Here is a 72,089-nt window from a genome sequence, read left to right on the forward strand (position 1 = left end):
GGTGCTCAGCACCCCTGATAGGCTCCTTTCAGCCTTGCCTTCACCTCCAGAAGTTGCTTCATGAGCATCTCTCCAGTTACACACTTCTGAACAGAATGCTGTTTTCCAGCAGGAACACTGACTTATATATCTAGGATGACAGCCTTGGAGAAGAGAGTCCCCGCCCCTGCCACCACCCACCTCATAATCCAGTCTCCCCCTAGCTTAACTGAGAGTCACTCAGTCACGTGGTGGCACTCAGTGCCTTCATGTCTTCATCATGGCAGACAGGTGAAGCCCAGACCACCCTTCCTCCACTGTCTCATCGCCCTTGGAAATGTCCTTCAAGCATCAAGGCTTCTCAGGGAAGCCTTCCCTGACCACCCCTTCTACCCCCAGCTGGGTAGGTATCCCACCCTATGGTCCCCAACATGGCTGTTTTGGGAGGGGACCTACATCTGATGTTGGTAGATAGATGATGTTCAATAATATTCCTCCTCCACCCCATCGCTGCTCTACTGGTGCCAAATCATGGCTGCAGGATGGCCAGCCATATATACAGCATGTTCGTCCATTATACCAGGGGACTATACCTGAAACCACTAACCTAGAGGTCACTTCCAGGAATTTCTCAGTCCAATTGTACTATAAATGAGCAAAGCTAAAGACTGGGCAATACAGAGGAGCAGGATGTCCAACAAAACTGAGAATACAGATGGTATCTAAAAGCATCCCAAAGCAATTTTAAATGAACACTGTGTACTCAGAGGTCGTGCCTCTGCATCAGGCTGGACTTATGGTCCATGAATTTGCCATTTCTAAGCCAGATGACATAGGAAGTCTCTAAACATACAAGGCCATTGGGGATTAAAACTGAATTAAGGCTTCCTGGTGGACAGAAAATGGCTGCACAGAACTTTCCAAGTGACAGATGGGCAGACAACACATCACCATCTAGGTGACAACACAGTTTTCACGTCTCTTCTCAGTCCATCCTTATAACCGCCCCAGGGGGCAAGTCCATTAATAGGCCCACTTTGCCTTGGCGAAAGCTGAAGAGCCTGCAGAAGGTAGATGATTTAACAAGGTCACACAATAAGGACTTGAAAGAGCCAGAAGCTCTAGCAACAATCCCTGTACCCTTGTGTGTTGCTGGGCAAGAGGACACATCACAGACTGAGCCTCACCCAGATTTCCTTGGGCTGCCAGGGTCCAATGTCACCAAAACCCAGCCCATTTCAAGCTGGGTGGTGCATCCAGCTTCATGCTATAGACTTGTACAAGAATTTCCAATAACACCACTTTAAACCTGCCTTTAACCTTTCCTTTTTTTTTTTTTTTCTTTTTCATTATAACCTGTGCTGCAAAGCCATGGAAGATCTCTGGGGTTAAAGCAGCTCACAGCTCGCTGAGGGAGACCATGCATTTGTACATGAAGCAGCTTTCCATCCTGGAGACGGAAGAAGCCACTGGGTATGCAGCGTTTGCCAGCATCTGAGGCCATACTTAGGGAGAAAAATACCTGATGACCAAAAGTATACCTACAAGGAGCAGAACTGGCAAGAGGAGCCCGAACTTGTCCCAAGTTCCATGCAAAGCCAGACTGGGGCCCTAGACCCAGTTCTAAAGTCCATCTCATCATTTCCGCCATGATGCTTAGATGTAAGTAAAATACCTTCGAATTACAGCTTCAAGGTGAAGAAAGCTGAGCTCACACAAAACATCCAATATGAACAAAGAACATCACAGCTAGTAAACTGCCTGAGCCTCACGCCAATACCCCCACCCCCCAATAATTGCTGCGAAACTCAATGTTACAGAATAAGAAAAAGGAGTCTAAGAGGTTAGGTGAGGTGGTGAGGCTGAGTGGAGATCTGAACACACAGATCACAGGATTTACAAATGTGTGTTCTCACAACCTCACCTGTAGTTCGCAAACTCCGTTGGTCACATGCATCTCCTGGGAACTTGTTAAATGCAGGTTCCCGGGCTGCGTTCCAGAATTCTTGTTCAATAGTTCAGGGGTGGGACCTAGCATTCAGGTTGTTAAAGAGCCTCCCACGTGGTTCCCTGTCTATAATATGAGAGTCACCAAGGCCATATGGCACTGCCTTTCAGAAGAGAAAGGCACCCTCGGAAACAGAGAGAAGGCCACAACTGACTAGATTCAAGCCGCAAGAGCATTCCTGGGTCCTTCCTTAAGCCTAGTCTCTGCGGTAGTGTCAGCTCCTAAGAATCCTCAAAGCTCCCATGCCTCCAGCACAAGCTTTGGCAAATCCTAGTACCACCTGTACTAACATTAAGTTACTATTTTGATAAATGATTCGCTTTTTCTTAACTTACTTTAAAAGGAAAATCCATATCACTACCAGAAAAGGAAACCCATTCTCATCTGCCCTAAACACATCATAAGGCTAAAATTAACAAGAAAAAAGTAAGTAAATATTGGCTAGATGCTGTTGCTCACCTCGGGTGCTGACCCTGAGCCCCACTTTCTCCAGAAAAAAAAATGGATATTACTAAGTGTTAGAAGGGCAGGGCATTAGAGACACCCCAAAATAGAGAGGTTCTCCTTGCAGAGGACGGATAGTGAAATAAAGAAAAAGAGAAGAGTTTGCTCAATGTAATTCAATGCTCTTCAATGCCCTGTCTGCACACCACATAACATGCCACGAACCACCAATGGCAGGTAACCTGCCATATTTTGGGTTTCACTGGCTTAAGGCAGTGGTTTTCAGATTTGAGGGTGAATCAGAATCACTGGAGAATCATACAGATGCTTTGGTTTCTGATTCAGGAGGTCTGAGTGGGGCTTGAGAATCAGAATTTCCAACAAGTCCCCAGGGGGTGCTGCTGCCGCTGCGTCAGGGACCACCCTTGGAGAACCACCGGCCCATGGGAAGCAGAACAGTTCAGGAAAGGAAGGCTAGTTCCTGGTACTCCCAAATACCCATGATGGGTTGTCAACTGCATGTGAGGACCAGGTGCTCAGAAATTCTAGGGCAAATTCCCAGCATCAGACGTCCTATTATCCCCAAGCCCCGGCTCCATGTAAGGCCTTCAATCACTTAACTCCGATAATCTTCCAGAAGCCTCCTCTAAGAGGGGCCAGAGCCCACCAGCTGGGGCTTTTCGATGGGCTACCTCCTCTCGTGGTAACTCCTTGGGGCTGGGCGGTGGTGGTCGGGAAGCCCGGCTTACCCTGTGGCCCGGTGACCCCTGGGGCTGCACCGCAGGTGGGGCCGGCCTGTGAACCTGACGTCAGAAAGCCATGCGTCTCCTTCAGACCCTGCTGACTCTGTGACGCGGCTTCTGCACCTGCCCGACAGACCATGTCGGGTCTGCTCTCTCTCCCTAATCCAGCCGGAGCCGCATTCAGACATTGAAAAGCTCCCTTGATCCCACATAGGGGGTTCTTCCTCACCCCTTCTCTCCTCACTCCCAGGACCTGCCTGGATCGCTTGGCTCTGCTTTTCCCAGGTCACAGAGCCCAGCAATGGGCTGGTAGCCTGGTCCCCACTCCTGGATCCTTTCCCAATAACAATTAGGTTCAGGTAGCAAAAAAAAAAAAAAAAAAAAAATTTTTAAAGCAATTCTTAGTGCAATCCATTGCACTGCACCCGGTGCTTTTAAGAAGCTTACAGAATCAAAGAAGGGATCAAAGAACACACGTTTCATGAGGGAGAGCAATGTCCTAGTGGAAGCATTTCCCAGAGAACCCTGGGTCCAGACTCTGGCTGTGCACCCAACAGGATGACATCCTTGAGCTCGGAATTGTCCGGGTGCACCAGAGCCCAAGCAGTGAGCATGGGTTGTGAGGTCTGCACAGCCGGGTTCAAACCCCAGCCTCACACTGACTTCCCATGTGCCCCGGGGACTGTTTCCAAACCCCCTCGTGTCTCATTTCTTCACATGCAATACAGAGAAAATCACACCTGCAGGATCGTTGTGGGAATGGAATTAAATGACGCATGTGAAGGCCCTACAGGGTGGCAGCCAGGCTTTGGGTGGCTCTCGGGAAAGGACAGCAGCCCCGACACTGCCACTATTATTACCACTGGAATGACGGCTCTGGATGGTGGTTATTTCAACTCCTGCTCCAGGCCAGAGGCTGTCGGTGCCAGCAGAAGAATGTGTCCCTGCAGGTGCGTGCACATGTGTATGTGTGTCTGTCTGTCTGTCCTCATGCACACACCAGCTCATTCAAGGTCCCGCTGGTCCTGGAAGGTAAAACATGGGCTATGAGGATATTTCTAAGATTGCTGTTGAAATGTCTGAATGTCTGCAATGAGAGGGCTGGATAATCTGAGGTCCAACAAAGCATGAAGGAAGCTCATTCACCCAGGACTTCCTCTTTGCCCCCAGGAACTGGATAGGGTGTGGCTGCTCCCAGAGCTGAAACCACTGCTCGTAAGTTGAGAAAAGGAGCAGCAGGCACAGAGATGGCACGGGAAGGAGAGGGAGTGACAGCCAGGCATGAGGAGTGATGGACGCCTGCTTGCAATTGGACAGACCAGTGTTCAAGGCCCAGGACCCCCCTCGCCACATGTGCACGTACATGTCTTTACCACCACGGGGCTCCATTGCCCCTGCTGTACACGGGGAGAGATACGGTGAACTGAGCTCTCAGGGGCTTTAAGTAAAACTCTAATAAAACAAACACTAACAAGGCACTTACTCTGTGCTCCAGCTCCTGTGCGTTATTTCGCTTGCTCCTCAAACCATCTATGACTAAAATGAGCTATTCTCACATTCTACACAGACCTTAAGTAACGTGCTCAAGGTCACACAGCCACTAAGGGACAGAGCTGGGACCTGAACCCAAGCGGTCTGGCTCCAAGTCACACGTTATTAGCCATAAACAGCACAGCACTGTGCCCCGAACACAGAAGCTGTTCATACCAATGGGCGTGGGGGGGCGGGGGAGGGGGTGGGGGGCTGCCTTCCCAAAGCCCCGTCTGGATGATGAGAAGCGGAGAGACTCCACAGACTTGATTAATCTAAACCCAAGCTCACTGCACAAGGCTCCGGTTCCCTGCCCCGAATTTAAACAGCTGCTCTTCCAGAGTAATGGAACGCAAATGTCTGAAGAGCTTCGAGTTTTAATTACCAAAGTCCTGATGAAAATCTGAATCAACAGCTGCTCCCGGCAAGGCGGCCCTCAGAGATACCCAGAGAGGGACAGAGAGAGGGGAGGGAAGGCCGCAGCCCAGACAGGGTGCAGATGACTGCAGCTGTCTGGGGAGAGCCCTGACACCTGCAGCTGTGAGCAGGGGGGGGTGGGCAAGACAGGCTGGGATCGGGCAAGAGGAAGAAGGAACCTCTGGGGTGCAGGTGTCCTTGTACCATGGAATGTATCTGTCATATGTCTTGTGACAGTGACAACATGGGGGGGTGACAGCAGGGGCTGTGGGGATGTCCTGCCGTGGTGTTTCTGGTGGGCAGGACAGGGGTGCAGGTGCAGCTGCCCAGAGAGCCAAGAAATGGTCAGCAGGCCAGGAAGCAGGTGGCAGAGAGATGGCCTTCGGCCAACCAAGAGCAATAACTCCTGTTTCAGGCACTGGGGTCTTCTCTTCTCCAAGCAAGAAACAGCCCCCACCCTACAACCACCCAGGGCAGGTGCTGCCACTCCACACAAAAACCCAGCCCTACCTACCTCAGCGCAGAAGAACAGACATTCCTTCCCCAAGGACTGACATTATCCGTCTTAGGTTTAAATCTTCTCATATCTAATACTTCTCCTACCAGTGACATTGGATAATTCCAAGCTGGAAATACGAGAATAACAAGAAGACCAGGAGAACAAAACAGCCCATCAATTTGGCAAGACGGCAGTGAAAGCGTTACTGCCAGTGGGTGTCTAAGTTGTCACATTTCCAGAGGGAAGTTTGGGCCAGTGTGTCATTTTTAACATCCTTAGAGGTGGATACAGTAAAACTCTCCTAGGAAGGTATTTTATGACTTACAGGCAAGGAGATGCAATAAAGTGTTATTTATACGAATGCAAGGGAATTCAGAAGTGTTCAAAACAAGAGACTGGGTAAAAAAAATTGCAGTTGAAGGACATGCCGTTACCAATAATTTAGGAGTTCCAAATAGCCCAGAGTATGGGGACACTTTCATGGTAAAACGTTAGATAATAAAGCAGGACATGCAATAAACTGTCACATACATAATTATTCCAATTGTGTTAACAATACACAAATGTATAAATATGAGTATATAAAAAAAAAAAAAGACTAGGAGTGCCCCAAATATAACATGAATCACTTCTGTTCTTAATGAGTTTTATTTCTTCTATGTGCTTTTTCATTTTGTCCCTATATTTTCTACAGAAAATATGCATTGTATACAAATTTAACTTTTTCCAATAAAAAAACTAAAGATTAGTCAAGGAGGCTAGGGAAGTTAGGGTGGGAACAGTGATTAAACTTGACAGGGCCCAAATCCCGTGTCTGGCAAATCTTTCGCAAAGTACTCTCACAGAGCCAAAATGATGGGGATACTTTTTCCCCTTAAAATCAATTCTGTAAGATAATATTTGGGCTGATGTTTGTAGGAATACGCACATTTGCAGCCCTAGCAAGCTTATGTCAGAGAAAGTGCCTCCAGAACCCCTTCCTGAATGAACCTTCAAGGAGTAGCAGTTGCCATGGCAATACGTTAGCAAACAATATGTTAAGTACTTGAACTCTCTCCTCCACCATTGATTAGTAAGTGGGCATTGGAATGGTCATGTAACTCATGGGGGCAGCTCAGTGTCCCCATATCAGTGCCTGACCTGACTGCAGAGGGAGCCCAAATTAGGGAGCCGGGCTCCGGGCTGCTGCTTGGTACCCATTCCAGAACGCAGTCACTTGGAAAAAGTTTCAGCATAATGTGCCTTGCCCTGTTTCTGATAAATCAGAAAGAAAGGCTTGCCCGTTGCTTGCTGATGTGAGGAGGATGAGCTCTGCCCCCAGAACCCGCTCTACCACTGACACCCGCCTTCGGCATCACGGCAGGGGAGAACCACCCGACAGCCTTCCCGGGACCCTCCTGGCTCCAACCTCCTCCTCAGCTGAGGGGCCAGATCCCCTCCACTGCAGCTCCACATTCCAGAAGCTGCAGACCTCCTGCCATTTTTTTGAAGTCTTCCCCAAGGATCCCGAAGCCTGCTCGTCCACCAAGAATCAGCTTATCCTGGGAGAACCAGACAGGTGTCCCTGGGCATTCAGCCCCTGTTATTCACTCAACAAAACTTGCCCGAGGGCACCAGCAGCATGAGGGGTCCCAGTAAAGTCCTTGTCTAACTGCTCCCATTACTCTTCCCTCATAGACAATCCCTAGACTTGCCTTCTCCATGAGGAAAGGAAGTTTACACTGCAGTTACATTTTCCTTCTAGCAAGCGGCATGGGATCGCTGCCAGATAAATGAGCTGAACTTATGATAATGGTTGTGCCTGGTATCTAGAATACAGAAGTTCTTTTTGTAATGTCCTCTCCTCTTTATACTGTTTAGACCAGTGTGCCTTCCCCCAACTTCCTCCACCTCTGCCACCAACATTCACTCGGGTGCCACGCTCTCCAACAAGGAGTGGGGATAGGAGTCAGGCATGGAAAAGGGCAGGGCTATGGGCTGAATTGTGTCTCCCCCGAAACTGAAGTGTTGAAGCCCAAACCCTCAATGTAACTATATTTGGAGAAAGGGCTTTTAGAAAGTAATTAAGGTTAAATGAGGTCATAAGGGTGGGGCACTGATCCAATAGGATTAGTGACCTTATAAAAAAAGACAGAAGGGAATATTCAGTTGCTACCCACCACCATGCCATGTGAGGACACAATGAGAAGGAGGCCATCTGCAAATCAGGATGAAAGCCCTCACCAGAAACTGACCCTGCCCAACCTTGACCTGGGATTTCTAGCCTCCAGAAATATGAGGAAATAAAAAAACAGTCTGTTGTTTAAGCCCCAGTCCCCCTAGTCTGGTATTTTGTTATAGCACCTGGGCCAAGACATGCAGATTCTAAGAGGTGAGAGTCACTGCCTCCTAAACATTGAGGGGTGATCAAGGTGCCTCAAAAGATGGAGAACATTCTCCTAGAAGGGGCAGAACAGGCATTGCACAGGCTCCTGGAGGGGATGGGAGGTCGGGGGTGGGGATCACCGTCACCGACATGCACTGGTGTGAGGAAATCTCCTGCATTGGGTGGGGATGAGCTAGGAGGACTCAGTGTAGACACTCAATAAATATATGTGGAAGGACGGACATGTATGACTTTTATTGGAAACTGGGCATGCACACAGAAGATCACATCTATGCAGCAGGGGCAGGCAAAATGCTGGCATGGGTGAGCCATGGCCTTGGACTACATGGAGCGAAGGTCTCATCCGGTGGTTTTCACAGTAGCTGCACAGCACTAAAAACTCATCCTGTCAACCTTTGTTCCTGACTGCATTCATCCCAAACCCCACGTGCAGCCAGGGAATTACTGTCTGAGGCCACAGTGGCCTCCTGGTCCCGGGGCTGGCGCACACAGGCCTGGTTTGGGCACAAGTCCTACCGGGTCCATCCTCTAGGAGAATGAGAAACCTGAGGTGCAGAGGCAAACACTGGTGTGTGGCCCCAAGAACACACGGGCTGTGAAGGCACCTGAGGCCGAGGAAAGGCAGGGCCCACTTCCTGAGGTGCAAAAATAAAGGCCGGAACCCAGGCCCAGGCCAAGAACCAAGCCTGTGAGAGATCTGGGCTCCCCACCCGGGAGTCCTGGATTAGGGGCAGCTCCAATGATGCAGCTAGCAGCTCCTAGTGGGGCACTTGCCTGGTCTGAACAAGGAGCTCAGGGCCTGGCTGCAGCTGAGGGAGCAAGTGAAGATCATGGGCCTTTAGAAGGTGGCCAGTACAACATCTGTGACAAAGAGAGTAGGGGATGGAAATGCTGACTTGGGTGACCAAGTTGTCCCCATTTGCCAGGACACTCCTTGTTCTAGCAATGAGATTCCTGCATCCAGGCAAACCGGGACAGCTGGTCACTTCACTGCCAACCCACTCTCCGCTGGGCCCTCACTGTGCTCTTTGAGAGGGACCTTGAAAGTCCTGTGTCGATCCCAGACACTTAGGTTATCTCTGAAATGACTATCTGCATTGTCTCCCCATCAGGGGCCTATTAACACACAGAGTGGCTGCAGCTCATGCCAAGGGCGGGAAAAACATAATGGGGCACAGGAAGCAGCGTTCAGAGCAGCATATTAACAAGTGTCCTCATTTCTGCTCTCATTGAGCTATCTGCCCCCGTTCACAGCTTTTCCAGCCTCTTCTCCAAACGGGACCTAAGAATGACTCTTCCAAACCCCAAAGCTGAGATGGCCTTCCCTCTGGAGACCCTACCTGAGCTCCGCTGCCCTTAGAACAGAATCTAAGCTTTGGCCTGGCCCTCAAGGCCTTTCCAGGCCAGCCTCATTCATCCCTGCACACTCTTGCCTGCCTCCCACACATGCCCCTTGATGAACTTTTCTATTCCCCAACCCAGCTGAGCTGACCATACACCTGGGCGTCTGCATGGACCGGTCCTTCAGCCTAGAATGTCCTTTTTTCCCCCTAGATCCGTCTCCTGCTATTTAGTAACTCTTTTTATTTGCCTGCTCAGAAAAACCTTATTTTTCTTTCCCTGTTCCCTGTGGATTAGACCAATTGATCTCCTTGGCCTCCCACAGTGCCCAAGCCCTCGTTACACTGAATTGTAATTTTTTTTTTTATGTTTACCTGTGTGGCCCACCACTATTCCACAAACTCCCAATAACAGGAATGGAGTCTTATTTAACTATATTTTTCCATTACTGAGTATGGTTCTGGCCATAAAATAGGTATACAGTAGTTGCTTGCTGGTCGACTGATTGACTGATTGATTGACTGACTAAACTTAGCTCCCCCAAACCCTTCCATGTGAGGCTGTATTTTCATCCAAGTTTTCAGCCATTACACATGACAGACAAGATGCCTCTTTTGAATTTCTAAACGCTTATCTCAAAGCGTTCAGTTTTGTCAACCAGCAAGGCCTGCCAATGAGATGGGCCTCACAATGTTTCCGTCAAAACACTTTCTCTTTTGCCGGTTTACTTTAAAATGCAACTCAGTGGCTTCACGTTAGAAAAGGAATGCAGCCGTGTCCTCAGCCTGTCCTCGAACATCTATCAGCAGCCAGCTTAGGAGATGTGACTGTCATCTTCCCAACCAACAAGATGATTTTGCTCCTCTGCTATACAAGCCCAGTGAGCCGTGCAAGCATGGTGAATTCCCTATCAGCTGAACATCCCACACAATTTTTCAGAGACTATGATTCTATCTGAAAATAAGTGCAACAGTCTGGAACTCATTTTTCCCCAGTGCCTAACTTTCAGCTTCCTATAAATACCAGACAGCCTTCCAGGCGATGACACACCTCCGCATTATCGAACAAGCGTAGCTTCTGACTCTGCCTTGAGCAGTGCCGGAAGGTGCTGAGGATGTACCCACCTTATTATGGCATTGCTAACAGGGTCTCAGGCAGTGTGCGAGGCCTGGAGGTGTGTCAAATACCGGTGTCAGGAATGCCTCAAATTAAACTGTGTGCGTGTGTGTATGTAGTGGAGGGGGAAAAAACATGGAGAATTCAGCTCCTCTCATAAAGGAATAGAGCTCCCAAGGGGCAAAGAAAAAGAGAGCGTAAGTGTATCAGTTATCTACTGCCGTGTAACAAATCACCCCAAAACTTAGCCATTCAAAATAATGCACATTTCTTCTCTCACAGTTTGGTGGATTAGGAATCCTGGTTCAGTGTGGCTGGGTCCTCTGTTTTAGCATCTCACAGGCTACAATCAAGATGTTGGCTCAGGCTGTGGTCTCATCTGAAGGCTGACCAGGGAAGGATAAGCTTCTATGCTCACTCATGTGGTTGTTAGCAGGATTCAATCTCTCATGGGCTGTTAGGCTGAGGTCTTAGTTCTTCACGAGGCATTGGCTGAAGGCCTCCCTTGGTTCCTTAACTCATGGGCCTCTCTGTAACGTACCTTACAACATGTCATCAGCGTGAGCAAGTGAGGGGCAAGAGAAAGTGCCGGCAAAGGGACCTTGCTAGCAAGGTGGAAGCCACAGTCTTCTGTCTCCTAATCTAAGAAGGAACATCGCATAACTTTTGCCCTGTTTTAGTTGTTAGAAGTAAGTCTCCAGGTCCAGCCCTCACCTGAAGGAATTCCACAAGGGGATGAGTACTAGTTGACAGGAATTATTGGGAACCGTGTCAAAACCTGCCTGTCACAGAAATGCCCGATGAAACCCCAGGGAAGAAGCAGAGTCTCTTGTCTAAGGTCTGACACATGCAAGTCTTTGGGAAACTTATTCATTTGTTTTTCAGAAAATATTTAATGAGTGCCAACTGGGGACCCAGCAGTGCTCTAAAAGGTAGGTGACCAAAACACACAGAAATCCCTGCCCTCACAGAGACTACGTACTAATGGAAGGAGAAAGACAGTAACAAGATAACATATGTTGGGTGGTGCTAACTGCTTCGGAGAAAACAAAGCAGCGAGGGAGTGCCAGGGAAGAGGTGAGGGGTATAGGCTGAAATGAATAATGTGCAGGAAGGTCCCGATGATAAAGTGACATTTGAGCAAAATCATGCAACAGACCAGGAAGCAAGCCGCCTGGCTACCTGGGAAAAAACAGAAGCAGCAGGTGCAAAGGTCATGAGGCAGGGGTGTAAGTCAGTGGGGGTCAGGAGTCAAAGGGACTGCGGCTGAAATGAGGTGAGACAGGTGTGAGGCGCAGATCGCGTAATGCCTTGTTAGGCATGTGTAAGAATCGTGGCTTTTATGCCGAAGGAGAGGGTGAAGGCTTGGGACAGAGGAGTGACAAAATGTCTCAAAGCTTCACAGGCCTCCTCTGATTAGCGGATGGAAGCCAATGTTAGGAGGATGTCAAGGGCAGAAGGAGGGAAGTCAGTTAGCGGGCTGCTGCCTACTCCAGAAGAGAGCAGATGATGACTTAAGCTGGGGTGGTAGCAGCGGGGATGAGTGGCTGGGTTCCAGACACATCTGGAAGTACAGTCAAGGATTTGCTGATGTGTTAACTGCAGAGTCTGATATAAAAGAAGTCAGCAAGAGCTACAAGGTTGTAAGCCAAGGAACTTGAAGAATAGAGTCGAAGATTGAGGAAAAAGCAAGTCTGAAGGTCAGAGCTCTGTTAGATGTGACAGAAAACAAAGAAGACCACTGGACTTAGGGGGCTGAGCTCCTGAGAGTGAATCTCAGCTCCATCTGGGCAATGCAGAGTGGTTCACATAGCACACCTGGCCTTGGTTCCCTTACTTAACCCTTTTGAGTGCCATGCATAATTGCTAAAACTTGTGTGAGAAATGCCAGGCTATTTTGCCAAGAAATGCAGAGTTTATGAAAAATGTCTATAAAAAAATTATTATTCATAATAATTTGCTGAAAGTTTCATGACGTATAGTAAATACACTCTTCTTTTGTAAGTAGTTTTCTTTGATGCAATTTAGCAAAAATAATATTGCATTAAAATTATTTTATTACAACAATTATTTTATAAAAAATAATTCTTTCCTTCAATATGGCTTTTGAAGTATAATATATGGCATAACATAAAACCTATGATTACAATTTGAAAAAACACATAGCAACATGGATAGCAAGCAAGAAGTATGCCAAATATTGCATAAATGTTTGGGGAAAAAAGAAAACTTCATAACATACAAAAAGAAATTAACACAAACAGCATTCATACTAGAGACATATATCAATAGATATTAACAGTGAAAAACAGTTTATAAACAAAATGCTAACTCTATACCGTGAACCAGTGAAAATGTCCATTAGCCAAAGCTTCCTTATCATGCACACTGCACAGAATTTCGACAATTATTGCAAAGATTAATGAAATTAAAGGGGCCATTTAAAATGAAGTAAAAATTACAACAGAATTAATATGTCAGTATTTGAACAAGCGTAAAAATTTGAAATTTGGATAAATATGAGAAAAAGTTATATCAATATATAACCTGAGGTACAGAAAAAGAGAACAAAACATAAAATATGAATTATTCCATTGTTATTTACATTTAGAGCCATTGAAAAAAGAGTCGCTGGGAGCGACGCTGGCACTTTTGGGAAAATTTGTCAGCATCACTCACAGCAATGCTGGCACTCAAAGGGGTAACCTGCAAATGGCCAATCCCTCAGAAGTCACACACTTAGCCAGCAACCCAAACCTGGACAACGGGACAGCCAGCTTTCCCTACCATGTATGCGTAGCATGTTGCTGTATAAAAATGTCATGTCTTCCTGTGTAGCTAAATGATAAAACTCCCCAAGAGGGCAGATGACTTAAAGCCAGCATTCAATGTGCACCTACTGTGTGCCAGGCACTGTCGCAGGCACGGTTCGTATGATATCCAGGCACAGGGCTCACAGGGTCGCTAAGGACTGTGAGGCTGTGGCTCTCAGGTTCCCTGGCAGTGAGTGGGCTATGGTCTTTTTTCCTATGTGTGCCTGCGTTTCTCTACATTAAGCATCTCAGAAATGGGACAAGACTGAGACTCTCTTTAGCACTGAAGTTACCATAAGCAAACAATCTCTGCCTGCATGCGTTCTGTGTTGGAAACCCCATGAAGCAGCCCCAGCCATCATTACAGCAAGTTGTTAGAAAAAGCCCTCCCCTCTTGTTATCAGCCAAAATCTGATCCGACGGCGTCTATCCATCGGCCCCAGTTCACCTCCGGAACCAACAGAGAAAATTTCTTCTCCCATTCAAACCACAAGCTTTTAGAACAACTCCTAAATCCTCATTTGACGCCAGTGCTAATCGGCACCAGCTGAAATCTGGATCACACTTTATGAATCACACTTGATAAAAGTGTCTTCACAAACACAAGCCCATTCACAATAGCTCAAATCCCATTGCTACGTATCATTCAGCAATCAGTAACAAATGGGATGACACATGGGAAAGCCCTTGGTAAAATCTGTGATCATTTCACTCTGCATCATTGTTCCCATTCTGCAGCTGAGGACACCAAGGCTCCGAGAGTTAAGCAACTCAGAGAGTACGTCTCAGTAAATGACATCAAGGAAACGGTAAAATCGTGGCTCTCATACAGATTTAAAATAAAGATGTGAGGATTTATTTTACTCTATCATTAATCAATGAAGATTTAAAAGATTATATAACTCATAACTCATTCAAAAGAAAACCCAAAGAACAGCCACATCCATAGAGCAGAAATACTTAAATGGATGTGCCAAAGGGGGTAAAATTGTTTGGGGGAGGTTGTGTGGGTCATGGCACCTCTCCCTGGTGGGACAGAATAGGCATTATTGATCTGTTATCTACAACTCACAGATTATGAAATAGGCTCCATAAAAGCCAAATGAGATAACCCAGAGAGAGGGGTGCCTTCTAGAATCCAGAGTCTAGACAGTCATTGTTTCCCACTAAAGCACAAAAGCACAAACTTCCTCCCTACTGGAGCAGAGTGAGGATCTGGACTTGTTTCTTCGTGACTTTTTCCACCTCCTCACAGTGCCCTCTAAGAAAAGCTGTAGAAGCCCTGACTGGTGTGGCTCAGTTGGTTGTCCTGCAAAGCAAAAGGTCACCAATTCGATTTCAGGTCAGGGCACAGGCCTAGGTTGCACGTTCGGTCCCCAGTCGGGGCACATATGAGAGGCAACCAGTTGATGTTTCTCTCTCACACCCATGTTTCTCCCTCTCTTTCTCCTTCCCTTCCCCTCTCTCTGAGAATAATTAATTAATTAAAAAATAAAATCAGTTAACATGTCTTCTGGTGAGGAATTTTTCTTTTAAATTTTAGATTTAAAAAATAGAAAAGCTATAGAACACTTCAACTGACATCTTGGAAGCCCCAACCGTAAGGTGGTTAGACCTTAGATGGCTGGCAGCCTATGAGAGAAGGATCAGAGAAAGGCTCTAAGAGGAAAGAGTTCAGCACGAACCTGAAGTCTCTGGCTCTCTGCATTTTTCCATGCCGGTAGCGCCTACTCCTCGTCCTCTTTCCCACAGCCTATTTCTCATTCAGTAACATGTTCTTCAGGGTATTTACAGCGAGGGGCAAAAGTAGGTTTACCGTTGTTATACAAATAATACAATTAACAAATAATGACCCAAAATAAACTGTGTTTCACATACTCACAACTGTAACCCTACTTTTGCCCCCCTCCTCCCCAGGCTGTCTCCCCTCCCCCCCCCCCCCCCCCCGCGCTCGGTAGAGAGGACTCCACAGTGCAATGAGAGGAGGGAACAGGGTTCTGCATGGTTTTGGTTTTACCAAAAATCTGTAGTGTTTCAATAGCCTCTTTGTTCTCTTTCTCAATAGTTCCTGTGTCTTAAAAAATTACAAACTTTCGTTCTTCATATTGCACGAGTAGTTTGGGGGGGGCAATTAAAAAATAAAGTTCTTAAGGCTTTAGAATGGTATTTATAATAACGTCACAGGTCTAACCCACACTTACTGCCAGCAGTTTAAAAAGAAGGTTCTTTGAGAGGTGAGCAATAAAGAAACCATTTAGTACTTGTTCTCCAGAGATGCTTTTATCAAGTCACTTGCCCCCTTAACTGTCGCTGGCTTTTGTATAATCCATAGAAAGAGAAGACGTGCCAACCAGCTCTCATACATTTACATGGGTCAGGCCTCTTATTAAGTAAGTTTTCCCCAAATGGCAGTGTTTAAGAGTACTCTGATGGCAAATGCTTAACTATCTCATCAATTTCAGCGGGATGTCAATTTCTCCTGGCAGGCAAGGTAGCCTAAGCTAATTCCAGGCGAGGAAAGGGAGCCAATCCCAGAGTAGAATGAACTCTGCACATAGAATCCTTTCGTTGTAGGTGTTGCTCTTTCCCACGCTGCCATTTCATCCCACGTTTCCACCAGCACCGGCTCAGAAACGGGACAAGCGGGAGACCCCAGCTTTCTGTCTAACCACGGATGGAGCATGCCTATTTTCCCTTCTTTTTCCTGAGAGCAGAGTTTGTTTTATTAATCTCTGTATCCAATGTTTACCTGAGGACTTGGCCCAAAGTTGGTGCTGAGATAGTGTTTGTTTAATTAAATTGAACTAAATCCTTTGATTCAGATGTTCATTCACTCATCAAATATGCACTTGATACCTGCTCTGAGCTACGTTCTCAGCTAACAGGTGGGGCCAAGGCAGTGAATCGGACAAGGTTCTGGCTTTCAAAAGGCTTACATTTTAGCAAGAGAGAAAGGCAATAAATAAGTAAGCAAATGGTATCAGCAGTGAAAAATAGCATTTCATGTAGAAATAAGGTCTCGGAAAAAGGCAGGCTAGAGTGACAAATGTTGGAAAGCAAAGAATTTATCTTATCTTCATTACCTACCCAACATAAACTGAAGCAGACTTTCTTATCCATGCAGAGACTATTTGTTGGACAGAAAGATGAAAGTAAAGGAAACTATTTCCCCTCTCAACACTGCTACTCTGTCACTCTCTGAAAGGTAATACATAAGAATCTACTACCATTGAGTAAGGGTCTACTGTGAATCAGCCATGGTGCCAAACTCTTAAAACAGACTTGTCTGATTTACTCTGAAAATATCATCTTCCCAGGAGATAGTACTTATTACTTTTGGTCTATCAATGAGGAACAGAGGCTCCAAGCCACTAAAATATCTTGTCCAAGATCACCTATCTACAAAATGGTGGAGCCAGATTTGAATCTAGGTTCCTCACCTCTAATATGTACACCTTGTGTATCATGTTCCAGCTCTGGACCCAAGGCATCATGCCAGATACTCTAGGGGATGTAAAATGGTCAGACATAAGCCTTCGACCTGGTCAGAGAGATCACAAGCTCGCTGGAGAAATGGGTTGGAGTTACATAGCTATAATCAAGGCAAAGAGGACATGTATTTGAAGAGAAATGAAAGCTGATGGGCTGAAATGACCAGAAAAGCAACATGAAAGGGCAAAAAGTATCCATCAAGACAGCACAGATCTGGAAAGCAGATCTGGGAGTTGAAGTAGGAGAAGGAAGATCCTTTGAGTATCTACAAAGTGTTAGGCATATATAATATGCAAAAACATACGTGGTGCCTACCCGTGGGTGAAAGGACAATCTCCTGTCTCACTCCTAGGCACTAGGGGACTAGAACTTGATGCTCACCCCCTAGGGAACAGTCTAGAGGGTCACAAGGATGCTCAGAAAATGAAGACTCTGCCCTGTGCTTGTATCTTCTCTTGAAGCTGGGTCCATTTCCCCACAAAAGCAGAATTTCTGTTGATGGGTTCTACCTTGGCCTCAGTAAATTCCATAAATGTTAGCAGTATTTCTGGGTAAGCGCGGCCCTCGCCCAAATAAAAGTTTGGAAAAGAGCTTCAAAACCCACTCAGGGAAAACAGCTTCACCTCACAGAACCTCAGATGATAATTCAAAAAACCCAAAGCTTGTTAAGAGTGAAAGATGTCATCCTGCAAAGGACTTTCCATAGGGTCTGGCCCAGAACAAGATACTCAATAAATATTAGTCTCAGTTTTTCTTTCTTCACTCTCCCTTTCCATTGAAGGTACCTGGTAGATGAGAAATCCTGCAATCATCTTGCCTCTTCCCTACAGCCTTTTGAGGACGTACATTCAACGGATCACGAAGTCCTGCCACTTATCCTACTCACAATGTCACTCACATCCAACCCTGCCTTTTGTTCCCACAACTTCTGACCTAGTTTGACTGCTATGGCTTCTTAACCAGCATCCACGCTCCCTGTTTGTGCCCTCCTGTCCTTCTGAGCCCATATCAGTCTTCCTAAAATATCCTTTTATGAGGTCACTCCTTGAGAAAGCAGACAGAGAGAAATGGGACTTTAACTTCACAGGCTATCCCTTATACTCCCTGCGTGGCCATGAACTCTTTGAGGTTAGCGAAGGAACTATGAGGAAAATGAGAATATCCTCCAAGTAGAATATCATGCTATTATGTAGGGGAGGCACTATGATATTGGGCATGACATGCTCAAATGGCCTTGTCTTCAGTGGCCCCTGTAGTTGGAACATTAAAAGGCACAATCTGTGTAATGTCATGCAAGAGGCCATACACTGCACATGGCAGCTGAGAAGTCATTATTCCCATTGCAAATAGCAAAACTCTTTCCAACAAATGAGGGCAGGAGCAAAGGGCCAAGCCCAGGACGAAGAACATCCAGGCTGCAGAAACCTAGGCCGTGGTCCAAGTGAAAGTCAGGCCATCCACGGGGAACCTCAGTTCTGAGAAATCAACAGATAGAAACCAGATTCCAAAGGTATCATGCATGGAACATTTGAAGATGCCCAGCCCAAAGACATTCTGCAGACAGAAATGATGTGGCATGTCCACACAGGCTGGCAAGGAAGAGAGACATTCAGCCAGCAAGAGGAGAGATAGAATCATTTATCCACCCACCCCAGGCATAGCTCCCAGAGAAGAACGTGTGCAAACTGATGGAACCCAAGTGCAGTATTTCCACATGGGAAATGGACTGGGGCTTGAATGGCTTTTGCCAACGGAACCCTTCCTTGACCAACCCCACCCAAAGGATGAGAGGCTAGGCAACCCCGCCACACCCTGTTGTTGGACTTGGCTTTCATTGCCTTTATTGTTTTTGTAGTCCTCTCGGTGTTTGTATGAAAGGGGACTTTTCTTGTTCTCTCTCATACCCTTATAGGTAGCTCCACCAGTAGCTGTGGCTAAAGGACCTTTAACCAGTGGGCAACTCTTCTAAGTCTCAGTTATTTTATCCCAAAAAAAAAGGGTATTAAAAAGTACTATCTTCATGAAGTTGACAGAACATTCCAAGAGATAACATGCACAGATTAGTTTGGTATTCACCAGCGTATAAAACTTGCTCTACTAGTAAATGTCTACTATTACTTCCTTACTGTGCCCAGGAGCCCACAGGTGCTTGGGGAAAGAATGGAGAAAGGTTTACACTAATTGCATATTCAACTCTGCAACAGGCCTTGGCATCCACAGAGTTTAATATTTAACACCTTCACTCTTCATGGGACGAGCTCCTGACTTATTTTCACATGAAGTTTTCTATGGTATTGAATTCAAACATCCATTTATTTGGACCAAAACCCAGACACAACTTGAGGGGGAAAGAGGTCTTTCAACTGGGTTTCATGGCTCAGCCAAGATTCCCATGCAGGCAAAATCCCAGTTGCCTGCATGCCAAAAAGGCTAAGGTTAGGAAAATGTCACAGTGTGAAAAGTGTCCCCAAAAGTCCCCAGGCACTTGGCGGATATCAGCCTGGAGCAGTAAGATCAGAACTCACACCAGCTGCTGGAAGTGACCCAACTGCTCTAAAGCAAGGCCTTCTGGGGACTGGCTGTGGCTGGGTATGCAGGGCATTATGGTTTGAACCATCTGCCCACTGCCTGGAGCTGACTAAGCACAGGTGAACCCAGCCTGATGCACAACGCTGCCCACTGAAGACCCAGCAGCTTACTGTCCTGCCCGGAACCAGGTGCTAGACAGCAGTGGTCTCTCCTAGGGCACCCCTACTGCCCACTGGCTTCGGATCTCTGGAAGGATGCAAATCAGGCAGACAAAATAGGAAGCACCACCTCCATCCTGACCAGAATCCCCCTGTTTCCTTCCTCCTGCATAAAGGATCTAAAGCCACCCAAATGACCTCTCAACATAAGAGTTCAACACAATAACCTTCCTTGAAGTTATTTAAGCCCCTTCTGCTCTGGGAGGGTCTGGTTACGAGTTAAGCCTCATTAAGGAGAGTCAACTATTCATGGGTGAAGACAGCAGTCAAAATAAGGATCCCAAGGAGGTCCTGGGCTCCAAAAACACCTTCCACACCCCTGTGCCCACTATTTCCGCATTGAGTTGCGAAGATTTTTCTGGAAAAGCAAAAATGGGAGAGTAGCAGGAATATTAATTTAGGATCTTGGAGTTGGAGGACCCAAAGGAGCTTCTACTGGAACTTCTATCTTCCCAAGCAGACTGGAGAGCAAATCTTGATTTTCCCCATGGGGAGAAATGCGAGAACTTCCAGCTCATTCACCCTCAAGAGTTCTACAAACCATTCTCCCTCATAGCAGCAAAGTGGCTAGCCTACGGCCAAGTCACTGGCTTTCCTTTAAACTTAGGACAGAATCCACATTCCTGGAGAAGCTGCCCGAGGTGCTCGCTATGACTAGCCCACATCCTCTGCTCCTCGACCTTGTCTGGAACCACATTCCTGGCCCCCGCCCCCCCACGTCCTTACTGGTCTTCATTCACTTCCTTGAACAGGCCAAGCTCTCTCCCACCTCAGAACCTCTGCACCTGCTGTGCCCTCCACCTGGAAAGCCCCCCACTCTTCTCATGAACGGCACCTTCTCTTCGGCCAGGTCTCAATTTAAATAGCAGCTCCTCATAGAAACCTTTCCCAACCACCAAACAGAAAGCCCACATTCAACTATTTTCTACCTTAAGCACATCCTTAATTGTTTTTAGTCATAGCGTTTACTGTAATTTGCAATTACGTTTGTCTCTGACACCTTATTTTATCTCCCCCCTGACATATAAGTTTCATGAAGGCAGAGAATATGCTCACTGTAGTCACTGTTTAGTTCTTGTGCCTGGCACGCAGTAGGCACTCAATAAACTCCATGAATGAATGAACGAATGAGTGATTGAACCCACTCCATCATTTTACAGATGAAATGAATATTCACCAGCATCATCATTTGTGGGCCAGACATTGTAGAAGGAGCAATGTGTGTGTATCATATTACATGTTATATAGTATATATGGTGTTTATATTATATATAAACATATCATAAATATTTCTATTTTGATGTATTCTATATTATCATAATAACTATAACATTATAAATGTATTGTTAAATGTATTTGTTTTATTTATATGATATATACAGGCTACATATAAACATAAGTACATATATTTATACAAGCTCATCTAAGACTCACAGTTTCCTATGGAACAGGCATTATATCACCATTTTGCAGATAAGGAAACTGGAGCACAGAGAGGTTAAATAATCTGTCCAAAGTCACACAGCGAATAAATGACAGCTATTTAACTTTTGTCACCACTGGTGGATAGTTTATCTTAGGTCTGAGACTAAACGCAAGTGTCAGCTGCACCCCGGGGGGGTGGGTCATCGTGGGTAGGGGGTGCGTAAAAAGGTCTGTTTTCTGTGCCTCCACAACTGTGGGCCACCCTGTGCTCACCACGGCCACTGGCAGACCGCTCCCCCTCCCGAGTCTGTTTTATATCCTGCAGAAAGCTGCTACTGAAGAGGATTTAAACGTGTCTGCCAGAGCGCTGCTGCCTCTCCTGGGACTAATCTGCCGTGAAGCAGATGCAAAGCTTCATTTATCACTTCCAACGGCACATGAAAGAGATGAGCCCCCAGCAGATGCTCCCTGCTCCCCGTGTCCAACAGGGCAGGGCTCTCCCCACAGGGCCTCCCAGGGGCTGGCTCCCCCAGGCAGGGCCTCTCCCACGGTACCCACCCTGCGGTGGTCCCAGGGCCTGTAGCCCAGAGATGGGCCAGCTGAGCCTCTCTGTCCATCGGGTTATTTTTTTCTTTGAATTGAGGTGCAATTCACTTAACATAAAATTAATCATTTAAAAATGTACAATCCAGTGGCATTTTTAGTATACTCACGTCATGCAAGGACCACTCTATCTAGTTCCAAAACATTTCCTCACCCCTAAAGGAGACGTCCCCCGCCCATTAAGCAGTCACTCTCCATGGCCCTCCCCTCAACCCCTGGCAACCACTAATCGGCTTTCTGTCTCTGTGGATTTGGCTGTTCTGGACATTGCCCATAAATGGAATCACATAATATGTGACCGCTATGTCTGGCTTCTCTCACTGAGAATCATGTTCTAGAGGACCATGCACACTGTAGCACGGATCGGTATGTCCCCGGGGCTTTTGACCACTTGCCAGTTAGCGATACCACAGCCTTGGGGGAGGGGCACTGACAGAATGCAGAGCTGACAGCCAGTCTTCTCTCCGTCCACCCGGACACACTGGGGAGTGGGAGAATCCGTCATAGTCACCTGGGAGGTTTTTCCCTCTGCAGGAGCCCTGTGGCTCCCAACACCGCACCCTGAGGAGCGCCGTGTTGGGTGGCAGGGCGGGGCCAATTAGGGACACCAGAATCCAGCCCTGCCCCGCCCTAGATGGTCTAGCACTCGTAAAGAAAAAGAAAAGCATTAATATTTATGTGCCTTTATGCTTTTGCTGAAAAATACATCTATAACAGCAATCCCCAAACCTAAACAACCTGGAGAGTTCAAATTCTGCTGTATTTTAGCTGCAAGATGACAGACTGTGGTCTGAGCCTGCTACAGCATCAGCAGAGAACATAACACGCGTGACAAGGGTCCGAATGTCATCAGTTCGTCTGACAAGGGCCCTGAGCTGTGACTGTAAGCACCACCATTGAATTCTCTTGGCCAAAACTCAGTCCCAGTACTGAACACCCGTACTCTCCAGCGGGAGACTCAGAGTCATGTGTTGTATATATTTCTATAGTTCTTACATCATGTCTTCCTTTCTTTCTTCACCCACCCTCGTGGCCTCCCCCCTCCGCCACAAAGAAAGGAAAAAACAGCAGGGTTTCTCAACCTCAGCACCGCTGATATTTTGAGCAAGAAATCCTTTTTCCTGGGTGGGTTGCCTTGTGCATTGTAGGATGGTCAGTAAGTAGCATCCTGGCCTCTACCCACTAGACGCCAGGTGCACGCCCTCCTCCAGTCATGACAGCCAAACAGGTCTCCAGACTTTGCCTCATGCCACCTGGGGAGCAAAATGGACCTCGGCTGAGACGCACTGATTGAAAGTCAGGTGATATAAAGAGGTTTCTGACAGGGTTGCCTGAGAATTGCAGCTATGAGATCTTACATCTCGTGCTTCCAAAAATTAGGTTAATTACAATCAACTCTCAATTACCCAGGGGCCAATTATCCACATTATCCCAGCCTCTGCCCCCACACTACCTGGGTCTACCCAATTCATCGTTCCCAAGCTGCTGTCACCATGGGGGAGGAGAAGGAATTCAGAATCAAGAATGCAGACTCATTCACAGGGAGGTTGAATTATTTATTTTGTTGTGTTTAGGACGGAGAGACTTGAGCATGTTAAAAAGCATCTTCCCAGCCTTCCCTCCTCCCCTGGCAGAAGAGTTACTAAAGGAAGGTGGAATGGGGGCCTCCTCTCCTCCTCTCTGGATGGCAGGACCCCTCTGTCCTTCCTCTTGGGGCAGAGAAAATTCTGGTATTACCGCTCTCCCTCCAAGGGCCTATCTATGTCTCCTTCAGGCAAAGACAGACAAATAGAGTTGTCTTTTCCAGGGGACCAGGCCACACATGACATCACAGTATGTGAAGCATAGAAAGGGAGAGCCCACTCTCATTTAAAGAAACAACCCCAGTCTACAAGGTTTGCCCCATGTCTCATCCACTCCAGCCCTCACTCTCTTTGTCTCCTCCCTTTGACAAAGTCGTGCGACTGTCTCATCTCCCCTTCCACTCATTTTCCAACCCAGCACATTCTGCCACTCTCCCCAGGGATTGCCTGAAACTGCTCTCACCAAGGTCACCGACGTGAGTCCACTGTGTCATTGACTCGAGTGACCACCCTTCATTTTGACCTGGGCTGTAAGATCCCTGAGGGCAGAAAATTAGGTCTGTTTTGTTTGCTTTTGTATCACCGGTCCTAGAACAGTGTCTGGCACATAGTAGGTGCTCAGTAGATATCTGTTGAATGAATGAATGAATGAATGAATGAATGAGTGAATCTCACTTGATTCCTGAAAGTGCATCCTTCCTTTGGATGCTTGAAAGCTATATACTGCTGGTTTTCCTCCCACCTCCCCAGGTATCCCAGCTCTGCCTTCTTTATGGTATCTGCTTTCTTAGCCCGTCTATCATGCTCCTCAGGACCTTGCCCTGGGCCCCAGTCCCACTCAGTAACACTCTTCCTAGACCTTCTCATTTGTTCCCTCAGCCTCAGTTACCACCTGGAGAGGGCAGTACTGTTCCGGCTGCTCTCTATGCATTCATCACGTGTCACTAGGAACATCTGGATCATCTTCTGAAGAGCTACCACTCCCCACCCCACCCTGGCTCAGGTGTGGGCACTTAACTTAGACTTGCTCAGTGAGACCACCACATGCCCTGGCCAGACTGAATAGTTCAGGGATGGCCATGTGACCCCACATAGCCAACGTGAGTCTGACCAAGGCTTTGAGTGGTTGGTGAGGAGCAGATCTCTTTTTCCACTGATCTCAGAGTTGTAAGGATGTGACCATCTCTAAGAGGAAATCATGCCTGGGAAGAAGATCCACCCGTTCATGAAAAAGCAAAATAAAAAGATGAGAGAGACACCCGGAGAACTGACAGCCTCACGTGCGACCCTTGATCCACCTGTGCTTGAAAAACCCAACCCCCGGTTTTTCCATTAAATGATCCAATGAACTTCTTTTTTACTTATGCCAGTTTCAGTTGGAGTCTGCCATGGGTAACCAGCAGCCCCAGCTAGAATAATGACTGTCAGTCTATGTCACCACATCTGATTCCATTCTGAGCATCAGACCCACATGTCCAATTGTCCGGGGACGTTTTTATCACCTCTGTCACATGGATACGCTGCTGGAAACACACTCCCTGAATCAGAAACTAAGCCAAGAGCCCTCACCACATGCACGACAACACTCCCATGTGGTCCTCATCCCACCTGTTGGGTCCATTGTCCAAAAACATCCCCTCACAGCACTGACTTCCTTTCCATCAGGGTCTCACCACACTCCTGAAAACAAAAACTTGGGAAGCTTCAACAAGGAAGCTCATCTCCAAGGTGTCCACAATCAGCTCCTTTCCTGGCCTACATGCATGCCATTCCCCCACTGAGAGGGGCCTGTAACCCCCTCCTACATCTGCTCTAGCCTTGATGATTGATTTTTCCTACAGAACGCAGTGAACAAGTTGCTTTGGGGCTTCTGAGGTTAGGTCATAATAAGCCTCACTGCATCCACTGCCATAAAAGAGCTTCAACTATCCTGAGGCAGCCATGATGTAAGGAAGCCCAAGCTACTGGAGAGAGAGGGCATGATGCCCACTAGTCCCCAGGTGTTCTAGCCATCCCAGCCAGGTGTAGACATGTGGGAAGAAGAGCCACTGGTAGACATTCCAGCCCAAGCAAACACCAGGAAAAGAACCAATATTCAAAATAAACAAACCCATCTTTCACCTTGGAGCCACCACAGCTGAAGCCCCGAACATTATGAAGGCGAGACAAGCCTTTCCATGGCCCTAATTTCTGACTCGCAGGATCATGAATGTATAAAACCATTGTTGGGTTAGACTGGTAGGTTTGGGGGCAGCTTGTCATGCAGCAAACATAACTGAACCACTCAGATGTTGTCAATGTCTGCCAAACCATCCCTGAGATCCACCCAATGCCATGTACTTCTCGCTAAGGGAGCCTAACCAGGAAAAAAATAAACCCTGGTAGAACTGAAATGTAGCTATTGCTTTGCCTGTCTGCCTGCCTTACTGCCGCGTGGACTCCTCCGGGGCTTGCGCGGTGTCTGGTGATAAGGTATCAGTATGTACCTGGTGAACAAATGAATGGAAGAAAGGAAGAAGGCTGTACAGCGCTGCTCTCCATGAGAATGCTCTGGGAGCCCTAGAACTAGCCATATCTTTGGGGGCTCTAAGGAAGGAAAGAAGTACTGCAAGTGTTCTTATAATAAGAGTGACAGGTTCCAAGCCTGGTAATCATTAACTATCCCCAGGAGAGCTAGTTAGCTAGCAAGAAAGAAAACGCCCGTCCCCCATCCCCGGGGTGGGGAGCGCCGGTACCTTGATGGTACTTGGCTTCAAACTGAACTCCCCGTGCCTTCTCAAAGAGCTGCTCTGTCTATAAAATTGGTGGTTTCTATAGAAACAGAAGCACTGTAGTAAAGTGAAGGGAAATCGTACATTCTGTCAGCATACAGAGATCAATCCTGTTCTTATACAGGGCCAGGACTCTTTCACGCTTTATTTTTGAGCATCTCAACTTTCGTTTCCATCCCAGCCATCTCATCTCATATTTATGAGGTTCCTGCAGTGGTAATCTTGTCCCTCCTCACTGGGCTGTCTTTGTTAACTCTGACCACGGGCTCGGTGGAAGCAGTGTGGAATCCCCAGCACCGCCTTGGGATGTCAACAGCTCCAAACCTCAACCTCAGAGGCACAGCTGGCTTCCCTGGTGTTCGGGGGGGCACCCAGGAGGGTGAACAGGGGCCCTACAGGGGAGGTTCCATGGGCCCCCAACTGGACATTAAAAAATTCTGTTCTGTAATCGGATACCTTTTTTACATGCCTATATCTTAGCTTAGACTCTATGCTCTCAAATGTTAATATGTATATGCAATCTCTGATTTGCACCCCAAAGTGCAAGTGACTTTCTAACAGGCAAGGAATTAGAACTGAGCTTGTATTTGGTCACCTATGAAGAAAATTAGAAAAGGCACAGGTTGCAGTTTAATATTTCAGATGAAGGTTCAAATTTTGAGACACATGTTAAGTCATGAAAAGTGGCTTCTTTGATCTTGATTCACTCTTATAAAAGAAAGAATACATTTCCTTCATCAAAGAGTCCTTCTATAATACCTATTTGAGTCTGACCTAACAACACTCACTGGGTTTTGCCTTTTTCATGCTCTGATAAATGATTGATTGAGTAGATGAGAATAAAGAGATAGGTGAATGAGGGGATGAAGTGTGGATGAAGGGTGAATGGGTGAATGGATGGATGGATGGATGGATGATGGATAGATGAATGGATGGATGGATGGATAGATGATGGCTGGATGGATGGGTGAATAAGCAAATCCCACCCACCAGGATAATTTTTCTAAAGTATACATCTAATCAACCATCCATTTATTCATTCATAACATTTGTGAGAACCTGCCCTGTGCCAGGCATGATGTTAAGCTTTGGGGGTTCATCAATTGTGGTGCAAGATAAGGTCCCAGTCCTTGAGGAGCTAAGATTTCAATATCTTTGGAGTAGGAAATGAAATGCAGTGTAGGCAGTGGAGTACACAGACTATCACCATGGTCCAGGGGACAGTTAATGATAGGGTGGCCTAGGATAATGGCAGTGGGTACAGGGATGGGGAGCAGATTCAAGAGTTATCAGCAGGCTGTGATGACTGACTTGAGTCCCAGAGCGGGGTCTAAATCTCTGTTCCCCCACTTACATGCTGGGTGAGTCTCAATTTCCTTAGTTGTAGATCACAGATATTTGTGCCCACCCTCTAGAGTTGCTATGAGAAATAAATGAGATGAGATATGTGAAAGCCAGATATAAGGCCTGGCCATAAAAATAAAAAAATAAAAATAATTTTTTAAGGCCAAAAACCTCCCTTTTAGGGAAACACACCCAAACAACTCTTGGTTCTAGCTCCCAGACTATGAGCCATGAGGACCACCAGAAGCTGTGAGGGTTGAAGAGCAGGCAGAAGGTCAAGAGAGAGGACTCAAAGGCACAGCAGAGCTGGGTCATCAGTCACTCAGTGTCCAGCCTGCTCCCTCTCCTCTCCCAAGGCTTCAGCCAGATGTGTGGCCACAAAGCTAGTCCACACACAGCTGAGTCCACACATCACATCACCCTCCTTGACCAGTGAAACCTTTCAGGAGACTGGGCCCCATCCATTCCACTCGGGGAAATCACCAAACTAGAACGTCCACAGAGCCAGAGTCATGAGGCTGCACAAATCAAATAAGGTCATGTGTGTCTGGCTCCACCAGAAGCCTCTCATCTCTTTTTGTGTGGCCACAAAGTACATCAGGAACGAAAACAGCAAACTGCTCCCCAGCTGCCTCATTCAGTTCCTAAATGTGCTGTTGCATTTGGTCCACATGACAGTCCTGAGAGCGGGTTACACACAGTACAAGAGATTTGGAAATAGACCTGCCAACACCTTGCTGTGTGACCTTGAGTAGACAATGAACCTCTCTGGGACTCTCTTTTCTCCCCTTTAAAATGGATACAAGAGCACAATTTCCAGGGACCTAATGAGAGGGTGGGTTTGCTTGTGTGTACTTATAACAATCTTGGGTGGGGTGAATAGCTCCTTTATAGACGCATCCATGCCCTTTCAGCTCCAGACCGAAACAGGTCCTCCTCCACCAGCTTTCCTCTTCTTCACACCACTCCTTCCACCCCAAAGGAGAACACAGCCGTGGAGGAAAAGAAAGCAAATTCAAACCAAACGGTTCCTCTGGCACCCCTTGTATAAGGGTACTCATCTCCTTCATGAGGGTGACAATCATCTGAAGGCCCTGCCTCCAGACCCCAGCACACTGCACATCAGGATTCAACATCTGTATTGGAAGGAGGTGGAGAAGCACAAACATTCTGCCCATAGCATCCCTGATTTAAAAATGAGTGCTCCTTCCTTCAGTGGCAAAAAGCATTTGACTCATTAAAATCCCCAATGCTCCAGACCCCTGTATCTAAACCACCCACTGAAAAGGCAGATCCCCAGACCACACCCGGACCTAAAGGAGCAGCCTCACTGGGGCTGCGAGCATGGTATCCACGTATCTTAAACGAGCTCCCGAGTGACTTCTGTGCATGCGACATTTCAGATGCATCTGGAGCAGTGTCATGAACTGCCCTGAGCATGCCTACACTCCCCCCTCATTTCAAGGGAGAAAAATCGAAACCCAGAAGTGATTAACTACCGATCGATAGAACAGAACAGTGAATCACGCACACGGACAGGCTGCGGTGCACAGAAGCACGTGTGCAGGGCAGGCCAACATAATCAGGGGTCCTCGCGAACGTCACTCGCTCATAAACATTTACAAAAACAGGCCTCCTGGATATGAAAGTTAGTTTTTCATACAGCTGTAGGCAAAGCAAATTTGTTTTTAATATCATACTCTACATCAATTTGATATTCTATTTCTTCCTGAGCGACCAAAAGACTCAGTCTTTGTTTACTTTTGTGTGAGTGGAACTGCAGGGGAGGGAGGCCAGAACAAAATTCTCTCCTAGAAAGTAATGAAAAGCTTCCGATTCTCCCACAGTAAGACTTACCTTTGGTTCTCGCGGCCCCAGCTGACATCAGAGGCTACTTAATGGAGACAGATGATGCCCAGCAAGGTTGGGCATAGGAACGGGGCCTCGGATGTCAGTTCCGCCTGCGAGACTTTTGTCACTTGTGAAGATTTCCATTAATAAACCCTCTAGACCGGCGGTTCCGGTGAATGTACCCATCTCTGAAAATTTTTAACAAACTCACATTTAATTTCCTTTTTCATTAATTAATTTTTGTATTAATCTCATCCATTAGAGGCTAATACCTCCCAATTACACATAATGAGCCTGGAGGCAAGTTAATTGAGACTGTCCCAGGATTCCACGAGTGCCCTGTTCAGGATGTCTGCTTTAATTAGGTTTTCATTAATTACTTTTTCATCAATTAATACTTGGTACTCTCAGCCCAATACTTACAATCTCCACATCACCTGCTCTTAAATGGCACTTCATTGAAGGTAATCAGTCAAGCAAGGGGGCCTTGACAGAGTTCAGCAGAACCAGCTGGTACTATCATGTTATTATCAAGCTGTGCACCAGCAACTTACACATCACCCTTTTGGGGGTGTGCTTCACCCCAAAATGTGTGTTGCAAGAGCCTAGGTAAGCTAAGAATAGAAAGAAAGAAGAATAAACAATGGCTGGTCAAACCAACTCACATGCTGATAGGTCCCTGATGCCCAGGTGGGTGGCCTTGCCCACCTCTCAGATCATCTGACTAGAAAGAACATTTTTCTCATTTCTACCTTGTTCCCTGCACCTCCCCCACCCCACTACAGTGAGTATATAATTTATCGTCTACACCAGGCACTTGTGAGAAAGGAAATGACTATTAATAATTATGCTGGGGAGTAACAGATACAAGCAGGGCTGTTCTCAGCACATGGGGACGCACTGCCACCCACCCACCCCATCGCCCCCCATGCCAGTCGTCCTCCTTTGGCCGTTCTCTTGAAAATCCCCTCCTGAGACAGGGACACACTTCTGCAAGGTGGCATTCTGCCTCGGCAGCCTTACTATCGCCCAGTATTTGCCTGGAAAATCAATACACATTGATTCATGATAATAATATGATATAATCTCCACTTCCTGAACTCTCTCACTATTCCCACTTCCTCTTTGGTGTGTGTGGTAAGAACACTTACCATGAGCTCTGCCCTCTGAACCAAAGGTAAGTGTACCATACAGACTGCTAACTACAGGCACAACACTGCCCAGCAGATCTCGAGAGTGTCCTCATCTTGCGGGCCCGAAACTTTATACCTGTTGAATAGCAATTCCTCACCACCCCCCCCACAGCCCCTGGCAACCACCATTCTAATCTCTTTTTATGTAAATTTGACTGTTTTAAATATTTCATACTGTGGAGTCATACAGCATTTGTCTTTCAGTGACTGGTTTATTTCACTTTGCAGATTTCTTCCACATTCAACCATGTTGTTGTATATTTTAGGATTTCCTTCTTTTTAAGGCTGAGGATACTCCACTATATGAATACACTGTGTTTTCTTCATCCACTCATCTGTGAATGGATATTTAGGTTGTTTCTGTACCTTTGCTGTTGTCAATAATGCTGCAATGAACATGGGCATGCCCATATACCTTTGAGAGCCTGACATCAATTCTTTTTATATATATATACCCAGAAGTGGAATTGCTAGATCATATGGTAATTCTATTTTTAATTTTTTAAGGAACCACCATATTGTTTCCCTAGCATCTGAGCCATTTTATATTCCCACCAACAGTGCATAAGGGCTCCGATTCCTCTGCATCCTGTCAACACCTCTTCTTTAGCTAACTGCCATCCTAATGGGTGCGAGGTGACATTTAAATGGGGAAGGGACACAGTCTCTTCAACCAGTGGTGCTGGGAACACTGGACATCCACGTGCAAAAGGACAAAACTGAAGACTTGTCGTACATAATACACACAAATCAATTCAAAATGGCTTAAAGACTTAAACATAAGATTTAGAATACAGTAGTCCCTCTCTGTATCGTGGTTCACTTATCATGGCCTCACTCTATCGTGGGATTTTTAAAAATATTATATTTAATGATTTATCGCGGATTTTTTGCTATATCGTGGGATTTTGCAGTACTGTATACATATGTTGTTAAAGTTACATAGGTTTAAGAGTGTAGAATATGTTTAAGAACATGAGTAGTGTTTATAAAAGTGGAAAAGGTTAATAAGGGACTGGGAATGGTTTATAAGTGTGTGGGAAGGGTTTATAAAGCCTTAATATATATATGAATACTAAAATAAATGTAAGGTTCCTACTTCGCGGATTTTCACCTGTCGTGGGGGGTCTAGAACGTAATACCCGCAATAAGTGAGGGAAGACTGTATACAACTCCTAGAAGAAAACGTTGGAGAAAAGCTTCATGACATCATGACATTGGGGTTGGTGATGATTTCTTGGCTATGACACTAAAAGCACAAATGACAAAAGCGAGAAAAGGTAGTGGGCCTGCATCAAACTAAAATCTTCTGCACAACAAAGGCAATTAACAGTGAAAAGACAACCTACAGAATGGGAAAACATATTTGGAAATCATATATCTAATAAGATGTTAATGATGAAAACATATAAGGAACTCCTGCAACTCGATACAAAAAAAAAAAAAAAAAAAACCTGATTAAATAAAATGGGCAAAGGACTTGAATAGATATTTCTCCAAAGAAGACATACAATGGCCACCAGTGATATGAAAAGATGCTCCATAGCATCAATCATCAGAGAAACGCAAAGCAATCCCACTTCTTGTCTTAAATTGCATTCCTTGGTTCATCCAGCATCTCTCTGCATCTGGTACGTTTTACCATCCCCCAACTATTATTTTTACAATGTATTAGTGAGTTGTACCCAACAACCTAAGCTCACAGTAAACCCAATGGTTAAGATGGAGCTGAAGCCAGACTGCCTGGGTTTGAACTTATTAGCAAGGCCTCTCTGAGCAGGCTTTGTAAGCTGCCACAATCTTCTACTCTGTAAAATGGGGATAAAATAGTACCGACCTCCTAGGGTTCATGTGAGGGTTAGAGGAGTGGATACAGACCAGGTCGATAGGAAGTGTTGCATAAATACTTGCTAAATTTCAAAAAATAATCATTTTAGAAGTTAAAGAAGCAGTGAGGACCAAAAGAAATCATGTTAACCTAAGTTCTAGCCCTAAACAAAGCAGAAGATCCTTCATTCAAGGAGAAGGAAAAAAAACCAGGTTTGTTTGAACACAGCTTGCTAGGCCAGGGACCGAGGTGAGTACTTTAAAAGCGTCATTTCATTCAATCCACACAGCAGCCCAGAAAGGTAGGAAATGCTATTATCCCCATTTCACAGATGCAGAAAGAGAGATACAGTGACTGGCCTCCACCATCCCACAAAACCAGATCCCCTAAAAATTGAGACCAGATGGCACAACTGAAAACAGACACTCCCCGCCCTCCAAAACAGGAAAGTGCCCTGAGTGTCAGGCTGACTTTCCCCTTTTTGCTTGGACCCTCCTCATTTCTAGCATCTGTGAAGACTCCCACCCAGAGCCCTCCCCCGCTCCCCCCTGGAAGGTCAAGACCCACACGTAAGCCTTTCCCCGGCTCTGTGAATGTCTGACATGGGTTAGAACTTTCAGAAGGATTTCCTGAGTCCCGAAGGGGGATCAATCCAAAAAGGAACCAGTGCACGGCCCAGAAAACAGGTGCAGCTGATGGTGAACAGCGCTTGATCCTCCCCGGGGACTCACTCCTGGGCCTCACCTGCCTGTCCCATCCCATGCCCTTGCTCACAGGATCATGCCACCTCACCTCCAAGGGCTGGCCCACCTTCCAGTACCTATTCCCTCCCACCCTCCACTGATAAAGAGTGCCTGTCCCAGGTGACTAGGAGCACCTCTTCCCCTTCATCACCCCACTCACTCACTAGCTGCCAGAGCACACTCAGATACAACCACCAGCCAGGTCACATGTATATTCTATGTATATTCATGTGTATTTTGAAAGAGGTTAGAAAAATATCTCAATTAGTCAAGTCAACAGAAGTATCCCCTCTGGTGTAATTATCACACTGTACCTGTCACCACCCTATTCAGCTGCAGCTGAATAGGGTGGTCCTGGTTGCAGGTTATATCTTTGTTTGCTGGACTTCCATGCACTTTGATTTTCTGGAACTTATGGTTGTTTCTAGTTTTGAGGTAATTGTATTCCTTCTTAGTTGTGGAGGGAGACGCCGCATGTCTGTCTAGGCCGCCATCTTGGCCAGAAGTCCTCCTAGTGAATATTTTAATTGAATTATTATATTCTTCAATTCCTGAAGTTCTGTTTTTTAAGATACTTTCATTTTGTTCATGCATCATTTTCCTGATTTTCCTTAGTTGTCTGTTTTCTCTCGAAGTTCATTGAACTTATTTAAGATGGTCGTTTTTATTTTTGTCTCATAATTATTAGGTCTTCATTTCTTTAAGGTTGTTTCTGTGCTGGCTTAGGGGAGGGGCTCTCATGGGTGAAATAATTTTTTTAACCATTTTAATGTAGCTGGTTTTGGCTTTGCACTTTCCTGGGATATTATGACTTTTTAACTGGTTTCTGGAGTTCTCTTAAAGCGTTTTTAGACAGTATATTGTTAAGTTCGTGTCTCTGTGGAAGAACAAAGTGTGGGGCTTCCTATTTTTCTAAAGGATTGGGCTGGCCTGGCAGAGGGTCCCTGGTTTATTCTTTGGGTGTTCTAGAGGGAACAGGCTATGAGGCAGAAGCCTGTCATTCTTCCAAAGTTGTGTAGTTTTTGTATTTTATGCTGTTTTAGTTTGTAACTAGCCCTATAGAAATAAGGTGATTAAAACAGGGGGAAATGATAGCAGGGCCCAGGTGTTAGAGTTTAGCCTTAATTGATAGGCTTAAGTAATTGAAGCTGTGACTGGATAGACTTTCTTTATCACCAAACCTTTGCTTCTGGAATTTTGCCTAGAGGGTGGCGGCAGGCAGCAGGACCCCAAATTGCTTTTTGGTAGCATAACTACTATTGAATCAAGATTAAAGCATTTCCATCTCCCTAAAAATTATCCTGTGTCTTGTTGTATCATCCTTTCCTCTAGCCCCATAGCCCAAGGCAACCAGTGATCTACTTTCTGTCTCTATAATTTTGCATTTTCTAGAACTTCATGTAGACTTTTATGCTTTGCTTCTTTCACTTAGCATAATGCTTTTTGAGATTCATTTGTGTTGTTTTGTGTATCAGTATTTTGATCTTTTTATTGCTGTGGATGTCTGTGACGCGATATTCTAGCGTCCGCATCGTTTAGAGCTGCGACTCAGAACATGGCGCGTTCCTAGAAGCCGCTTTTGGCATCAGTGGGCGGCGGCGCATGGACTTGCAAGCGTGGGGCGCGGGACCAACCGACGCCACTTCGTGTTGGACAGTGGAAGCTGGAGAGCCGGGCTATTCGGACTGAGCCAATTGGTTTTCATGGATCTCAATAGTGCCAGCACTGTTGTTCTTCAAGTCTTAACTCAGGCCACCAGTCAGGATACTGCTGTGTTAAAGCCAGCTGAGGAGCAGTTGAAACAGTGGGAAACACAGCCAGGTTTTTATTCAGTGTTGCTGGTAAGTTGCTTAAAAATAGTTATTATTTTAATAAAATGAGACACTATTCTATTGTTTTAAAAACCTACTTGTGTTGGTGGTTTACTTAGTGAAACTGATCCAAATGTTTGGCTGCCATTGCACTGCCATTTACTAATTCGAGGCATGGCACTTGGAGGACATTTAAGAGATGTTTATTGTTGGGTGAGTATACCCAAGCAGGGTATTGGTAGTATCTGCTTAGAAGGTTACACTGCCAGTTTTCTATTTTAGCCTGTAAATGCTGCCCTCAAGACTGTAAAGGAGGAAAGAGGAAGGACATCTCTAAAATCAGAGAAGGAAAACTCTGACTCCAAAAAACCTCCGCTGCCTTGCGGCATACCTCTTCAGGGGAAAGGCTAAGGGAGTAAACCCCGACAGAAAATCCGGATCCAGAGTCCCTAAGGCGGTTTGACATTGTAGTCAACACCGGCAACTCCTGCGGCGCACCTGAAACCAAGCTGTATTGACTTTGTCTTTCCCTTGGACCCTTCAGCTGCGAAGAGAGGGGGGGTCTGCTGCATGGGCAACAGCAGACCCTCCATATCACCCTGCCCAGGCTCTGTAGCTTCAGTTTCACTTGAGAGGACACTCCAGCGTCATCGCAAGATGTCGACTCAACACGGGAGGAGACAGATACCGGTTATAAGCTCATCCGATTGGCGAAGGAAACGAGCGCCAGGGGTCTCCTCTGACGGTGGGAGAGGTCATCGCACCTCACTGGACAGCTACCGTCTCGCCATGGCTCGCCTGCCCCACTGGGTGCGTGGGGATCAGAGAGGCGCCTCTCGAAAAGTGGGCCACAAAACACCCGCACCAGTTAATTCCAAGCAAACAACAAGAAAGAAGCCTCCGGCTCTTCTCCTCGCTAGCTGGAACATCAGGACCATGTGTCCCGGACTTACTGCAGACCTTCCGTGGATCAAGGGTGCCAGGAAAACCGCTGTCATCGATAGGGAACTGGCACGACTAAACATCGACATTGCGTCTCTACAGGAGACCCGGTTGGCCGACAACGGAACTATCAGAGAAACCAACTACACCTTCTACTGGCAAGGGAAGTCTCCGGACCAACCAAGACAGCACGGTGTTGGGTTCGCTGTGGAGAACACGCTTGTTAACTCCATAGAGCCACCCACAGGAGGCACAGAGAGATTACTTACCCTCCGATTGTCAACAACTTTCGGCCCAGTCAGCATTCTTAGCGCGTATGCCCCAACCCTCTGCGCCACCACTGAAGAGAAAGAACAGTTCTACCATGCACTGGACGAAGCGTTATCCAAGATTCCCAGAAGTAACGCTCTCTATCTCCTTGGAGACTTCAATGCAAGAGTAGGAGCCGACCACATGGCCTGGCCCACCTGCCTTGGAAACTTTGGGAGAGGAAAGATCAATGAGAATGGTCAGCGACTGCTTGAGCTTTTGTGTCACCACGGCCTGTGCGTGACAAACACATTCTTCAAGTGCAAAGAGATCCACCAGGTGTCATGGAGGCACCCCCGCTCCCGTCATTGGCACCAGCTTGACCTCGTCATCACCAGAAGAACGGATATTGGCAGCACCCTCCTCACCCGCAGCTACCACAGTGCAGACTGCGACACGGACCATGCCCTCGTGGTAAGCAAGGTGCGCATAATGCCGAAGAGGTTGCACCACTCCAAGATGAAGGGTCGCCCACGCATCAACACCAGTTGTGCCAGCAACCCAGTTAAGACCCAGCAATTCATCAACAAGATGGAAGATGCACTCGGCGAGGGAGTGGCGGCAGATGACATTATCGAATCCAATTGGCCACGTCTCCGCGACGCCATATACAACTCCGCCATTATTGCTTACGGGAAGAAAGAGCGGAAGAACGCTGACTGGTACGAGGCTCACTGGGAAGAAATGGAACCCGTGATCGAGGCTAAGAGGAAGGCCCTACTGGCTTACAAGGTCACGCCCACTCCCAGTACACTTCAAGCTCTACGGGCTGCCAGGAACAAAGTCCAGAAGACCGCCCGCCACTGTGCCAACACCTATTGGCTAAACCTGTGCAGAAGCATTCAGGAAGCCGCCGATATAGGCAACGCACGAGGAATGTATGAGGGTATCAAGAAGGCAACAGGCCCAATCCCCTCCAAGATCGCCCCCCTTAAGTCCAAGACAGGTGAGGTCATCACTGACCAGGAACAGCAAATGCGGCGGTGGACCGAGCACTACCTCGAGCTGTACGCAACGAAGAACACCGTAACAGACACTGCTCTTAAAGCCATCCCAGACCTACCAGTCATGGAGGAGCTAGACACCCCACCTACTGCGGCAGAGCTCGGCAAAGCCATCGACCGCCTTGCTTGCGGGAAAGCACCAGGAAGCGACGGAATCCCTCCAGAAATCCTAAAGAGCGGGAAACCAGTCCTGCTACAGCCGCTCCACCATCTACTCTGTCGCTGCTGGAAGGAGGGTTACATCCCCCAGGATATGAGAGACGCCAACATTATCACCATGTATAAGAACAAAGGAGACCGCAGCGACTGCAACAACTACCGGGGCATCTCTCTCCTCAGCGTCGTCGGCAAAGTATTTGCCCGGGTCGCTCTTGCCCGCCTGCAGACCCTTGCTTCCCGCGTCTACCCAGAGTCCCAGTGTGGCTTCAGAGCTGGCCGCTCAACAGTGGACATGATCTTCTCCCTACGTCAGCTGCAGGAGAAGTGTCACGAGCAGCATAAACCACTCTACTTCGCCTTTATCGACCTCACGAAGGCGTTTGATCTGGTCAGTCGAAGCGGTCTCTTCAGCTTGCTACGGAAGATTGGCTGTCCACCATATCTGCTTGCTGTGGTCATGTCCTTTCACGACAACATGCACAGCACGGTGTCCTACAACGGCGCAACCTCTGAGGCCTTCCCAGTCAGCAGCGGAGTAAAGCAGGGCTGCGTCCTCGCGCCTACGCTGTTCGGAATCTTCTTCTCCATGCTCCTCCAATACGCCTTTAAGGACTGCAGCGAGGGTGTCTTCATTCACACCAGATCCGATGGCAAGCTCTACAACCTGGCCCGTCTACGAGCCAAGACCAAAGTCAAAGAGGTGCTCATCCGTGAGATGCTCTTCGCCGACGACGCAGCTTTGACATCACACTCCGAAGGGGGACTCCAGCAGCTAGTCACTTGCCTTTCCCACGCATGCAAGGAGTTCGGACTAGCCATCAGCCTGACGAAGACGAATGTTATGGCTCAAGGGACGGGGACTCCCCCATGCATCACCATCGACGGATACACCCTGGAGGTTGTCAACGACTTCACTTACCTCGGGTCCACCATCTCGAGCTCTCTGTCAGTCGACTTGGAGGTCAACCGGAGAATCGCCAGGGCAGCCACAGTTATGGCCAGACTGAACCGGCGGGCGTGGAACAATTCCAGCCTCACTGAGAAAACCAGACTGCGCATCTACCAAGCCTGCGTACTCAGCACTCTCCTCTATGGCAGCGAGACGTGGACCACCTACGCAAGGCACGAAAGGAAACTCAACAGCTTCCACATGAGGTGCCTGCGACGCGTCCTGCATGTCGCCTGGCAGGATAAGGTCCCCAACACCGAGGTGCTGAAGCGAGCCAATATGAGCAGTTTGCATGCAGTTCTTAGCGAGAGATGCCTCAGGTGGCTCGGCCATGTCAAAAGAATGGATGCAGGCCGTATCCCCAAAGACCTCCTCTACGGCGAGCTAGCAGAAGGCAAGAGGATGACAGGGCGCCCAAAACTGCGGTTCAAAGACATCTGCAAAAAGGACATGACACAATGCTCCATCAATCTCAACACATGGGAAGTTCAAGCAGACGACCGCCTAGCCTGGAGGCTCGCGGTCAGGCAAGGTACGTCACGCGCGGAGGCTGCGCGCAACGAGGAGGCAGTCCAGAAAAGATCGAGGCGGAAGCAGCGTCAGCAGCAGCAACAACAGCCATCTGCCTTCACCTGTACCAAGTGCGGCAGGGATTGTCACTCCCGAATCGGACTGCACAGCCATTCTCGGCGGTGCAGATAGACTCTCAAGAAGCTACGCCATCGTCTCTTGAGACGGACGGCTGCCGACGACGACGACCTGTCACCACCACACACCCTCCTCCCTATACTAATGTGCATGCACAGGTGTATGCACACAAACACAGTCACACACACACACACCCCTTAAACAACTGGCCTTGCTGAATAAGCAGCAGGAGATACAATGATACAAGCAGCGGCTGCCAGAGTAATACAATGTCTCAAACATCATCTGAACAGACAGCAAACACCAACCCCAAATAATTCAGTTCCCTGTCTTTGGAGAATACACAAGGGTAGGTAAAAACTGTCCGTATTTATAAATGACTACAAAAGAAAGATATAACCAATATGGGCCTAGGAAGCTATTTTGTAAATTAAACTAGGGAGAACAAAGTATGCAGGGAAAATGTGCTTTTCTAAATTGATTTAGTGCATGAAATGTCATTAAATTCCAGGCTATCTGCTTTGTGTTCTCCACAAATTCAAGAAAATCTGGTTTATAAGAAAAAAGGAAAATTTTTTAAATGAGATAAACAATAAACAGAGATAAAAGGGATCTAGTTAAAAGACTAGAAAAGATTTCAAGATAGGTAATTAAAATAAAGAATGTATTGAAATTGAATGGTTGATAAGAAGATTTTTACTGTACTTAAAGCTATAAGAAGAACTGAGGCGTGGAATACTGAAGCAGTGATGTGCAGGATAAAACTTCCCAGAAATGGAAAAGAAGCAGATGATGAAAACTTCTGGCCTTTGTTGGTTCTCTAGGAACATAACACCTTATTTTATCCCCCATTAAAAGCAAACCTCCATATTATGGTCTCCTAGCTAAGAAATGATGACTATTTTAGACTTTGTGCACAACTGGGCTCTGGTTGGATGAGGAAAATGAATTACACGTTCCTAAGAACAAAGGTCATACATTTGAGTGGAAGGAAGGAATGGGTGTCTTCAGATAGAAGAATGAAGAGTTGTTAGCACACACTGCAACCATACAGCAGACACTTCATAAAAAGAAGGCTATGCAAGTGGATCGGGGACCACTCCACTGCCTTCTAACAGGGACCACAGATGGGGGGGGGGGGGCTCTGTGCATCAGGGAAGGGGCCTGAGGTGGGCTGATAATGGCCCCCATCTGTCCATATCCTAATGCCCAGAACCTGAGAGTATGTTATCTTACACAACAAAGGGGACTTTGTATATATAATTAAGCTAAGGATCTCAAGATGGGGAATTCTTCTGGATTATCCCTTGGGCTCCTTGTAATCACAAGTGCCCATATAAGTGGAAGACGGTAGGCAGGAGAATCAGGGAAGGAGATGTGAGGACAGAAGGAAAGGCCTGAATGACGTGGGGCTACAAGTCAAGAATGCAGTGGCCTCTGGAAGCTGAACAGGAAGGAAACGGAGTCCCCTCTAGAGCCTCCAGAAGGAACGCAGCCCTGCTGACACCTTGATTTTAGACTTCTGACCTCTGGAGCTGTAAGGTAAGGAATCTTGTGCTATTTTAAGTCACTAATGTTGTGGTAATTTGTTACAACAGCCATAGGAAACTAATGCAACCGTTTCATTGAAAAGAGAAATTGAGATGCAGAATCAACTCTCACCTTCCATAGCTTATGCCTATCTTACAATGTTGATCCTTATGTCGATACTTCCTAGCATTAGTTGAAGTATTAACACTTAATATGATAATAAATGTAGAATCGCCATAAAGAGTTCAAAAGGTACTGAAATGTTGGCATATAGGGAAAACCTGTTACTACAGGTATCACAGCAGATAGAAAGTTCTCAGTAATAAAATTATCAGAAAGAATATTAGAAATATGAAAGACATGGGAGGTATATCAATAAGAATTCCTAAAGATATATTAGATTTTTTAAAAATAAGCTACATTGAATATCCTAAACATTCTGAATAATAATTTTTCAAGCGCCAAGGAAGAAAAAAATGACATCTATACAGTAAACATTAATATAATTTAAATCACTGATCTCAGACTGTAATACTGAACTGCAAAAACTAATGAGTTAAGTATCTGCAGGGTTTAAAGCCCTCTTTGTTCATGTACAGAAGAAGCAGAGAGATATTTACAAATGTAAAAGGATGCATGGGCAACACCAGATCCTCCATATCACCCTGCCCAGGCTCTGTAGCTTCAGCTTCACTGGAGAGGACACTCCAGCGTCATCGCAAGATGTCGATTCAACACGGGAGGAGACAGATACCGTGTCACTCCCGAGTCGGACTGCACAGCCATTCTCGGCGGTGCAGATAGACTCTTAAGAAGCTACACCATCATCTCTCGAGACGGACGGCTGCCGACGAAAAGGATGCAGACAGTAAGACAGAAACACCACCACCACCACCAGCCACCCCCTCTGTCCACCAACTAACTTTCCTCAGGAAAGTACTAAAGAAAATACCCAAACTAACAAGAGTTTTTTTTTTTCTTATATAATGAAGTGGGGTAGTTAAATTTTTAAAGGTCTGGTAGTGAGCACCAAAACAAGCTAAACATGGAATGTTCTTAAACACTGATGTAAATACAGTTATCAACAATATAAATGTTATTAACAGTTCTTTTTTAAAAATGTACAGATATGTAATTTTAAATAACAGCGATTAAATTAGAAATGGATAAAAATCCCATACTACACCCTCAACAACTGAGGGAATGAAGGACAATGACGTACGAGTACGTAAAATGACACTACCTGCCCTGCCCTGCACAGGGGGGAGCCAATAAAGTACTTCTCATTTTGAAGGCAATTAGAAATAAGTTTTAGAAAAAGCTAAATTTGGACATATATTTAACACCGCTACATGTATCCAATAGCAAAACTAAAAGCATGATGTAATATCGTCGGCAGCCGTCCATCTCGAGAGACGATGGTGTAGCTTCTTAAGAGTCTATCTGCACCACCGAGAATGGCTGTGCAGTCCGACTCGGGAGTGACATGGCATCTGTCTCCTCCCGTGTTGAATCGACATCTTGCGATGACGCTGGAGTGTCCTCTCCAGTGAAGCTGAAGCTACAGAGCCTGGGCAGGGTGATATGGAGGGTCTGCTGTTGCCCATGCAGCAGACCCCCCCTCTCTTCGCAGCTGAAGGGTCCAAGGGAAAGATGGAGTCAATACAGCTTGGCTTCAGGTGCGCCGCAGGAGTTGCCGGTGTAGACTACAACGTCAAACCGCCTTAGGGACTTCGGCTCCGGATTTTCTGTCGGGGTTTACTCCCTTAGCCTTTCCCCTGAAGAGGTATGCCGCAAGGCAGCGGAGGTTTTTTGGAGTCAGAGTTTTCCTTCTCTGATGTGCCCTGACTGGAAGATCGAACCAGCGACACTTAGCTCGCAGCCGACGCTCAATCCACTGAGCCAAACCAGCCAGGGACATGATGTAATATAAATACCTAATTACTACATGAGGAATTGGCAGACTCTTTCTCTAAGGACCAAATAGTAAATATTCTGGGATTCTGAGCCTCGTACGATTCTTGCCACATCTTCTCCATTACTTTGTTTTGTTTTGCAACCATTTAAAAATATAAAAACCATCCGTAGCCTGTGTGCTGTATTAGAGTTAAAAAGGAAAGAAGGTAAGAAGGATGAAAAGGCTAAAAACAAACAGAAGAAATAGAGAGCATTAAATATAGAGGATGAAAGTCAGAAGAAATACAGGAGTTACGATATTCAGTATAAATGGCCTTAACTTCCCTAGTAAAAGACACTGACTCACAGACTGAGTCAAAAATCAAGTACTGCGTAACTAAATATCTCCCCTAAGACACAACCTTAAGCAATTAGATTCAACTGCCTTCTAATGGGGCAGGTTTATTAGGCAACTGTCAGTGGAAAAAAATACAGGTGTATCTTGTCCATATTAAAGTGGAATTCAAAGGGAAGGCATTAAATAGTACAAAGAAAGTCATTTTACGTTGATAAAAGGTGTGATTCACAAACGAACCCTAACTAGCCTGACATTTTCTGCAGCAAGTAACACTGCATCGGAATATATAAAGCTAACTGTTAGAAATCAAGAAATCAACAGAAACATCATAATAGTACCTCTCTGAGGCTGACCATTCAAAAAGGGAAGATTTAAATAAAGAGAAGGAAGCCAGGGCTAGTGTAATTAATAGCGCTGATTTAAAAGACTTGTATAGCTAAGACCCAAGATGGCAGAGGAGCACGTGAGAGCTGCGCTGACCTCCCCCCTCCCAGGACCAGGCTGGAACTGCGGCTGCATTATATAGAGAGGTCATCCAGAATGACCAACCGAGCGGTGGCTGGAGAGAGCCTTAGAACCACAGATGGATGGGAGAAGCCCCTTCACCACAACATGGCCAATATAAAGTGCAAAGGACATGCACGCAGGGGCTGGCGGGGCTCCCACGGGGGGTCGCTAAAGTGCCAGAGGGATATTTCAGCAGCCAGGGGCTTCCCCTGAGAAGTGTAGGGTGTAAACCCCGGACTGGCCTCCACAGCCTACAGCACCAGAGCCAGAAAGGAACCCAGATAACACCCAGCTCTGAAAAGCAGTAGAGTTTCCATCTGCCAGGGAGATACAGCTAGGAATAGCCTAAGTGCCCATCAGTAGATGAGTGGATCAAAAACCTGTGGTACATTTACACAATGGAGTACTATGCAGCAGAAAGAAAGAAGGAACTCCTGCCATTTGCAACAACATGAATGGAACTGGAGAGTATAATGCTAAGTGAAATAAAACTGGCAGTGAAAGACAAATACCATATGATCTCACCCAATACAGGAACCTAATGAACAATATAAACAAACGAGCAAAAGAGAACCAGACATGGAAACAGTGAGCAGGGGGAGGGGGATAAGGGTGGAAAGAAGGGGAAGGGTCTCGTCAAGGAGCATGTATAAATGACTCGTGGACATGCTCAAGAGGGTGGGGACTGACTGAGCGAGGGGGAAGGGCGAGACAGGGGGAGCAACGGGGGAAGAATTGGGACAACTGTAAAAGAACAACTATTACAAACAGGCCAAAAAACAACAACAACAAAAGGACGTATAAAACTTTTTTCTAACAGAGAATCCTTTTTACTGTGCATTATTTTTAAATGATGATTTAAAATGTAAACTAATGCCACAAAGAACCTCAACAGATTTTTTAATCTGAGTTACCTGATCACAAGTCCAAAAATTAAGCAACATTTAACCACTGACAAATTTAAAGAGAAAAAGATGGCACACACTACTATTCATTTTAACAAGATTTCTGTCATAATCTTCGTACCAAAATCATAAGTTATAAAACTATAAACCAATATCATATGTAGAAATAAAAATCCAAAAACATAATTAAGAAACAAGTCTTATTATATATGAAAATAAGTAACATAACATGACCTAGTAAACCTCATTCCAGAAATACAAGGATATTTCAGCTTTACTAAATATATTTAATCCAAGGAGAATTACATTTTAAATTAAAAATCATACAAGTGTATCAAGAGATGCCAAAAGATATTTGATTAGAGTACATATCCATTCTTGATCTAACTTCTTAGTAAAATAGTTTAATTATTATTATTTGAAAGTGAGTATCTACTTGGGAAATCCAAGGTAACAGGAAAGTTATGGTAACACGCACCGAAATTCAATAAGATGTCCAGCATACAAGTAAATGAATCAACTCATGGCTTCATCGCAGAACATCACCAGCCAGTAAGAAAAGATAAAGCTGGGGAAGGAGCTCTCGCACTCCCTGTACATATGCACAAACACACATGCATGGGCATGACACACACACATATGCACACACACCGTGATCATGAATAAGCACCCATCTATAGTGTTCTGGTAAATGTGGAACAACTTGTTCTCTAGGGGGAAAAGTCCTGATCTGTAGCATTTGCTGATTTCTGTAGTTTATTCCTACCGTGACCCATTTTGTATGACCCGCACGGTGCCACTAAATGAAAACTGAGAGATGTGCCATGGGACACCCTACATACGATCTCTGCCTTACAGATGCACGGATAGACATAAACAACTTCAAGAGTATAGACAATTCATAATATAATACCATAAAATAATTAGGATGTCACAAGTTTTGAGTATTTCATTTTTTCAATACAACCTATCGAGCTGTAAGTTTATATAATTTAAGAATGCCTGTGCTTAACAACCACCTCACAAAAGTTCTGAAATTTTAATAATCAGTTCCCGTGAGCAGGTACAGCCTGGCTCCAGCACACCACTGTTTCAATAATTTCAACCAGGAAGATTCAGTACTCATAAAAATGCTACTAACTAAGCTTAAATAAAACTTCAACAACTAGAGCCATATCGTGCTCCTAGACAGGGAAACGCAATGCGGTAAAGGGTTGGTGCTTTAATTTCATCTATACAGTTAAGAAATCCCAAACGATAGCTCGATTTAATTTTGTTTTCTGGCGGGAGGAGTTGGGGGATCCCAAATATGACCCTGAGACATAAACATGCAAGAACACCTAGGAAAATTCTACAATTTTAAAATTCAGAGGAACCTTGATCTTACAAGGCAGGACTGCTCAGCAAGGTACTGTACTCAGCAAGCACTGGAGAAACAGAAGCCCCGGTCTCAGTCCAGTGGCGCAGAGATAACCAAATGGGTCCTTCCGATCCTATGTGGCAATGCCATGATGGTCACAGCCAAGAAGATTCAGGGATACTGAGGAGCCTGGGAATGTCACAGAAAGGAAGTGACATCTACACAGATTTCCCTTTTGGGGTCTTTTGACCCTTTCACCAATTGCAGTCCAGAAATCTCATACCCATTCACATCCCCACCACCAATGTGCAAGACCGTCTACTTTCTAACATGCTTGCCAACACTGAGCATTAGGCCATTTTTTATTCTACCTCACCTGTTTTGACAGCTGACAATCTTACCTTGTCTGAGGTAGCATACCCAATTCTCATGAGGCTGGTGATATATACTTTTTGGGTGTTTCTAGTTCTACTTTTGAAGAACTTCATCTCTCCTCTGAGCTCCCCCATCTCCTTGTGCTGCCTTAACACAGCCATCAACACCCCACGTCATGGCCATGTGTCCATTTTCCCCACAACACTGTGAGTCAGGAACAGGGACTGTGTCTAGTCTATCCTTGTATCTGCAGCAAAAAGCATTGCCCAACTTCTCGCAGGCGCTCTGAGCGCATTTGCCAAGTGAGCGGGACGGCAGGTTTCAGAGCACGTGGGTGCCAGTAGCAGTGACATCTGAACCACATAAAAATGGCACTGATTTCCCAGAGACACAGTTCTGCCTCCATTACTAACAGCAACTGGGCACAAACAAGGAGAAACACAAGACAGAGCGTGCTGTCATTCATTATAGTGTACGTGATCATCTGGCAAAGAAAAGTTTGTAAAATTCAGGAAGAACTGTCTTCGGAAAATACATTTGGCTTACAAGACTGCTCCAATGTATCTGTGGGACTGTCGGTGAAAATCAGATTTGCCGCAGATAAGAGTCACTTGAATCTCTATTTTATGTCTAAAGAGTTCTCCTGCTTTAACGTCTATTTGTTGCCATGTCTTTACAACACCTCCTTTCAGAGAGGCAGGTGGTCCGGCATTATCCACCCATCAGACACCGGAAAGGCACGTCAGCCCATGATGAGTTTGCCCAAGTTTGCTGGGACATTTCTGCCAGAGCCCAGCCCTCCTACAGCTGCTTAAGGGGACCGAGAGCAGAAGCTGCTCCATTCATTTGATAGCTGTGTTGGGTGGAATGGTGCTCCCTCAAGATAGACCCACATCCTAATCCCTCAAAACTGTGAATGTGACCTTATTTAGAATGCAAGTCTTTACAGATGTAATTCACTTCAGAATCTTGAGATGAGATCATCCTGAATTACACAGGTGGGCCTTAATTTCTATGACAAGTGTCTTTATAAGAAACAGAAGACATAGACTCATGGAAAAGAAGGCCATGTGAAGACAGGGGCGGAGAATGGAGTGACGCAGCCACAAAGAATGCCAAGAGCCACCAGCAGCAGCCAGACAAGGAGCAGGTTTGTCCTCCAGCGCCATCAGAGAGAGCACAGCCACAGTGACATCTTAGTTTCAAATGCTGGCCTCCAGGACTGGAAGAAAATAAATTTCCACTGTCTGGACCACCCCCCCACCAAGTTGATGGTCATTTGTTACAGCAGACATAGGAATCTACACAGTGACCAATTCTGCTCTCTGGCACCTGAAGACCTTTGCTATGTCCCCTGATATCTCATGCTGCTCCCTTTCCTCTTAGACAGTCACTCAGACCTCCAAAGCAGCCCCCTCATTAGCCTTCCTCCCTTCAGCCTTGCCCCCTCCAAGCCAACCCCCCACCTCTGTGAGATGCCAGGAAGAACTTCCAGCAACTCAAAGCAAAGACTGACACTCTCCAACCTGGAACCTTCAGCTGATGGCTGGCCACCCAACCGTGGGGACTGGGATAACTCCCGCTGCTCGCGCCAATGGATGAGGGTTCATGTCCTCTGGCCCCAGCTTGCCTCTATCACCTCCTACCTACCAAGACAGACCCCTTGAACACCCCTACTCCATCTGGGCATATCCCCTGCATTCAGTCCCTGAATGTGAGAGGCTGGCATGTGGTATATTGCAGGTACGCCCTTCCCTAAGACTCTGCTTAGGTGCCATTTCCTTTATGAGATAGTATTTAGCCTTTCTCTCCACCTCTATAGCCAACCTCAAAGAACTAAGCCCTCTCACCATCTGTCCTCACTGTCTGGAACCTTGTTGGCACACAATGGGGACCAAATAGAGAGGTGAGGGGGCGGGTGTGCAGATGAAAGCATGAACTGGCAACGTACCAAATGAACTAATGCACAGACAACTTGTTGAAAGAAGAGTGTGGGAACTCAGGAGAAACAGCTGGGAGTGGCCCAAATGCACTGTATGAGGCAAATCAAAAGATGACTGAAGATAAATACATCATAACAAGACGGGCATATCCTGGAGCTTCCTGGTTTATAAATCACTTTCAAAGGTTTCAAGCCACTTACTCCTCTCAATGACCTGTGAGGTAAGGGATTACTACGATCTGTATTCACAGGGAAGGCAGCCGAGGCTCATACAGTGTGTGGACATTAGCCGAGGCCTCCTAGCCAGGGAGTGGTGGGGTCAGAACTGGGGGACTTAGGTCTGTCCACCTCTGCAGTCCCTGCCCTTTCTGCATGGCACCGACCCAGTCTCTGCTCTAATCCACAGACTACCCATGAAGTGCTTACAGACAAATGAGTTGTACTGTACATGTGACTGAGTCCATGCGGAGCCCAGACACACACACTGTTTGCCTGCACATGACGGATGGGATGGAAACTGACAAGTCATCATCTGCTTCTGGCGCTCTCGACGACTGGTTAACGTGAATATTGTGTTGATTCCTGCTAGATGGAAGGAGATGTCACTTATCATTAATGGGGTGCCACACGTGTGCTTGCCTAAAGGCAAAGGCTCTTTTGGCAGTTGTTGTTGTTCTCAATTTTCCCCTCATTTTACAGCCGTAAAAAAAAATTAAGTCAGCAGAAAGGATGATTCTACCTAGGGGCGGGATGGGAATGAGTTCTTCTGACTGATTTCCTTCTTTCTTGCCTGGAACAGCCAAAAGCTCATCAAAATGCTGGTGTGAGTCAGAGGACGGACCTCACTTCTGAGGTCTGCCGGGTGCTCTGGGCCCTAGATCAGAACTTCAGAACCTCACAGTCACAGGTAAGAAGGTGGTCAGAGTCCAGCCAGGCCCTCCAGGCCCTCCGCCAGGCGGGGCTCACCTTCCCCAACAACGATCACAGATAACGATTTGAGCACTTCACTGTGGACAGCGGAATGTGCTGAGTAAGCACTTTACCTTCAGATAAGCCCCACATTCGCCCTCCGAGGCAGGCACAGACCCACAAACCCTGATCTAAAAATTCTGAATTCTCAGAAGTTTTGAAAACCGAAAGATTTTTTTTTCCTAAGTTTGGTGCAAACTTATCTGGTGCTAAAACTTAAACTGATGTGGATTTATTTGCAGTTTTTACATTTCCTTCTCAGGGTTAATATCTGTACCTTTTGCTGCAAAAATGATCAATGTGGTTGATTTGGGGTTATTAGTTATTCAGTGTATGTACTCTATGCTGTCCTAAAATGTAAATCTGAATTCAGAAACACATTTAGCCCCAAAGGCTGCCAGGGAAAGGGCTGAAAACTTGTTCAACCCATTTTATGAATGAGAAATCCGGCGCAGAGAGGCAAACATGGCTCCGAAGCAGCGAAGGTGAGTTTGGACCCAGCAGTCTTGCTCCAGAGCTGGTGTGGTTAACCACTGTGCTCTGCTACCTTCAAACGATGCCCCCTCCCACTGTCTCAGCCCCACCCTCTCAGCCCAGCAGTTCACTCTGTTTCCTCTTGAGTGGGACCATAATTAAAAGGCTTCATTAAAACAAATCTTGGGACATAGACTCGTATTGCAGATCTAGAGTCAAATGCAATGAAAACATCAGTCATAGATGAGTAATGACCTGTCGAGGATCAGGATCCATACTTGAGTTTTTATGCTAAGTAGCAAAGAAACACATCTGTCAATTTGCTGATAGCTTGCATGCAATTTTCACATTTTCTCATAATACAAAAGTTAAGTCAGATCCTGGAGCCAGGCAACTTGTGTTCAAGTCCTGGCTCAGCTACTTTATAGTTGTGTAACCTTGGACAAGTTCCTTAACCTCTCTGCTCCTCAGTTTCTTTCTCTGGAAAATGAGGTTAATAATGGTACCTACCTCAAGAGTGGCCATGAGGATTAATTGAGTCTGTATTTAAAGCACTTAGAATACAGCAAGTCTTATTTTAGCCTTTGATTCATAGATAATTTAGGTAGGTAGATAGGTAGTAGGTAGATAGATAAGACAGGCAGACAGGCAGACAGACAGGTGGATGATAAATTCTTTGCTTCACATTATAACTTCCTGGAAATTGGAGTCCTTGTCACTGATGTGTATTTCTAAAATAATGTTTATGTTGTTGTTCCCAGAAAGCTTCAATGTAGCCAGGGTGCCTCTTTTTTCTTTATATCACCTCAGATTTGAGAGAATAGGGTAAACAATGCTTTTCAAAGAACCTGATGCATTTTTCCTTTATTCTTGAGAGAAGAAATTGAGACAACAGCAAGTCATAGATGCAAGCTGTGCTCACCTGTGTCTCTGCACGGAGTCACAGTTTCCTTTTCACAGGCAGATTAATCCTAAGGCTGAACATCAAGCTAGAGAGGCCCCCCCACTCCCAAGGAAGAGCCGTGCGAACAAATGACATGCATTTCAGAACTGCATCAAATGGCCACGATCGATTACTTGGAATTTTTCCTAATTACTTGTATTCTGTGCCTCTGTCACCTCTAGGAGAAAGGTAAAAGGTTTTAACCTTCAAAAATAGCCACACTGCATGCCAAACACCATTTCAGAGAAGACAGCCTGTGTTCGGAACCTTATGCTTTGCCTGAAAGTGTTGTCTGAGGATTTTTCAGTCTTCGGAGAAGCAAATCCCCACCTGTTGGAAAAACTAGTCTCAAAACCAGAAGTTCCCCCCAATCATATAATCTTGAGAAAAATATTAAAACAAATTCATTCATAAAACAAAAGAAATAAAATTGTAAGAACAAATAAATCATAAATCAAATGCCTCTTCCCCACTTAATGTCCTCCAATGGCTTCCCACTGTGCTTGGCATAAAATACACCATATTTTTCACTCCATAAGATGCACTTTTTTAAAAAAGTGGAGGGAAATGTCTGTGTGTCTTATGGAGCAAATATTGCTTCACAGACTGTGATGTGTGTTACCTGACATGTTAGTGAAGGATGAAACCATTGTACCATCGTTCAAAAAATGTGGCATTAGCAATGCCTTAGATGGAACTGAAAATAGTATCATATATGAAGATAATGAAGAAAGTGATATCAGTGATTGTGAGCAACTGAGCTTCATAAATTCTGACACCAGCGATGATGAGTTCTTGGGGTTCCCAGAAAATCAGAAGAGCACTTGAACCTTAAAGTCTCTCCTCATTTGTTAATGACAGTGATGATGGTTCTTAATACCGCTGTTGACTGCTGTTCACTTTACATGGTTGAAATATTATTCTGTTATATTTTATTAAATAGTTTAGTACACCATTTGGTTCAGAATATATTTTTTCTTGTTTTCTTCCTCTAAACCTAGGTGCATCTAATAGTGCAAAAAATATGGTAATTTCCTTACCACAGCTTTCTGGGTCTTTTGTGACCTGCCCTCTATCCATCTCTCCTGACTTTTTCATTCTATGCTTCCCTTTACAAATTATATTCCAAACACACCAATCTTTTCTCTCTCTCTCTTTTTTTTTTCTTTAAATACATCAAGCATATTCCTGCCTCAGGTCCTTTACACTTTCAAAGATGAACCCCTTTCCAGGGCTGTCAGGCTCAGCTGTGTGGGACGTTCATTACACAAGATCAGGCAGAGCAAAGGGTACCTTTCTCTAATTCATAATAAGAAGACATCAGAGCTAGCAGCTGACCCATTCCCTGCAATGATTCATTCGTTCCTAAAACAAGTATTAGCTGAGCATCTGCTATAACTCGGGCACTGTTCTAGGCACTGGGACCACAGGTTTGAACTAGACAGACAAGTCCTTTGCCATTTGGAAGCCTACACACTACTGGGCAGAGACACACAACAGAGAATTCAGCAATCAATGAATAAGCAAAGCATCAGATAGTAACCAGGGGCGAAGACAGTTTAACTTGGTTACATGAGAGTGACAATGGCTGCTTAGGTTTGGAGAGTCAAGGAAAGTCTCTGGAGGTGGTGATAATTTATTGTGAGATATAAATGGCAACAAGGAGCCATCATCACAAATAATCGGTTTGAGCTGGTGGAGCGAAGGCAGGCCTTCCATACAGAGGGAACCCAAGGTGTGAACTCCTCCTGCAAGGCCCCAAGGAGAGAACAAGCTCTTTGTGTCCCAGGAATAGGAAGTCCAAGTATGACGGTGATCAAAGAGGGGAGAGGCGTGAGATAGGCTCGGCAGGTGGGTAGGGGCCAGATCACGTGGGACCCTGTAAGTCAGAATAAAGAGCTCGGATTTTATTCCCAGTGAGTGGAGAAAGCAGTTGAGGCTTCAAGAAGAGTGTCACGTGATTTGCTGTATATTTTGGGAAGATCACTCTAACTCAGCATTACCCAAAAGGACTCCCTGGAACGATGTCCTCTATCTAGACTGTCAACCTCAAAAGCCACTAGCCACATGTCACTACTGACCAGCTGAAATGTGACTGGTGTGACCAAGAAACTGGATTTGGAGTTTTATTCCATCTTAATAATTTAAATACCTACACATGGCTGGTAGCTACTGCACTGGTCTGGGCACCTGAACTGCTGGTGGAGAATAATTACAGGGTACGGGAGGAGGGCAAGAGAGGAAACAGGAAGATTAATCGGGACGCTATTCCAGTGGTCCAGCGGACAAGTGTCAATAGCTGGAGGCAGAGCTGGAGCGAAGTAACAAGCTGGGAACATCTCTCAGGGATGGAGACAAGGAGTAAGGGGGAAAGGGGGAAATGAGGAATCGAAGATAATGCCTAGATTTTTTTTTTTTTTTTTATTTGAGCACCTGAGTGAATGGTGGCACCATTTTAGGGGAAAGACTTAGGAAGAAGTAAGTTGGGGGGAGGAAACAGAATTCAACAGCAAAAGCAAAACTTGCTCCTCCCAACTGGTTACGTGGCAGGTTACTCTTGGCATCTGGGCCTCAAACATCACCTCCTCAGAGGCGGGGCACCATCCCGGCCCCACCTCTTCATCACTCTCTCGTGAGGTCCTCTTGCCTTCTTCCCTGCAGTTATCTGCAACTGTCTGATCGCTAATGCATTGCCTCCCTCTTCTCTGACCTGGACAATCTCTCCATCCAAGGTCCTCCTCCTCCTCACACACACACACATTCCTGGAACGGCACCCGTAAACAGCAGGTACTTAAATATGTATTGAGTTCGTTAAAGAAACATGTATACACATGCTTATCTTGCAAAATAAACAAAAAAGAAGGCTGAAGCCTCAAAGGGCAGGTTTCCCATTTGAATTTGTACAATATAAAATAGTGGAAAACAAAGTGTGTTCACACACCTGCCCCAGGCATAAATGGATAAACGCTGTTTAGGGTCATATACCAGTGGTTTTCTTTAAAGAGAAAACTGAGGGCATGTTCCAGGTAACGATCCTCCTCACCCAACAGGTGCAGAAGGGAGATGCTAATCAGGACGTGGTTCCCCGCTCTGCCATTCCGTTTCTCTCCAAGAGATTTTGGGGATAAAGTTGAGGGTGTGTAAAACGAAAACCAGGAAAATCCTGGGCTGCTGTTTTTAAAGCTCAGAATGTCCTTGCGTGCTATTTGCCCTCAGTCAGTCATTGCAGGTCAACATCACCCACCTATGTCCCTCCAACCAGTGGCAGATTGTATCCCAGCTCAGCAGGCACCACATGGCCGGGGACAAGGACGAGGAAGGTTGCAATGATGTTGATATTAATTTAATTTGAACTGAGCTGCGCAATCCTGACAATGTCAGGTGGCCTCTCTGGTCTCTGCCTCCCACCCCCTTGTCCTGCATACATCAGGTCACCCTGCACTCACCAACCACAAGTAAAAACCCTATCACCCCCAAACTGTTGAGCCCCAAAGTAGGTTTTTCAATTTACTCACTTCAGTGTGACAAGCAGGAGTCGCACACAGCTTTGTCATTACTATCCATCCCCTCCCCTCCTCTCAGACCTAATTCTCTCTGTAAATGCACTGCACCCCAACACACACACACACACACTCTCACACGCGATTCCACACCCACAGACATACACACAGCTCCCTGCAGCCTCTTTCACTCCACACCGACTCACAGTCGTGCATACATATTTCCTTTTCCTCTTCCCAGGCTCCCAAAATGAGATTGTTTGTGCTAAAAGCAATCATAAGTGCTGGGAGAACAGCTCCAGAAAATTAGTACAAGTTCCACTAAGGTTAGAGAAAGAGAGGAGAGAAATCTGTTCAATTTCAACTACATTCACATTATCCACGGTGTGGAACATGCCCCTCGATTTGTTTCATTCATCTTAGTTCTTAACAAAAATTAAAACAAAACCTACTCCCAGCACCGCCCCCCACATGGTCATTTTCAATTGGCCGTCAGCATCCGCTACGAATCAGGAACGCAACCGTTTTCTTCACTTTTCAAAGCCCGAGTCCCCCTCAGAGCTGCTGCAATGTCTCAATTTCCCCTGGAAATGATTAACAACGTAGCATTAAGAAACAGCTGCAATACATTAAAGATTGAACCATGAGTCACTGCAGGCACTGAAAGAAGGTGTAACTCTGCCTGCCCTGAGCCTGACAGACACTCCCTCTGAACAAGGGCATAATTTGAGGAGTATCCAAGATAGACATAAAGGATAAGAGGAAATAGCAGATATGGAAAACAATCTTGTTTTCCATAGACTTGAAAATAATTGAAATGAATAATCGCCTCTCTAATATCCACTGAACGGACTAGCACAGCTATTCAAAGCTATTTTTACAAACTTTTTAACGACATGAGGAAAGTGTATGTGATGTGGCCAAATGAAAAGCAAAGGGAAGATGCATGACAATATATGCAGCATGATTCTGATTACGAGAAAATGCAGAGACAACCCTGAACAGAAATACATGACGATACTAACAATGGTTACCTTTGGGCAGAGCGAAAATATCTGCATCCTTGTTTCCCTAGTCTTTCTACTTTTCTATATTTTCTAAACTCTGTGTATGGGGGCATATATAATTTTTATAAAACCTTTTTCCTTCAGCAAGTTTTATTTTAAAATAAAGTTTATATAATAGTTGTAAACTCCTTTTATTTTGTGAAAACATTTTCTGCAAAACCTTCGCTCTTAACAGTGCCCTCGTGACATTATTATGTCTGAGAAAAGACAGAATTGCCCCCTTGCCCATACCCCCGCCCCCCAGTTTCTAGGGGATCTGACTAAGGATCCAGCTGGCACTGCTTCTTAGAGCTACTAATGGGTGGGGAGTCTGGCAGCCTGGCTGTTCCCCAGGGAGTCTGGGAGAATCCACACAGAAGGATACAGCGTCCACAATTATCAGTCCAATTCACCAAAAAAAGGGGGAATGACTTAAATGTGACCATAAAGCACTGGGTCTCTCCTGGGCCGCATTGCATGCTTTCTCTCCTCCCCTCCACACCAAAGCCCTGGAAGGCCAGCGTTATCATAGCCATTTTTAGAGACGAGGAAATGGACATGTAGAGAGGGGAGGCACCTGCTCAAAGTCACAAGTCAGTCGCCTATCAATGTCTGGGTGCAGATCTGTGTATGCTGATGCCAGTGATCGGACTCTGCATGACCCCACATGGCCTCCTTCATCTAGACCACACGGTGATTGGGAGAACTGTGTCTGACATTGGAGTCCTGCACATCACCATCACCTAGACAGACCTGCATGGGGCCTTCTGCCAAAGGAGACCTAACTTGATCTATGGGTTTCATGAATACAAGCAACCAGATGTATGCCTTATCCCATTAGATCCTTAAAAGAACACACGGTTGGCCTTAATTGTAGATAAATTACAGTATACATCTATTTATTATCTTAAGATAATATTTCCCAAACATGAGATTACTGAATCAAAAGATATGAAGACACTTAAAGGCTTTTGATATATTTTCCAAAGGTTATATGACTTTCTATGTCCACGAATGTGGTACCACCACTGGAAATTACAATTTTAGAATACTCAGTCAAACCGACAAGAGAAAGAGGGAAGAAATCTAAGAGTCCATCACCCAATATGATATCATCTGAACGTGTCCATTCAAATTTCCAACTGCAGCAACAGCAAGGCCAGATCACCAGCCTGATTTAGTCCTCTTTTGAGAAAATGGAACAAGCGGCTATGGTTAAATAATTAGGATACACCCCAAAACAAGCATAAAATCATGGAAGAGAGTTCAAAGACCAATCTAGACGCTAGGTTACAAATCCCGAATTTCAGAAAGACCAGCAGAGAAAATGCAGGACCCTAGTTAACGTCGGCTAAGAGTCTGTTCAGTGTCACATTCTGTACTTATATTCCGAGCTAGCCTTAAGAACAACCTTGTGCAGAGCTAAATTTATCCTCCTTTTAAAGAAAGGGAAGCAACGGTTTGAAAACATTGACAAGGTCAAACAGCTACTAAGTTCAAAGCTCAGACTCATCCACCCCAAACTTCTTGATTCTCTCTTATTCTGTTTTCATTTTAGTGTTTCCTTTTCATACCATTTATTGGGTTCTGGCATTTTTTTAAAAGAAATATTTTTTATTATAGTAAATATGAAAAAGTTTGGAAGTTTCTTTAGAGAAAAAATTAAGGTTTGCCCATAATCTACCTCTCAAAGACGAGAACTGCTAATACTTCATTTTATTCCATTATTATGTATGCTTATATAAAATTTAAACAACATCAGTAATAGGTTGTATATGAAGGTTAGTTTCCTAATTATTTAACTAAACATAGTGTGCGACTTTCCACATGGCATTCAATATTACTTGAAACTATTAGTTTTTACAGATGCAGATAATTCTATTATATGAAAGCCACATAATCATTTTAGCTACTCTCTGTTACTGGGCATTTAAATTGTTTTCCTTCATTTTTCTCCATCTCAAATAATGTGCTGATAAAAATCCATTATCGTTTATGTACATCTCTAATTATCTCTCTAAAATAGTAAATTCCTGGGAATGGAATTACAAGGTAAAATATATGCATATTTTAAGATTCTCAAAATGAGGCAGGACAGTAAAAAGCTAGGAAAATTCCTTGGCAAGTAGAACAGGGAAACTGAGACAGAGAGCTGAAGAAACTTATAGAGCAATTTAGAGCCAACTAATAAATTACAAGGTCTTATCTTCCCTAATCAAGGACACTTAGGAGCAGATGGTTTACACAGTCCAGACAGTGCAGGACAGACCTGCCTCAGTCCTGGTTCCAATTCAGTAACGTTCTTTCAAGGTGAAACTGACCAGAAAATGACCCTGACTCCTCTATACACTCATTTTGATGAAGCAGCATATTGAAGAACACACCTGAAAAGCTATGGAATACTCTATTGAGACCCTCCCCTGAGACCTTCCCTAAAATTCCCACCTTTAGAAAACAGACAAAAACCTGCCAGAAAGGAAGCCAGCACTCTCTCCTTGGGGCACATCTGCACCCCTCCCTTCCTCAGGTGTGTACTTTTGCTCTCTTTCTCCTAAACTCCAAGGGTCCCCACAATACTTGCAACCAGGGAAGCAATGGGCAGCAGCAGCTCATCCCAGGCTAACCCCCTTGAACCTGTCCCCAATGCCCTCGTTTTCTCTGACTTCTCAGTGAGCTAACAGCAGCCCCTCCATGGCTCACTTCCGTCACCGTGACTTTTACTTCTCAGTGAGTCCACGCAGCCCAGCGTGGCTCCCTTCTTTCCTGTAACATTTCTAGAGATCCAAAGCAGAGCACCGCCTAGGCTCTCTCCTGTTGCTTCTTCTACCCTAAGCCCTTCCCTGTTTCACTGTCCCCAGCTTTAATAAACATACCCTCAAATCACCTGGACTCTTGTTGGAAAGTCAAGAACCCACACACTGCCAGCTAGCCTGAGGCAGACCCACTCTGTGCACAGTCCCTTTCCAGTGACAAAACCATAAATAAACTACCCTGCAGAAATGGATACTCTTTTGACAATCACATTATTTCATTCTCATCAATATCACCATTTAAATTGCTGTAAATGTAAATAGAGGAAAAAAGGTACCTTAATTCTTTATTAATTTATATTTCAGTAACTAAAAGTGAAGCTAATTTATTTTTTCAGATTTTTATTGACTGTGGCAATTTTTCTTAATTATCTATTCATATCCTTTTCTTCTTCTCCTACCAAGACACTGATCTTTTTGTTGATTATTAGTGCTTTTTATATATTAAGGATAGTTGACCATTGTAAATCATGTTTTGTAAGTATTTTACCCAAGTTGTCTTTTAATATTTTTTGTCATTTTATTTTTACTTAAACGTTTACATAAAATATTTGTGACTTTGACATAACCAAATCTATCACTCTTTCCCCTTATACTTCATTTCTTGGCTTTTACTCTTGAAAAACCCTTGCTCCTCTTGAAATCAAATAAATATTCACCTATATTTTCTTAAACTCTTGCCTTTTCCACTACACTGTGATGATTCTTATTTCACATGGGTGAAATGTCAAAACAGGAATAGAAAAATAAATGAAAATATCCTCAAGGTACAAAAGATAAATCCATCAGAGAAGCCACATTCACGGGCAGATAAGTTATGGGTGATGTGATTCTGTCCCCTTTGTAATCTTAGAGATGACAACTACAGTGAGCATCAAATACCCTTAGAAAAGCTCCCTCATCCCAGGTCCTCAGTCTGGGCCTTATGAGGCCCCTAATGCTGTGATCCCCCAGGAAAGTATGAAACTTTGGTCCAAAGTGGAAGTGGGTAGCTTCCGTCCCAAAATCTCAAACCAGCCAGGTATTCCCAAAACATCTGCCCTGTGCCAAGCCCCAAATCTCCGCCGCAGTACCCAGGGAGCACAGGGGTGCCTAGTGGGGTCTTTCTGAGGTTCCAGGAGTTGGGGAACAGGCAGATACGCCTGGAGGGGTCTCCCTGAGAAAAAGCAATTAAAATTCGTATCACAAAAGGAATGAGGCTTTTTAAAATTCTAAACCGCGAAACGTGGTGTGGTTAATCAGAGCAATTATAAATGGTAACATCATTATTCAAGCTTCTATTTCCAAACGAAGTCATTTAAATGAATACATTTTCTGCCTTGGAGCAGTAGCTGCCAGTGAGCCTTTAAAAAGAAAAAAGAAAAAAAGGAAAGGAAACAGAAGAAGTCGCTGGTGCAGAGTCTTGCAGAATGGGGTCAAAAGAACTCAGGGCTAAGAAATGGAACCCTGGCCACAACCTCAGGACTGGACCTGGTGTTCACTCTGTGACCTTGGGCAAGACCTGATCTCCCACCTGTACACCCAGGGGAATAAATTACTTTGTATTGGTGATCCCTTTGGGCTCTGATATTGTGGGTCTAAAGTCTACACCTTATTTTAAGATAGTTTTTCTATATGTTGCATCTGCAATTTTGTAGGAGCTATCAATGTGTTAAATGCATTCTCTCAATTAAAAAGAAGACAAATTCTTCAGCAACTGTCCAAGCTGCCTCTAAATGACATATTTACATCCTAAACTGCAGCCTGTACAGTGTGTGGTCACTAGGGGCTGTTAACATAGCATATGTGTTAGCATATGTGTTAACAGATATGCATTTATCTACATGTGCTTAAGCACATGGGTCCCCGTGTACGTGTGTGTATATGTTAGTGCACATGCTCACAGACTGCCCCCCTCGATTCACAAAGAACTGACTACTCAAATGCCACACAAGTCATCCAGAAGCCAAGTAAAGACTGGAATTGACAGACCATGTAAAGAGAGACAGAAAAAGCCTTAAGCACACCAGTTAAAAGGGCCCTACTATTGTCTATTACACAGAAGCTTGTAAAAAGACCACATTATCTCTGACACAAATACAGCTTGCCTCTTTCTGTAGGATTCCAACAAAGATAAGAGCTTTCTCGTTATTCAAACGTGGAACAAAAACCACCTCCCATTCCAAAATCGGAACACTGGAATCAAATATGTTCAGGGTTAACATGCAGCTCCTCACCCCCACGCCATGACTCTAAAGTCACTCAAAAATCACTCCACAAATTTTCTTGAGCACCTCCCATGTGCTTTCATACATGTCATCTTTTTTAGTTCTCGCAATAACCCCCAGGTAGATACCACTATTCATATTTTTAGAGATAAGTAAATAGACTTAGAGAAATGTTTAAACTTGACCTACTCTATCTAATAAGTAGTGGGGGGGGAATCTGGGTTTGTCTGACACCAAAGTCCATTCTCCTTGTGCAATACCGACCATAAGCACGAAGCATTTAAGAAGGACTCAAGGCCTGAGAATGGTCAAGAGTTAAAGGAGTGACTATCACAAGGCGAGCCAAGCCAATGGTGCTCACGAGAGGCTGGCAAGATGGTGGAAGGAGTCCTAGGAGGCCTGCAGGGTGGGTCTGTTAGCTGAGTGGGAAAGAGAAGAGTAAGGCAGCAGGCAATTCAGGAAGGAGAAATGAGGGCTGTCATAACATGAAACCACATAAATATGATCCAATGAGAAGCCAGAGCAGACTGGATCTTGAAAGAATAAAATGAAAGTTGATATTGAAGGTCAGAGCCTTGAATAGCAAACTAAAGAGTCTAGATGCTTATTCAGTCAATATTTTTATGGCTCAGTCACTCCATGGATACCAGAGCCTGTTCTAGAACATAAAGACACAGCAGTGAGCAGGACAGGAAGGAACCAAGATCCCTACTGTTGTGGAACTTACCTTCCTGTGGGGAGAAACAGGACAAAAAAAATAAATACATCCAACAACAAGTGTCAACGAGGATGAACAGGAAAAGGAACCCTTTACACTTGTGGGTGGGTGTGTAAATTGGTGCAGCCACTGTGGGGAACAGTATGGAAGTTCCTCAAAAAATTAAAAATAGAACTAACATACAATCCAGCAATTGCACTTCTGCATATATATGTGAAGAAAACAAAGACACTAATTCAAAAAGATATATGCACCCCTGTGTTTACTTCAGCATTGTTTACAGTGGCCAAGATATGGAAGCAACCTAGGTGTCCACCATTACATGAATGATAAAGAAGATGTGGTACATATATATAATGGAATATTACTCAGCCATAAAAAAAGAATGAAATTTTGCCACTTGTGACAACACGAATGAACCTAGAGGGCATTCTGCTAAGAGAAATGTCACAGAGAAAGATAAATACCATATGATTTCACTTACATATGAACAAAACAGAAAAAAAAAAGTCATAAACACAGAGAACAAACAAATGGCTGCCAGAGGAAAGAAAATGGGAAGATGGGTGAAAACGGTGAAGGGGAATAAGAGGTACAAAGTTCCAGTTATAAAATAAATAAAAGTCACAGGGATGCAATGTAGGCACAGGGAACACAGTCAACAATATCATAGTGACTGTGTATAGTGACAGATGGTAACTAGACTTATCATGGTGGTCACAACATAAGTCATATAAATTCAAATCACGATGTTGTACACCTGACACTAATATAATATTGTATGCCAACTATTCTTTTAAATGTAATTTGTATAAGATGAAGGTGGTGGACAGCATGTGGAAGAGAGACTAGAAGCGGATCAGGGTAAGAGGAGCCCATCGCTGTAAGCAGAGTGGTCAGAGCTGGCCTCATTGAGAAGGTGACCTTGAACAAAGGGGAGACAGTGAGCCCCACATCTCTGGGGAAGGACGGGAAGGGTGCTGCAGGTATCCAGAACAACCAGTGCGAAAGCCCCAAGGCCAGGTGTGTGTCCTAGCTCAAGTGGCCAGGAGGGCTGACAGAAGCCACGTGACTGAGGAAGAAAGAAGTGGACAGGAGGTCTAAACTTACCCCTGGGAACCAGCGGTGCCCCAGAAGGTAAGACAACAGAGGAATAAAATTAGTACCACGGTGTAGAAAGGCTAAGCCCACTGGTAATTTTTTTCATTCATCTGTGGAAATCATTCAATCCATAAACTGAGCAGCAGAAAAAACAGATAGCATAGTAATATGATATTCAACTAATACTTGATATCAATATGAAGACCTGACACTACCTGAAACTAATACTTCATTGTATGTAGGTGAACTTCCTGAAGCCACAGCAGACGAGAGGACCCTCAAGCCAGATGTCAGTTCTTGTCTAACAGAAGCACTTCCAGAATGCCATTGGCTGTGACGACACAGACCTGGGGGTGTTTCCACTCCTCTGTGAGTCACTAAGGAGCACCCACTGTCCCCAAACCCAATCAGCTTCCTGGGACTTCTATCTATCAATTTTAGAGCAACAACCAGCATGCAATGAAAATGGGCCAGAACGTTCTGGTACCTCTCTCCACCTGAGCTCATGTGGGCTCATGGGTTCCCCTCTGCAGCAGCTAAAGAATCCAGTCCCGGATCCCCCTTGGTAAGGGCTCTAAAGCAGTTTCTGGATCAGGCCCTCCCAGCCCCGAGGCTCATGTGAGGTCAGGTGCGGTTAGCACGTGGAGCTAGAGATTCCTGGCTCAGATGTGACGCTGGTGATTATGGGAAGGTGAACAACAGCAGGCAGTCATCAATCTACCATGCACCACTCATTGTAGCTAGTGGTTTAGGTGGATTTATCTCATTGGAGACTCAGGAGGTTTCTAAAGGCTGATAGTATTAATGTCCAATTTTTAGATGAAGAAGCTAAAACGTAGGCAGTAAGTCACCTGCAACATGAGACCATGCAGACTCCCAGCCTTGGAAAGGGAGTTAGCTGTTCAACAGGGACTTCAGCAATAGCCAGGAACTGGGGACAGTCCCACCTCCTCTGCCAGAGGGGAACCCATCTGTCCTGTGCAGCTGGCTAAGAAATATTGCCTTGGAGACACGCCCCTCCATCAGGCTAGACCCGGTGGGAATGATCTCACCTGCCCCCCCCCCACCAACATCAGCATCTCCAACCCTCTTATCATCCTGGGGCCATGCCTCCCCTGCCCCCCCCCCCGCCCACCCCCGTCCACTCTCCCCACAGTAGCCAGCAAGGTCTTCCTACACGTCCCCATCCAATCACGTCACCGGCCTGCTGGAAACGTCTCCAGCTTCCCTTTGCACTTTCTACACTGTCCCATATAGTATCCACCTGCCACATGTGACTCTTTCCAGTTTAACCCAATCATACAAAATAAAACGAACAATTCAGAACCTCAGTTGCACGAGCCACACTTCCAGGACAGACCAGCCACCTACAGTTAGTGGCTCCCTCCTGGGCAGCAGTGGTGTAGAATACTGCCGTCACCACATCAAGTTCTGTCGTCACCACACCAAGTGCTGTCGGGCAGCGCCGGCTTGGACCATGAAACCCCGCCTCCTCGGCCTGCGGCCGTGGCCCCTGCTCACCTCTCCAGTCTCCTCTGGTAAAAAGCACGTTGTCACATTTTTCATGCTCTGGGTCCTTGCCCTTTCTTCGGTTGCTCAAGTAAAGCAAGTCCTTGCCCACCTTGAGGTCTTCCCCCAGTACTGTCTCCTCAGGTAACACTCCACACACATCCTTCAGGTGTCACCTCACTGCCTCAAAGGTGTCTGGCAGTCCCTACACCGAAACTCACAAGTATATGCACAGGCGCATACACAGTGGTCCCAGCAGGCATCCTGATCCCGCGTTACCGCCGTCCTTCCTCCCGCGGTACCTGCTAGGTCTGTGACACCTGAAGACAACAGTCACCTGAGAGCCTGCTCAGCGCTGGGGAATCCTCTCCCACACTCCCTTGTGTGGCTGTCAGCTGCGGAGACATGGGTTTGTCACAGTCAGGATGGCTCTCAACATGGCAGCTGGAGTCCCTCAGAGCAAGGGCTCCAACAGAGGGGGACCCCAAATGAAGCTGTAGCAGCTGTTCCTACAACCTAATCCTGAAAGTGACCTCTCGTCGCTCTGCCAAATTCCATCAGTCACACACAAGGGGTTGACTTGAGGGTGTGAAGACCAGGAGCCAGGGCGCCTTGGGGGCCATCTCAGAGACTGGCTACCACGGGCTGAATGTCCTGCTTGTCACTGTGTCCCCAGAGTGCTGCATATACAGTAAATGCTCCATAAACATAATTGGGGGAAAAAATGATTAAGTGTCTTTTGTAACCTCATCTGTGCATCCAAGGAGTCAGGCATCAGCATGTTTAAGGCTCCTTCCCATCCACAGTATCCTTGGGTCCATTTTGATGACACATTCTCTATATTGTCCTTGCTCTTAACCTGGTGACCCGAACATGAAGGGCTGTGGATCAGTAGTCCATGGGGCTGCTCTCTCAGAGACAGGGTCTTGGGCAGGATGGGGTTGGGGACATTCAAGGCTTCCTACCCTCTGACTCTGGTGTAGCCCAGTCCACAGCCCCTGTGTGCTGCAGGCAGTTCAGCCTTCCATGGCACAGGGAAGGACAGGTTCACGACGGTCAGTGAAATTATATGTCCCAGGCAGCAGGGAAGCACACACTCACGAAAGACCAGCACAGCCATTGACTTTTTATGAGATGCTTCTCGCGGGTAATAAACCAGGGGAGACAGTGGCTGCGAAGAAATAGGAGTCCCCTGGTCAGAACCCGCGATCGGGTCAATCACTAGAGCAGAGATGTGCACCAAGTCTGGACACAGGGTTAAAGGGACACCCGGCAGGGCCTGCGAGGAATGAGGACGACCATCGGACAAACGACCGTGTACCTGTGCCCTGAGATCGCCAACGGGAGTGAGCACAATGATGATGCAAGAGTAACAGCTGCCCCATACGAAGCCCCTCCCCCCTCCCAGCACTACACACATTTTATCCCTAGTCCTGTCAGGACCTACTAGACAGAAAGACCACGTCTGTCCTGTGTCATTATTATCTCTACAGTATCACACAGTGTGTCACACACAGTAGACACACGATAACCACTGTATAAGTAAGTCTGTGAATGAATGAGTGGATTCCATGAGAATTCCATTTTATAGAACAGAAACCTTAGGTCTATGTACGTGTTCAGAGTCATTTTAGGGCTGAAAATAAAAGCATAATTGTGAATGATTTGGAACAGGGGTTGACAAACAATGACCTGCTGACAGTTTTTATAAATAAAGTTTTATCGAAAAAAATATTAGTCTAGAAGTGTTTGCCAACGTCTGATTGAGATAGCTCGCTAAGGTTTTGTTCAGTGTTGATATTTATAGATGTTCATTGGTAAGGGACTGATAGCAAAATCATCTGGTACATGGGGTTTTGGTTTGTTATGTTGGAGGAGAGCAAACTGATTGATTTTCTTTAAAGTGTGTGAACTTACACAGAAAGGGGCCCAAATCAATAATGAGCAAAACTGCTGACTACTCGAGGCCACAGTAAATCTAACGTCCCAGAAACTCCTGCCTCACTCACAGACACCACTTCTCACCAAAGGATAATACGTTCAACAGAATGGTTAAAAGGATAAATCTTGGAACAATAAAGCAAAATGATCATCTGCATTGTATTTATAAACAGTTGCATAGTAAAATGAGAAATGACTTTGAAAACATAGGTACTGTCATGGTTTTAGAATTCTAGGTTGAAATATTATTTTTCTTTATGAAGGGGATAAAATAACACAAAGGCCAAAATCTAAAGAAGGAGAAGTAATCCATTACTCACTTTCAGGAAAAGGGGAGCTTGCAAAGGTAGGTATTTTAGCAGAGATTGCTTCATAACTGTGAAACAATTGTGTGGAGTGGACAGTATTGAGCAGAAGAGGTTTCTGTTATACAAGAAAAGAAAGGAATAACGATTATCTGGTAGAAACAAAGGGTATTAAATTAGGAAGTTCAAGTTGGTTAGACCTTGTGAAGAGGAACAAACCCAGGAGAGAAACCAGGCAGAACTCTGAAATGGTTTGCATTCTTTTAACTACAAAAGTGAGGGAGGTTGAGAACAGCAGGAATTTGATCCAGCAGAGTTAAAGGTCTTTGATACCTTTATACTGTAAAAATCCATCCTCACAGGGCTGGGAAAGAGGCACCTTTCCCACGCTCATGAAATAATCACAGAGGTCAGCCACGCTCCATCTAGCGCAGGGGTCTGCAAACTTTCTGCAGAGCACTTAGACAATAAATGTTTTCAGCTCCGCAGTCTATATAGTGTCTATGACAACTTCTTAACCCTGCTCTTGAAGTGCAAAAGCAGCCGGGACAATACATAAGTGAATGAGCATGGCTGTGTTCTGATAAAACTATATCTATCTATTTATCTATCTATATATATATATATATATATATATATATATCGTCGGCAGCCGTCCGTCTCGAGAGACGATGGTGTAGCTTCTTAAGAGTCTATCTGCACCGCCGAGAATGGCTGTGCAGTCCGACTCGGGAGTGACACGGTATCTGTCTCCTCCCGTGTTGAATCGACATCTTGCGATGACGCTGGAGTGTCCTCTCCAGTGAAGCTGAAGCTACAGAGCCTGGGCAGGGTGATATGGAGGGTCTGCTGTTGCCCATGCAGCAGACCCCCCCTCTCTTCGCAGCTGAAGGGTCCAAGGGAAAGACGGAGTCAATACAGCTTGGCTTCAGGTGCGCCGCAGGAGTTGCCGGTGTTGACTACGACGTCAAACCGCCTTAGGGACTCCGGCTCCGGATTTTCTGTCGGGGTTTACTCCCTTAGCCTTTCCCCTGAAGAGGTATGCCGCAAGGCAGCGGAGGTTTTTTGGAGTCAGAGTTTTCCTTCTCTGATGTGCCCTGACTGGAAGATCGAACCAGCGACACTTAGCTCACAGGCCGATGCTCAATCCACTGAGCCAAACCAGCCAGGGGTATATATATATATATATATATATATATATATATATATATATATATATATATATATTTTTTTTTTTTTTTTTTAAGGCTATCTAAAACATTGGGTGATCCCACTTATACGTGTATCTAAGATAAGCAAATCCATAGAGTCGGGAAATAGAATGGTAGTCCCAGGGGCTAAAGAGAGGGGCAAATGGAGAGTTAATGTTTAATGAGCACAAAATTTCTTGGGCCATAATGAACATTTTCTGGAAATGAATAGTGGTAATGCTTGTACAACAATGTGAATGCACTTAGTGCCACTGAATTGTATACTTAAAAATGATTGAAGTTGTAAATTTGTGTTATATGTATTTTATCACAGTAAAAAATTAAATATATTTAAGTATATTTTATATATATGTGTGTGTGTATATATATATATATATATATATATATGTTTATGTGTATACACACACACATCTGATAGCTTGCTGCAAACATCTGCATCTCACCACTGAGATCCCAGTGATGTCTGTCACTTAATGGAGTGCAAAGTCCCAGGGGATGGCTTTACAACCAGATTCAAACAATCTCAGCCCATAAAAATATCTTAGGATGACCAGCAGGTTAAACTCTTTTCCAAACATGGCCAACAAATTTCTAACCCTAGTAGATATTTTTTTCATGTTGGGATGAGAATAACCAACAAATTCTTTCCTGGTTTTCCACTTACTTTAAGCAACAGATGTGGCATAGCTTCTCCTGAAAATATATTGAATATTTACCATTAATATTTAAGAGATAAATATAAATCAGTAATGTATTTTCTTAAGTCTGCCCCATTTGGCCCCAGGTCACACTTTGCTGTGCCCTGCACTAGTTAACCTCTGGAGACAGTCTAGAGTGGGTCTGTGTGGCACCCCAAGAGTGAGGTCACGAGGAAAAGAATTTCAGGTCCAGATAAATGGACTAAAGTGAGCCCATGCACTGAGCAGCTCCCCGATGATTTGAGATAAATTGTTGTAGGTCCTAAGTGGTACAAGATGTGTGCCCACGTCACCTTACTTATCCGTGCCCCTCCCTGGAAGGATGGGAGAAAGAAGAAAATCCAGTCTGTGTAAACTGGCCTAGGATCTGAAATCCATCTGCTCTGACATCCTTCTCTTCCTGCTCTTGGGAGGACAGGGAGCAGGGAAAGAAGTCACCATCTTCGTTCAGCTATCAAGACAAATCTCTTGGTGTGTTTTTGGTGACATATGGCGAGATGGCCGAGCCAGAACACGAAGCTGGAGAACTGGATGGTTAGGGTTGATTAGAGGGAACTGTTCCAATCATCCATTGCTGCATAACATACTACTCCAAAATTAGTGGTTTAAAACAATAATCATTTATTATCTCTGACGGTCTCTATGGATCAGGGAATTTGGGAACAGCTTGGCTGGGCACTGAAGTTCTTAGTGACAAAAAAAATACTCTTGGCTCTCTTTCTTTGCCCACAAACTCCTCTGACCAGCATTTCCCAGGGATGGTAAACAAGACAATATGCTATAAGCAACCTGATTGTCATCGCCAACACTAGCTTAAAACACTGCATCATGCCACCAGCCTGACCCCATTCAGAATCTGTCTGCTGATTGCCCTGACATCACTCATAACACAGTGAAATAATGGATTTATGTAAGTAAGGCCTGTGAGATACTGCAAACACAAATAGAAGAGAAATTGCCTGGACACAGAACCCAAAACGCATTGTCCGCTCTCTTGCTCAACATAACCTTCCAAGTGACAGCCTCAAAGCAACACAATCTCACCCATTAAGTAATTGAAATAGCAGAAAGCTTTTTTGATGTTATTCTTTGGAGAGTAATGTAAAAATATTTGTGGCAGAGGCAGTGTTGTGTTTTTATCAAATCCTGTTTAAATGATCTCTTCCTGAGCGTACATGAGCTCCTCACACCAGTTCTCTCTCCAGTTCCACCAGGAGTGGGTTCCAGTCAACTGGATGGGTTGCAGACCCCTTCCAAGGTGGCCATAAAATGCCCAAATAATGCTCCATACTTCCCCTCTCTCTCCTTTCCATGTTAACCTCAGAGGTCACATGTCATTGTCACAAGATAAAAAGACCCGAGAGTCACCACCGGGCGGAGCCACAGAACCCACACTGAAATGTGATTTGAATGAGATGTGTGTGTGTGTGTGTGTATGTGTATTAAGCCACGGAGATGTTTTTTTCTTGCCTGCCCCAAAGTTAAGAGCCAAATTAAGAAATCCAGAACTCAGGCCCTGTTGGAATCTGGGTCAATACAATTTTTTGTGATGCCGATGGTCTCAAACCCTGAAAGACTATGAGGTGTCAGATGCATTTCCCAGTCCAGGGCGCCACTGAGATTTTGGGGTTTATGTGTTATTGCGGTATGACTGAAACTGGACTGACTCACACACTATTATGTTAAAGCCGCCATGAATATATTAATGAGAAGAATTAAAAATTCACAAGAATTTTTTAAGTTAAAACATGAAACTTTAAAGAAATGTACAGCTTGAGGCAAGCTACTCTGGCTATGCCAGACCCCCAGGGAGCACACACACATTGTCTCCTGCTATTAGAGCACTTCAGTGCAAATACGAGAGAAGTATCCATTTGGCAGAGACAGCTTCTGCAGCCAGACGAAACCCAGTTCTGTGACCTCCGAGTGGAATCACTAAGTAAGTCGCACCCCTTCTCTGAGCCTCAGTATGTGATGGAGGAACAATGGATGTTGGGTAAGCTGGTTACCATTGGACCAGCTGGCCGAGAAGAACGGCAGAATTTCTCACAGAGAAGCAACAGCCGTTTGTTTAGGGAATGTGTTTACAAAAGATGAGCCTATCTAGACCTGGCTGACAGGAGAGGGAGATGTAGGTTTTTTTAAAGAAGCCAAATTGTGATAAGTAATAGGAATTTTGGGAGGCCCAGCAATTGTTTGAGAAGAGTCCTTAAAGGACAAATGGACAGAAAGGGCTGAGAAAGCAACATGGTGACCTTCAAAGAGCATTGGTCCCTAACAAGTCCCTGTTGTACTAGTTAGAGTTGCTGTGTAACAAATCACCTCAACTCTTAGCAGCTTGAGGCCATGAGCATTCATTAGCTCATGGTTTGTTTTGATCAGGAATTCAAAAGCAGCTTAGCTGGGTGATTCCAGTGCAGGGGTCCCTCATGAGGTTGTAGTCAAGATTAATGAATAAATACGCCCTGAATGGCTTGGCTCAGTGGGTTGGGCATCATCTCTGAAACTGAAAGGTTGCTGGTTCAATTCCTGGTCAGGGAATATGACTGGGTTGTGGGCCAGGTCCCCAGTTTGGGCACAAAGCAACCAATCAACGTTTCTCTTGCACCTCAATGTTTCTCTCCCTTTCTCCCTTCCTCACTAAATAAATAAATAGATAGATAAATAAATAAAATCTTTTTTAAATTAGTGAATAACTAGAAATAAACCCACTGATTCTGTTTTTTAAGTGAGCCTATATTGAAGGCATTATACGTACAGAAAAAGGAAGAAAATCAGAAGTGAGGGAACAAGAGACTCTCATTCTAGTCCTGTCTCTACCTTTCAAAACTTGTCTGAACCTGAGTGGCTCACCCAACTTAGGTGTCTACCCGAGGATGGATATCATCCTTAAAACCCTCTGAAACTCTGGTGTTCTGAGGCCCAAATGGCCATCCCAAGATGCTGCGCATGAGAGATGGGCGAAGAGAAGAGCACCCTGCACTGAGGACAGACAGCAGGGCTCGCTTCATGCTACACCAATGCTCAGGAAGGTAAACAAACCCAGGGCCCAAGGAGTCAAGCACCTCTTCTCTTCCTGTCCCCAGCCGGAAGGCTGCCATGATGGGCGGTGCCTCTTCAGGGTCCCTGCACTCTGTGGATTGAACAAGGAGAATCAGGAGACAATTGGTAAGGAAACGATTAGCCTTCTTTCTTTTCCTTTAAGTCAAGTACCAAGAGTTTCAGACACTGTTTCTCAAGGGAACATCAGCCCCTCCATGGAAAGGTAAAATATGCAAACATTGACCAAAGGATAGACGGGAATGCATAATTCACAACTAGCTGTCCCCCTGGGCGGAAGCCAGAAGGAGTAAGTTGAACTTCAGGTCAGGGAAAAAGAAAAAATTCTAGCTGTTGTGTCCCAGCACCTAAGCATTCAATTTCCGAAGTTTTCGCCCCTGGAGAGACCACTGCAACCTGTATCAGCATCAAACCCCTCTTAATATGATTCTGCAGGAAGCTGAGACAGGCAGCACCCCTGACAATTCATATGCAAATTGAATAAACAAATCAGCCTAACATGATGAATGAATTAATCATATCAAAGTGATGAGAAGAAGCCAGCACTGTCAACCCAGAAGATCATTGATTTGAGAAACAGGAATCGTTCCTAACAAGGCCATTTCAGTATAGGATGGTGCCTCTTATATTGATTCCCTGCACTGGCCTCCAAACAGAGTAGGTGCTCAATAAATATTAGTGCAATCAAATGGACTTTTGCCACCAAGATTGTCCCTCTACAGTATATTGAGTTATTCATTCAATAAGCCATTGCACAGACATTTTCCCATTCCAATTTTACTTCGGCATAAAAAACTCTGTAAAGTAGGCAAGAGCAGGTATTGCCATCCCCCATGTCACAACTGAGGAAAATAAAGCTAAGAGGACAAGTGACAAGTCACCTGGTTGGGATGACAGGAGCCTGAACTCGTCTTGGGACTGCCGGCACCTGGTGTCCAGTCCACTAACAGGAATATCTGTGTCTACATGAGGGCGAGTGAGTGTAGGAAAAAAAATGCTAGAGCCAGTCACTACTTCCCCAACCATTTCCAATCACAAGTCAATTCTAGATGTGTTTTATATTTATACCCAAATACATTTTGTGCTTCACCCATTTGTGCCTTTTGTTAAATTCCTATGCATAGCATCTCTTTACAGACAACTGAGGAACACAGGTATACCTGAAAGAAACAAAAAAAAAGTACTGTATAGCCAATTAATGATGAGAAAGAATATTTAGCCACATGGGAAAATTTCTACAATATATTGCTAAGCAAAAAGAAGCTTTCCATCCAGCATGTAGACTATTCACATTATATTGATATACACACATGTACACACATAGATAGGAAGACTAAAAGTATGTATCAAATAATAAAGCATATGGTGAGATTATAAGAAGCTTTTGTTTCCCTCTTTGGGAAGTTTTTAAGACTTTCAGAGATTTATCAATGAGAATGTATTACTTCTGTAATTAAAATCTTTATCTGTAACACTAAGGCAAATTGTAGTGGGATGGGGAGGTGGGGAATAAAATGCTTCTGAACCCAAATCTAATAGTAAAGCCATAACTATTTCAGTGGTTATTTTGGTGTTTTTGTTTATTTGTTCATTTGTTTTTAAAGAAAATTACTTAACAGCAATGGCTAAATTTTAAGAAGTTGTGGACTGAGAAACAATTTGGAATCTCACCCCACAGTGAGACAGGTGTGCCCTCATTCAGTGTTTCCGATATGTGATAAAATAATAAGAGGGTAGGAGGGAAGGGGAAGGTAGGGAAGCTGATGAGAAAAAAAGAGATGGGGAGCAGGGGAGGGGGGAGAGGAGAGGAGAAAAGAAGAAATTTTGAAGCCTGAAAAGGCAGAAGTCCCAAAAGGCAGTAAACCACAGGTCCAGCTCCTCCTACTTTCCAAATCTCACAAAGGGCTAAACAACTGAAAAAAGAATATAAACCACAGACATAGCCCTCCTTCCTGGTTCTACAGGAGAATTCGATGGTGCCTAGGAAAGTAAGTTGCATATCAAAGGCAAATCAACCAGACTAATTCATGGTAAGTAGGAGACCT

Source organism: Furipterus horrens, unplaced genomic scaffold (assembly GCF_987537825.1).
Source record: "Furipterus horrens unplaced genomic scaffold, mFurHor1.1.pri manual_scaffold_8, whole genome shotgun sequence".
NCBI lineage: Eukaryota > Metazoa > Chordata > Mammalia > Chiroptera > Furipteridae > Furipterus > Furipterus horrens.